Here is a 70,553-nt window from a genome sequence, read left to right as displayed (position 1 = left end):
TAGGAGTCGCCTTCCTCCAAAAAGATTAGAGAGAAACTGATCAATATTTGGAAGGAAAATCTGACTAATTTCACACAAAATAAACTGTGAAACTCCTGGTGCACGAGGCGTTTAATCCGGGCTGGGACTGAACTCTGTGCACGTTTCCGCTCGGCCTTTGTGCAGGGACGACATCCCAGAATAAAAACCAACACTTTAGAGGCTGAATGGATGGAAAACAGACGGAAGCTCAGAGCTCGTCTTCTTTGTGCCTTTTTAAATCTATTCCTTCTGATTTGGGGCCACAGCTGAAAACAGCCTGAACTCCTTCCACTGAACTCTGTCTCATGAATATTTGGTTTTATGATCGGCATCAGCTGCACTCGGTGTGTTTAAGGTACGTGTTTGTGGGTTTTATCTTTAATCTGAACTACTGAGTGTGTCTTAATGAAGAAAGAAGTTAATTTATTGAGCTGGTGGTAAAACTTTTGTGTGTGTGTGTGAGTGTGTTTTACTTGAATGCTTCTGAGGAAAAAGGAAAATGTTTCACTTTGGGGAGAATAAATCACTGAAAAAACTGTGAATGAATCGTGTCGTGAGTTTGTTCTGGAGTCCATCACTTTAACGGGGGTTTCCTTCAGATCGGGCAACCCGAGGAGGCGAAGCAGCAGGTTTTGGAGCTCAGTTTTCTGTCAGAAATCTGGTGAAAAAACAGCTGAAAGTTCAGATATTTGACTCAAACATGATGTGAACTCTGCTCTGTCGCTCTCTAACTGAACGCCACCCGTCCTGCTCGACATTTATTCACTTCAGTTAGCCGTGACCACGCAGAAGGCTGCACCGTGTACGATGAAACCATCTTAAAATGCAACTTTTTAAAGACTCAAACCAACCTTTGGATCACTCAAAGCTTTGTTCTTCCGTTTGTCCTCTGATTATTATTCTTTATTATTTATAAAACCAGTTTATGAAGATAAGGAGAAGATGTGCCAGGACGTGATCTCCAAACCAACCTCAGCAAAAACCTTCAAACCGCGTCCATATTTCTGTCTTTTTAGACAAACTTTATTCAGATTTGTTCGGCTGCATCATCTGGATTTTCTGCAAAATTTGCACTGCATCTACTTTTAATTTGATGTAAAACGCCCCCCTTTAAAGACTACGAACACCTCAGCATTCTGCATGCTCGCTTAAAGCGACACTGGAAAAGTTTGTGAACCTTAAAACTGGTCATAAGGCGTGTTATTACAACACTTTTTGTACTTTTACGTGTCGTTTTATGCTGCGTATTCGGAGGAAATGCTGCCCTGTGCTTTAGCCCCAACCTTTGGACAGGTTATTTGACCGGCTTAAAGGGACAGTTCGCCTCTTTTGACATGAAGCTGTATGACATCCCATATCAGCAACATCATTTCTGAACATCTTCTTACCCCCTGCTGCGTCCTGTGAGCAGAGTTCCAGCCTCGTTTTGGTGTTGATGAAGGTAGTCCGGCTAGTTGGCTGGGGCTTAAAAAATAAAGCGTTTTGCTTCTCAAAACAATATGCGTTCAACAGAGTAATACATTTGCATCACAACATCGTTCTCCAGGAAAAAGTCAGACCTCACAATCTCTTGGCCCTATTTTCTCTCCCTTCGTATCACTGCCTGCTGACAGCCGCGCCTGTTACGGTGTTTGCTGCTCGGTCTGCACAGCAGGCAGTGATACGAAGGGAGAGAAAATAGGGCCAAGCGATTGTGAGGTCTGACTTTTTCCTGGAGAATCATTTTGTGATGCAAATGTATTACTCTGTTGAACGCATATTGTTTTGAGAAGCAAAACGCTTTATTTTTTAAACCCCAGCCAGCTAGCCGGACTACCTTCATCAACACCAAAACGAGGCTGGAACTCTGCTCACAGGACGCAGCAGGGGGTAAGAAGATGTTCATAAATGATGTTGCTGATATGGGATGTCATACAGCTTCATGTCAAAAGAGGCGAACTATCCCTTTAAAGCGACACTGGAGAAGTTTGTGAACCTTAAAACTGGTCATAAGGCTGCTAAATCACGTGGAAAAAGAAAGAAGAAGAAGGCTGAGACGCAGCATTGCAACATGGCCGCCTCCTTCACGCACAGCGGCCTGTTCAGGAGGCGGTTAGTGAGCCAGGACTTCATCAGAACCCCAAACAGAACGAAGCAGCTGGACGAGCCGAGACTGAAAAACTCAAATAAACACAGAAAGATTTTTAAAATAACAACACGTACGAATCTACAGATTTTATTTAGGGTTTTCTGTGTAGGAAAAGGACAAAAATGTTCAATGTTCCGTTGGAGAGCACCGACAGCAGAGCGGCTCTGGCTTGGTTTCCTCTGGACTTTGGTAAAAGTTTAAAGACGTGAACAGACTCCAGTTCTCCGGCCCGTCGGCGCTTTAAAGCCGCCGCCGCCTCCTGTGTGCATAGATGTGACCCGATCCCATCGAACGCATTAAAATGTCAGCTTAAAATCTGAGAGGCTAAAACGTTTACAGTGTGGAGGCTTCACTCATTTATCCATAAAGCGGCAGAGCCACAAAGAAGAAGAAGAAGAAGAAAGTTGGAAAACGACGTAAACAAATGTGAAATGTGGCGTAAAATCAGATTTAAATGTGTTTTCTTTTGGTTTTTTATCCTTCTTCTTTCCTTAGAAGAAACAATAAAGCACATTATATAAAAATAAAGATTATTTTCTTCTTCTTCTTCTTTTTTATGTGACCCGATCCCATGAAACTCATTAAAATGTCCCGTTTGCATTCAGCTTAAAATCTGAGGCTAAAACGTTTAGTGTAGAGGCTTCACTCATTTATCCATAAAACGGCAGAGCCACAAAGAAGAAGAAGAAGAGGAAGAAGAAGAAAGGTGGAAAACGACGTAAACAAGCGTGAAATGTGGAGTAAAATCAGCATTTTTCAGATTTTAAATGTGATTTCTTTTGGTTTTTTATCCTTTTTCTCTTTCCTTAGAAGAAACAATAAAGCACATTGTATAAAAATAGATTATTTTCTTCTTCTTCTTTGTGGTGCTGCCGTCCTTCCACAGGAGGTTAAACCGGTCCAGTTTCAGCAGAACAGAGTCTGTGTTGGTGTCATTAAGGACACCAGGCTTGGATTCAGTGGTTCGTATAAAAACAGCATTTTTCTGACAGCTTTACCTTCATCTCAGTGTAACAGCAGGTCCGGGAGGAGCTCCGTCCGCCCCACTGTGGGACCAACGACCTTCGGCCGGGCATTAAATAACTCAGTGCAAACCGTGATGTCACAGTCATGTGACAGATGGCGGCGGGAAGGAGATCCAGATCAATCTGAGCGTGCAATGCGTCCTCCTCGGTCCAGAAGAAGGAAACTTTTGACTTTGTAAACTGGTTCTGAAGGAGCAAACCGGGTTCTCTCTGGACTGTAGTTCTGATCCAGGATCCTACGTGTAGTCGGGGGAAATAATTATTTGCTCGCTTACACAGAAATGAACAGTCTAACTTTCATTTGAACCAAAAATCCAGAAAAAAAAGACTTTAGATGAATGTTAGAAACCGATTTAAACGGGATTTAAAGTAAAAGACGAGACGCTCCTGGAGGAGGGATTTTATGGCGTGTTTCCACCAGCACGCCGTACCTGCAACCGGGAATATTTTCCATATCACCTCAGCCCCGGTCCCAAGCGTGCCGAAGCGTTACTAAAACGTGACGTCGGCCGACTGCCTTCCACTGATTGGCCGATGAGTGTCGTCACTGGAAGCGCCATAACGCGGATAACAAAAGCTAGCGTTAGCAACCGTTAGCTTACCTCCAAACGTCGTCTTTTTGAAGCTCGTAAACAAAACTCTCCGGTACTTTTCGATACTGTTTTGTCTGGCGGCCAGGAGTCTTCTCTGGCTCTCTTCTCTTGCCTTCTGTGCGACAAAAAGCCGCAGGGTGAGCAGCAACACGCGCAGCCGTGTTACCACCACCACCCCGCCCACGTACAGGAGGCACCAAGTGTAACGGAAACACAACCAAACCGAGCCGTGGCGAGCCGTGTAGAGGTAGTGGAAAAGCGGCATAAGCTTCTTCTTCTCCTTCTTTATCCACTCCTTGGTTGCCCTGGTGTCACGCTGGAAGGACCATCCACGACCCATCTTCAGTGTTCGGGCTGAGGGAAGTCGTCCCGAACCCTCAGCAGAGAAACAGCCCCAGAGCATAATGCTTCCACCTCCGTGCTCGACTGTTCTTTGGGTTTTTCTCCTGAGCCTTCTCTGAATCCTTTAGATGTTCGCAGGTAAGCACACGGCGTGATCCAAACTGCCATCAGATCCTCCATCCTCAACCCATCAGGGAAGATCTCGCACAGACCGAGGGCGACTGATCTCCCATTTCCAAATATCTTTCTCACCAAGCTGAATGTCTTTAACCCATTCCAGCCTCGTCCCCGACGCCGTTGGAGGTTGGATCGATTAGAATCTGTAGGAGTCAGAATGGCTGCAGGGGATCAAAAACTCATTTCTCTCGATGACGTGAAAATCAGTTAAAAACTTAGTTTGGTCTGGATTTTTGGTTGATGATCCGTTAAAAAAAATAAGAGACTGTTCATTTCTCTATAAGTTAGTAAACTGTATTGCCCACCGTGTCCTTTTCCTTTCTACAGTTTGACATTTATAAAGAGATTTAACTAGATTTTTTTTACTGTGCAGCGACAGAAACGTCCGCGTTTGAGGTCCCGGATCAGAACTAACTGCACCCGTGCACACCATGCACACAGATAACACTGATCTTAAAGGGACAGTTCGCCTCTTTTGACATGAAGCTGTATGACATCCCATATTAGCAACATCATTTCTGAACATCTTCTTACCCCCTGCTGCGTCCTGTGAGCAGAGTTCCAGCCTCGTTTTGGTGTTGATGAAGGTAGTCCGGCTAGTTGGCTGGGGTTTAAAAAATAAAGCGTTTTGCTTCTCAAAACAATATGCGTTCAACAGAGTAATACATTTGCATCACAAAATGGTTCTCCAGGAAAAAGTCAGACCTCACAATCGCTTGGCCCTATTTTCTCTTTTTACTTTTACTTGAGTACAGTTTTTGGCTGCTCTACCCACCTCTGTGTGTGTTGGACCCTACTTTAGTCTAAATATGTTCATACTTATACAATTAAGTCCAATATCTGCATCTTGATCAGTCCAGAAAACATAAATATAGTTCTTAGACAGAATGTAGCTGATGGAGGATTTAAAGTGACTTCAAGTGGCTCAATAACTCCATAAAATCCAAAGAAAATCATGTTTATTTTTTTTTATTTGATCAAATCAGAGGTGAAACATAACAATGGCTTGGCCCTATTTTCTCTCCCTTCGTATCACTGCCTGCTGTGCAGACCGAGCAGCAAACACCGTAACAGGCTCGGCTGTCGGCAGGCGGCAGCAGGCAGTGATACGAAGGGAGAGAAAATAGGGCCAAGCGATTGTGAGGTCTGACTTTTTCCTGGAGAACCATTTTGTGATGCAAATGTATTACTCTTTTGAACGTATATTGTTTTGAGAAGCAAAACGCTTTATTTTTTAAACCCCAGCCAACTAGCCGGACTACCTTCATCAACACCAAAACGAGGCTGGAACTCTGCTCACAGGACGCAGCAGGGGGTAAGAAGATGTTCATAAATGATGTTGCTGATATGGGATGATACACAGCTTCATGTCAAAAGAGGCGAACTGTCCCTTTAATCTGAGCTAATACAGCAGGCGTGTGGCCTGAAACATCTTCACAGTCCCGCTTCAGTACTGTTGACCTAAAAACGGCGAGGAGCAGCACCTACAGTTCAGCTATGGAAACTACGCTCAGCACAGCCGACCTACGACCACGTTTCCCTCCAACATGGTCGGACATTTTCCTGAAGTAGTGAAGTGGTGTAAAAGGTGAGCTGAGCAGCCAAAGTTCTCCACCGAGGTCGGCCAGATGCAACAAAAATCCATCGAACGGTTCTGATCTGGCTTCACCTCGTCTGTCCAATAACAGGGCGGGGGGGGGGGGCTACGAGTCTCTGAGCATGCTGATCTGGGCGAAGATCTTGAGCGCCGGGCCCAGTTTGATGTTCATGGTCCCCATGAGATGATCCTCCTTCAGCAGCAGCAGAGCCTGCCCGTCGATCTCCTGCGAGCGGAACTCCTCGGCGATCTCCAGACAACCTGCGGCCGCAGAGCAGCAGACAGTCAGCGCACGGCAACAGAAAACATCCCAGAATCACCACCACACCCACCTGGCAGCGAGGAGATGAACTCGTAGACGTCCGCTATGTTCCAGTGTCCCGGGTCGCTGGGCAGGAAGCTGTGGGGCAGCGGGGGCAGCGGGGGCAGCTCGGGGGCGACCCGCTGGGCGGCCGGCGGCGGGGACGGGGGTCTCTGGTAGCCGGAGAGGTCGGCACACTGGCTGGACTCTCCCTGAGCAGGTCGGACCGAGTGGGGGGCAGCAGCTGCAGGAGGGGGGGGCTTCTGCACAGGGGGGGCCGGCTGACAGAGTCAGGGGGGGTTAGAACCAAAGATAAACCTCTGAGGCTCCTTACTTTTATTGTGAGAATGCTTTAAGGCATTCTCATTATTAAGTTCCCGTCTCTCTTTATTATTATTATTCCGCCAGTTTTCAGCACCCAACTACTCCTGCATACTTTCAGCTATTTCTACAAAACGTTCAGCTCTTTCAGCAGATTCCTGCTATCATTTTTGGTGTTTTTAACTTTTACACTTTTTAAGATATTCAACTTTTATTCAAATTTTCCCGTCATTCAAATGAATGGAAACTACAAAGAGCTCACATTTACAGAATTTCAGCTATGAGCCTTGAAGTGAGATCAACCTCTCAAATTCTCTGACTAACTCCAATGTAAAGTTTGGTAATTCACAAAAATCACAATATTCCTTCAACCAATACCTCAGCAACAGTTTTTACTGCTAAAACTGAACTATTTTCAGCTTTTTTAGCATGGTCAGCTATCCCCATTCAGCTCAGAAGCATTCTCACTGCTGTTTCACAGGAAACAGCAGTGAGAATGCTTTAAGGCAAGTACGTTTTTTGCCGTTTAACTACTTCTGCACACTTTCACCAATTTCCACAATTTTGATATCAAACTGTTCAGCTCTTTCAGGAGATGTATGCAATGACTTTTGGCGTTTCTAACTTTTTTATTTTTTAAAATATTAAGGTTTTTGTGCAAGTTTTCCTCCCTTTAAAAGGGATGGTAAATCCATCCTTCCTCTTCTTTCAAACTACTTCAGCATACTTTCAGCTGGAGACAACATTCAAACTTTAAAATGTTTACAACACATTCAGCTATTACCAAATGTTTCAGCTTTTTAAAATATTCAGCCAATTTTGAATTAGAACATTTTGCTCCTTCTTGATTTTTATGAATGAAGAGCCAGCAGAATGGCACAATGGTCATTTTCAGCTTTTTCTGATATTCAAACAAATTCCTCTAACTTTCATACAGTTTAACTTACAGAAACAAATTATACCTTAAAATGTAGGAAAAATTATCCTCTTTCAGCCAATGTAACTACTAAAGAGCTCACAATTACAGAATTTCAGCTATGAGCCTTTAAGCTAGAACAATCTCTCAAATTCTGACGAATTCTCTGACTAACTCTAATGTTAAGTTTGGTAGTACTCAAAACACAGCTTCAAGTGTGTTCAACCTGCTGCCATTTAAAAATATTTCACTCAATCAATATAAAAACTACATTGCCGCGTTCCTCTAAGCCTTCTGCTTCTGACGGTCTTCAGATTATATTCCTGGCTCTTCAACTTTTCTAACAGGAGTTCATAGTATCCCATTCAGCCATTTTCTAGTTTCTTTAGCTCCTGCGTAGCCGTCATTAGCTTCATTCACCAGCTGCTCAGATGAGTCCAGGTTTGCTTAAAGAAACAAAAAGGGAACTCACCTTCTTTTTAAGCTCCAAACTGCCGTTTCTGTGGCTTCCGTTCAGCGTTTTCTGCTTCTTCAGGTTTTCCAGGGTGGTTTTGCGGTTCGGGAAGAGGCCCATCCTCTTGGTGCATCCCACGTTGTAGCTGCAGGGAGATTTAAGTTCACAGCAGTTCAAACCGGAGACACAGACTCACAGAGCGGCGGCGTTTTTAAAGCTCAGAGAGAAGGAAACGTTCAGGTCGCAGCTTCTCCCGCTGGATGTGACGGCAGCTCACATCTGTGTGCAGTTTTAACGACACGAACACTGTATATGTGTGTGATTCATGATGTTAAACCTGACTTTCATGCCCAGAAATTTGAGTAAAATCCCGGCTTTTAACAGCATGCAGTTCAATTCTGACCCCAACTGAACTGAGCTGCAGTAAAGTTGTTGGAATCAACAGTGAAACTGAACCTACAGCTTGTGTTTTACACGTGAGGTTTAAAGGGACAGTTCGCCTCTTTTGACATGAAGCTGTGTAACATCCCATATCAGCAACATCATTCATGAACATTTTCTTACCCCCTGCTGCGTCCTGTGAGCAGAGTTCCAGCCTCGTTTTGGTGTTGATGAAGGTAGTCCGGCTAGTTGGCTGGGGCTTAAAAAATAAAGTGTTTTGCTTCTCAAAACAATATGCGTTCAAAAGAGTAATACATTTGCATCACAAAATCGTTCTCCAGGAAAAAGTCAGACCTCACAATCTCTTGGCCCTATTTTCTCTCCCTTCGTATCACTGCCTGCTGCCGACAGCCGTGCCTGTTACAGTGTTTGCTGCTCGGTCTGCACTTCGGTCTGCACAGCAGGCAGTGATACGAAGGGAGAGAAAATAGGGCCAAGCGATTGTGAGGTCTGACTTTTTCCTGGAGAACCATTTTGTGATGCAAATGTATTACTCTTTTGAACGCATATTGTTCTGAGAAGCAAAACGCTTTATTTTTTAAACCCCAGCCAACTAGCCGGACTACTTTCATCAACACCAAAACGAGGCTGGAACTCTGCTCACAGGACGCAGCAGGGGGTAAGAAGATGTTCATAAATGATGTTGCTGATATGGGATGTCATACAGCTTCATGTCAAAAGAGGCGAACTGTCCCTTTAACGAAGCCGAATGCAGACTTGGGAGCGTGAGCTGGGAGTGATTTCTGATCAACGCTGGTGGGAATCCGTTCTGAAAGTCATTCACAAAACCTCTGTTTGTGCCTGTTTGACCTTATAAGTTGTATTTAGATGCCATTATTCAAAAACAAGATGGCACAGATGTGGAGGCTCAGCCTGTAATCTTACGCATATCTTTTTCTCTTGTCCAGATCTTAGGAATTTTTGGCAAATTTACTTCCACACCATGTCCAAGGTACTCTCAGGACTGTTCACACTTCACCACACACTGGTGTTTTTGCTCTTCCAGAAGACTTTACCCTGTACGCCACTAAAGAATTGGAATTAATAGCTTTTAACCTCTGTAATTGCTAGTAATTGCTAAACGCCATCTCCTTCTGAATTGGAAATCCAGAACAGCTCCTTCCAGCACACAATGGATCAAGAGAAAATTAAATATTCAAGTAGGAGAAACTTACCCCCCCCCCCTTTTTAAATTTTATTTATTTATTTTTATTTAATTTTTCTATTATTTATGTAATTTATCTGTTATATTTATGCGGACAGTTTAATCATCTTAACAAGACTATGTTATAAATCCTTTTTCATTGAGTAGTCTATTTCTTTTTTCTTTCTGCAATCGTTTGTTGTTAAAATATGAAAATATAATCTAAATCCAAGGGTGTATACAAACATGTTTAATGACCACACCATGGTATACCGCTACATGTAAGTGCCTCTGTTACTCTTGTATACACATCAATAAGAAATATTAAACAAACAAACAAAAAAAAGAAGCTGAATGTATCTGTTTTAGATCCTTCTGGGGTTGTTAAATATGTTGAAAGGTCAGACATCAGATATGTCAGCCTGACTGATTCCTTCTCAGTGGAGACATTGAGCTTCAGCCAATAGAAGTGCATCTCTTCAGGAGAAAAGCTGCATCATTACTGACTGAATTCATCCCACTTCGTACAAGATAAGAGACGAACATTGTTCTTTATATGACATCAGAACAGTTAAAACATGCTCCTGATCACAGGTCCACTCAGTTAAATAATTAAAAAACTCACAGAAATCCTCCAAACTGTGGTGAAATAAGACAGTTAGCCCAGAAGCAGCAGCTCAAACATGCGCTGAGCTGCACCGAGCGAACACGACACATTCATATAAATATCTAAAGAGCAGAGCTGAAACACCAGGCTGAAACGGGACAACATGAAAGCCGCCTCACCGCTTCGCGCACACTGTAGAGCAGAACCTTTTGGACCTTTTGAAGATGTAGGCGAAGTCCACCCGGCCGCACAGCTCACAGGTCAACATGGGCTCCTGCTGGGCCTTCAGCTCTGAGGGAACACACACCAACACGGAGGCAACGCCTGAAACTCGCGTTTATAACTGTGGAAACGCTGGAGTTTCATGTGGAACAAACAGCAGGAATCTGTGGGTTTCCAACACGCAGTCTGAGGCTTCAACAGGGTTCAGAAATGAATCAGAAACCTGAAGACCGACTTCAGCTCTGAGAGATTTAACAGGAAGGTTTTGGTTCCTCAGCAGATCTTTGCTGGTGTGACCGGTGTTTGAAGGAGGCTGATTGTTTTAAAGCAGAATCAGACTCGCTTTTATTGCCAGGTGTGTGGACACACACGAGGAATCTGACTCCGGTTACACCTCGCTCTCTTAGTGCAACAAATACAAAAATAGACATAGAACAAGGCTAAAGTAGAAACAAAAGTAGAATAAAAGGTAGAATAAAAAACTATGCATATGTAAGAAAAAAATAAAGATAAAATAGGTAAAAAATAAAATAAAATAAATAATAATTTATAAATATAAATAATAAAAAATAAAATAAAATAGATAAAATAGGTAAAAAAATAAAAAAATAAATATAAATATATACATAAGTATATGGCAGTCATTATTATGTGGTAATATGACATAATATCAGCCCACCCCATCAACCGCTAAGAACAACATGAGAAACGTTACCCTTTGATGACAGGCCGTCCATCTTGGAGTCGGCGGTGTGTCTCCTGAGGACGTCTACAGAGAAAGACGGACGCTCCACCTGCAGAGAGAAAGAGAAAGATGCTGAAAGAGTCCAACGTGCATCACAGAACACAAACACGCTCCGGTTCTGCTTCTTTATCTGGACATTTAGGGCAAAGTTTCATCCTTTAAACTGATAACTGACAGTGGAAAAGAAACTTCTCATTTCTCCAGCTCAGGATGTTTCACAGACTTTTAAATGCACATTTCTGCAGAAAGCCTCGGTACTTTAATGTTTTCAGGGATCTAAAAGATTCTTTCAGCTCTGGGCTCGTCTGCTTTTCCTTTGCAGTCTAAAGAAAGTTTCCTCTGCACAACTTTAAGCCTGATTTAAGGGAAGCGTGTCCCTCTGAGATGAGACATCAGTGACGGCTCGACTTGGCCATCTAACCAGATCGATGTCCTTTTCCCAGAATACATGCACCCTGCTGCCTCTGTGGGAGGTCACGGTACATGTACGTGCACAGTCTTTAAGCTGCTTTAATGCTGATTCTGTGGTTCTAAAATCAGGATTTTATTAGAGCAGAGCGACAGTCTGGAAGCGCTTTAAGTGAGCTGATACGAAGTCTTGACGGGCTGATTTCTGTCCCGGTTTCTGACAAAAAACAGAAATATGTCAAGAGGAGCTCCTTTATTGTGACTTTAGGGCTGATTTGAACCCAAACCTCCTTATCTGATCGCGTTAGCTCGATTTTGCACAGTTTTGGTCAGAAAAACAACTTGTCTTCCACCCATCTGAGGTCGGGTCAACATGTCCAGGAGGGAAACTCAGAGTGGCTGACAAGCTTCCACCACTGTCAAGGACAAATGCCTGATAAAAGTTTAGCACAGACTTACGTACACACACACACACACACACACACGCACACACACGCACACACTCTCACTGAATAACACAACACCTCCTTCACTGTTTCCCAATTCCTTCTTTGTGCTGATCTCTCTCCTCCTCTCCCCCAATGTGTTATTTCCTCTCTCATTCTACCCTTATCTCGTTAACGCTTCACTAAGAGGAAAACTTAGTCATATTCAAATGGTTTATTAAGACCTATTATCACTGTATAAACCTTAATATTTCCTCTCAGATGAAAGCTTTTTACCCAAGTCCCCTTTAATTTAATTTATGGACCATCGAACGGCTTCTTAAATTCTCCCTCTTAGAGGAAAGCTTATCCATGTTTCTGATCTTATTAATGCTTCACTCGGAGGCAAACTTAGTCGTATTCATATATTGAAGATCTGTTATCATTCATTATACCAACCGTTCTGTTATTAGCTATATTTTTAAATGCTTCCTCTTAGAGGAAAGTTTATCCATGTTTGTTAGTTTACACGAATGACCTGCTCTGTATTTCTGTGTTGTATTTTTTCTGTCTTTATGTAAAGCACATTGAGTTGCCTGTGGTATGAAATGCGCTTTATAAATAAAGATTGATTGATTGATCTTTCTCCAGCTCCTCCTGGGAGAACCAGAGGCTTTCCCGGGCCAGATGTGATATATAACCCCCCCCCCCAGTGAGTTCTGGTTCTGCCCCGGGTTTATCTGAACCAGATGAATCAACTTAAAGACCAACTATCTCATCTTCACAGCTTCAAGGCTGGAAACGTAGAGGTCCAGAACTTTAGATCTGTGCACGTGAAAAGAAGCTTCTGCTACTCCAGCTAATCCACAACCTCTGGAGTGAAAACCTGATGCTCCTCCTCTGTGATCGGGTTGGGAACTACTTTATATAGAGGACACAAATGTGCATGTGAACGCTCTCCTAAACACTCAAGTGTCAAGAGAAAAAAATTTTAGAGCTCCGACAGTCAAACTGACCGACAGAGTCATTAAAACGGTGTCCTGGAAGCCGAGGACTGAAACACTAAAACTCAAATCTGCATTAATAAAGTCTGGGAATGGAAAAAAAAAAAGGGGGGGGGGGGGGGCAGGTAGCTCAACTGGTTGTGCAGAGGCTTAAAGTCCTCCTCACAGCAGGTCTGGGTTGAGGTCCCGACCCGGGGCATCATCCCCCCGGCACTGCCCACAAGTCCAAAAAAAGATCTTAAAGGAATTAGAGTAGAAACACTTTAAGTTTAGGGATATTACAACTTTCTGTGAGTAAATTATTTAGGTATTTAAATGTGTTCGGAAGTGTCGGTTCTTAAAGGGACAGTTCGCCTCTTTTGACATGAAGCTGTGTAACATCCCATATCAGCAACATCATTTATGAACATCTTCTTACCCCCTGCTGCGTCCTGTGAGCAGAGTTCCAGCCTCGTTTTGGTGTTGATGAAGGTAGTCCGGCTAGTTGGCTGGGGTTTAAAAGATAAAGCGTGTTGCTTCTCAGAACAATATGCGTTCAACAGAGTAATACATTTGCATCACAAAATGGTTCTCCAGGAAAAAGTCAGACCTCACAATCGCTTGGCCCTATTTTCTCTCCCTTCGTATCACTGCCTGCTGCCGCCTGCCGACAGCCGCACCTGTTACGGTGTTTGCTGCTCGGTCTGCACGGTCTACACAGCAGGCAGTGATACGAAGGGAGAGAAAATAGGGCCAAGCGATTGTGAGGTCTGACTTTTTCCTGGAGAACGATTTTGTGATGCAAATGTATTACTCTGTTGAACGCATATTGTTTTGAGAAGCAAAACGCTTTATTTTTTAAACCCCAGCCAACTAGCCGGACTACCTTCATCAACACCAAAACGAGGCTGGAACTCTGCTCACAGGACGCAGCAGGGGGTAAGAAGATGTTCAGAAATGATGTTGCTGATATGGGATGTCATACAGCTTCATGTCAAAAGAGGCGGACTATCCCTTTAAATAGGTCATAAGTTAGTTAAAACAGGTGAACATACTCACAGCTTAACCAGCGCAGCTCTCACACGCCAGAATATCGATCACCCGCTACCTTACCACCTCCTGCAGTCCCTTTATCTCAGGTTTTATCTTCAGGAAACTGACCCAGCTCTTTGACTGGTGGCTTCCTTCTACGTAGCTTATTGTTAGCTTTGATGCTAGCTGTAATGTTATATCCTCATTTGTAAGTCGCTCTGGATAAAAGCTAAATGCAGAAACAGAAACATGTTTTTTTACCGTTTCTTTTCCTTCTCATGTTAGGTTACAGTCTTCTTTCATAAGTTAAGGCGGGACGCTACAGGTGAATAGGGTAATATTTTAAAATAATAGATATCACCATGAAACTTCCTCAGTTGAATACTTATACAAGTATGGAAAAATAAATGTATTACAAGTTTTAGAAATTTGTATGTTTAATTATGCAAATTAGGCCTTATCTCATTAAATATGCGCAAATTTGCATATATTTCCGGAAGATAGATCTGAACATATGATAAAGCCAGGTGCAAAATTCTTTTTTCATTTTGTTTACACACAAAGTGAAAAGAAAATTACAGAGGGATTTCAGGATATCTGCTTTCATTTCCTAGGAAATCAAAATATACTGCCCATAGCCTAAAAAACATCAATTTTCGCCATATTTTTTTTTTTATAATGTCATATAAATCAGGCCAGGAATGATTTATCAACAAATCCTTCTGTACATATCTTCAGAATACTGCTAAGTGTATAACTGGAAAGTTTGGTGTTAGTAGGTGCTCCATAGGCTGAGATATTGATACTGGAAAAATACAAAAAAATGATTTTGAGAAAACGGCATTTAAAGATTTAAATAGGGGGAATTCATTTTGGTCAATTTGGGCAAAATGTACCGCCGCGATTAAACAAAATGTGATGAAATAAACATTTTAATTTATGTTTTTAAATAACACATATTGAAGGAGTAGACTGGCCCAAAATCTAAAATGAAAAATCCCTGTTTTTGCCTGCCGTGCCTCGCCTTAAACACTCGTATGCAGTTTAAACCCATTTTCTGCTTGGCGGACCTGCAAATAAAGGCTCTATTCTACGAATCACTACAGATTGCCTCTTTAAAATTTAAAATTGGAGGACTTTTCTCACACTAAAACGATCAAAATGAGTCTTGTTTCAAACCAACGACTCCCCCCCGTGCTCTCGCTTCTCTCCCAGTTCACCCGCAGACCGGTCCAGTACTCACAGGGAAAGGCTCGGCACCTTCCTGGATAACGAAGCCTTCTATCAGATGGGTGAGCACGTGGGACTGGTCTACAGCCTGGGCCGGTTTGCTTTCTCCATTGTGCTGGCTGCTATTATTGTTTCCATTCCCAGAGGTCATGACTGGAGCACCGGCCGCCCCTCACCTGTCAACACAAGCAGCATGGCAAACTCAACAAGGGGAAGCCGCGTGGATCCGCCCCGCTGTTCAAACACACAAAAGGATGCAAATCACATGGAGCTGGCAGTTTAAAGATGTCCTGATCTGCAGCTGTAGCGCACAGTCTTACTCTTTTTTAAGTAAATGTTGAATTTTTCATATGCACAATCAAATTTAATAGAACTTCGCTGGCTGAATTTCTACTTAAGACTACAACATATAAATATATACACATTTTTCATGCATAATTAAGATATTCACTTCTATAAGGAGTTTAAACATGAGCCGATATAAAGAGTTGGACCCAATGATTCACAATCATATCGAGTTGAATTGTGTTCTTCATCTTTTCTGCGCTAAAAACACTAAAGTAACTTAAATTTACAGATTTCAGAATGAAGTCTCAGTCTCCACGACAGAAGCCGTCGCGCTCGGGTGAACGTGGGCGGCTGTTGTTGTTGTTGTTGTTGTTGTTGTTGTGGAACAGCCTCGGCTTAACCAGCCGTGAGAATGAAAGTATAAACTGCTTATTTTCACACCCGCATACACGGTATAAGCACCCCCATTTTATATGTTATTAACCGTTAATGACCGTTAGCTCGTTACAGAGTTCATAAAGTAGAACTTAAAGCGTGTTTAAAAGAATGCAAGACTGGATGATGATGATGATGATATTCAGCGTCAGTGTTGCAAGCTGTATGCTCAAGCTAATATGCTGGCACGAAAATTTTATATGTGTGCGAAGGAGGTCAAAATATCTCTTTTTAAAACTTACTGTACTCCACTATATACAGCTCATCTTTGGTGTAGTTACAGCAGAACTAAGATGAATAAGATCAAGGTGGCTTATAATGATGAACTTAGAATTTTGCTTAAGGCTCCAAGGTGGGAAAGTGCAAGTGCTCTCTTTGTCACTGCAAATGTGCTCTAATGAGGAGCCGTATGTATAAATTTATGTGTAGATTAAATCTATCAAGAAATGGAATCATAAGGTGTTTGTCTAAGATAAAGGAAAGTGACACCCAATACAATTCTGACATCTGGAAATACTGGAAAAGCCAATTATATGTGGGCCTATCCCCCAATCTGATTTTTATGAAATGATTGTCTCTGTGTGTGGGGGGGGGGGGGGGTTGGTTGTATGTCTTTTAATGTCTTTTTAATGTACTGCATATTCTTATCTGGACCTTGAGTCTGTGAAATAAAGTTTATTATAAACAGTTTTAAAACCCGCTGATGTAAGAAAACCTTCCAAATCTTCACTTCGCCTCAGCTTAAGTAAAAAAATAAGTGGATCTATGGACATTAGATCCACTTATAAAGAGCATTAAACATCTGCAGCTCATCCAGAACGCTGCTGCTGGAGTTTTAACCCGGACTAAGAGATCTGAACACATCACAGCAGCTTTAAAATCTTTACTCTGGCTTCCAGTCAGTCACAGAATAGATTTTAAAAGCCTGCTGATGGTTTACAATCTGTGATCTGTTCAGAGAATATAAAGCCAGCAGAGCTCTGAGATCCAAGGACTCAGGTCAGCTGGTCCAGTCCAGAGTCCAGACTAAACATGGAGAAGCAGCATTTAGCTGTTATGCTGCAAACAAGTGGAACAAACTGCCAGTGGAGATTAAACTTTCACCAAATGGAGACATTTTTAAATCCAGGTTAAAAACATTTCTGTTCTCATGTGTCTATGCATGAAATCTGCACGATATCTTTGAACCTATCTGGACTGTTGCTTGTTTTTTATCATTTAAATGATTTTATTTGTTTCTCTTTATATTCTTTTATGTATTTTTAATGCTTCTTCCACTCCCTGCTGCAATGCTTTTATTTTATGTGAAGCACTTTGAATTGTTTGTACATGAAATGTGCTATATAAATAGATTTGATTTGATTTGATTTGATTTGATTTGATTTGACATCAAACCTGTTTCACAAGCATAATTAGTTGCCAAAAATCAGCGTTGTGTGAACCAACGGTTTTTCCAGGATCAAATCAATTCAGCGCAGCACCGGTTAGCTAAGTTTCGTACGTCAAACGAATAGAACTTGCGAAGATTAAAACACACTTTTCACCACTTTTACTAAATCTACAAACAGGCTTCGTAGTATTTAGCTTACTTTAACCGTCTGAAACCCCCTCAGGAGGAGTTTCAGGAGCCCCGCTCGGTAACAATGGTCAGAGAGGGAAGAAAAGCTCTTTGTTTAACGGCTCCAAACCAAACAACGCTTTCGTTTACTTACGCTCCCTCCGCCGAAGCGGCGAAGAGCCTCTTCTCAGCCAGTTATCCCTCCGTCAAACATCTCTAAAGCGCTACAGACAGCCCGTTACACGCTAGTTACACTAGTTAGTAACTGATTCATATCTTCACCATGTTTTCATCCTTCTCTTTCGGGCTGATTTTGATCCTCTACACATCTGCGCTCTTAGTGAGAAAGAGTCGCGGAGGCAGACAGGAAAGCGCTTCCGGTTGGGAAACTTACACAAATAAAAGCATGTTGGAGTGCTACTTTGTGTGTGCAGCCGGCACAGAGAACGCTTTCTGCTCTTATTCTGAAAAGGGGGGCACAACTGTGTCTGTGAACAGAAGAAAACTTAACTTCAGGAGAATTTATAGCAGTTTGTAGTGAATGAGGAAAAATGAGCGTGCTGTCACACCGGCTGTAGTAAACACCGCCCCCCCCCTGCCTGAAGTTACGATAACGGGACCACCACTCTGAACGGGACGAGACAGGGGGGCGGAGCTAGCAGGGCGCCGCCCAATTTGGTGGAATCTATGCGGAGGGTATGGAATGCCATTGTTATCAATATTGAATAAATAAGCAAATAAATAAATATTTAATCAAACAAATTTGTAAATAAGCAATATGGCCATGTATGAATACAACCATGAGAAAAAGAAAGAAATTCTTGGAATAAGCAGGGTCAGTAATTAAATCTAGAAATATTCAGATGAATAAATAAACAAATAAGATTAAGATCAGATTTATTGTCATGCATACAGTCATACACACGAAATTTGTCTTCCGTTTGTAACCATGGGCGACGGGTAATGAAGGCTAGGGTAGGCTGTGCCTTCCCAAATGTTATGCTGGGAATTTTGCAAATTATATATAATATATGTGCGCAAGTTATATATGCTATTATATTATGGGTGTGGGTGTAGTCGCTGCAGCCCCCTGGTGACAATCAGGTCAGGTGATAATATAACAATGTCGTCACCGACCTGGCCCAAGGTGATATGGGTAATGGGCTGGCATTGTAAACATTTTCGAACTTTTCGAACCGCGCTGCCATGCTATTTTGGAAAAAACCTTAAAATGGATATACAAACTTTTTTTCAAGGCAAAGGAAAAACCAAGAAGTTAATTTGAACACTTAATTTGCACTGGGCCAGGTCTATATAGCCTATTAAATGAGCGATGAGTGGCTGTGGCTCGCCGTTGCCTTGTGGGTGGGTGTAATGTATGTACTTGTGTTGTGGAAAAAAGAAAAAAGTTTGAAAAAAAATCCTTAAATGCTAGACAGACAGTCAGGACACTTGTAAGTTTTGGAAATTAGTTCCACACCGTCATGTCCTCCTTTTTGATTTTGAAACAGAATCCTTGTGTTGTTGTTATTAATTATGCTAAATAACACATTTTTACGCCATTTTTGGTTAAAATAAACAAACGTTGATTTCGGTGCCTTGCAAAATGTCGGGCTCACCCGGCGCCTATGCTTGTAACCCATCCAGGTTGGCACCAGATGGCTGCCCTAACCACTGAGCCACGGAGAAATTAATAGATCAATCAATGAGCATGCAAGTCCATGTCAATAATTAATATGGCCGTAAAATGTCTTGAAATGCATAAATCAATAAAGGCCATGAATGAATAGGGAATCTTTAAATGAATAAATAAACATGCAGGTCCACGTCAGGTATCAATAAGGTCACCATATAGGTCTTGAAAAAAGTAAATGAATGAATGAATAGATAAATAAATAAATAAATTATAGGGCTGGGTGAGTTAACTCGTTATTATCGCGTTAACTCATTGATTATTTAACGGCGATAAATATTTTATTGCGCATTAACGCAGGTTTTATTATTTATTTTATTATTATAAAAGTCTGTTGCTCACAGGCTTTTATTTTGTAAAGGAACCGGAAAAGAAAGTAATCGGCGGATCCACCAAACATGGAGAAGGGTACGGAACTTTTACTCGGCCGTTTTCATTTTAAAGTTCTTCCAGACGGCGGAGTCGACAGAACCAAAGTCATCTGTAAACTCTGCCAAGTTGAATTGTCTTCTCAGCGTAGTAGTTCCAGTCTAAAATATCACTTAAAGGCAAAACACACAACTGATAGCAGCAAGTCATTCAAGGAAACAGACAGTGGAGCGAGGCTTCTACATAAAAACTACAGAAAGATGCTGATGTTAAAAGTGTGTTTGCACAACAAATGTTATGGCACTTTCATTCATATGGCAGCACATTTAAAATAAAGCTAAATGCTAAAAGCTATACACTACTTTTGGATTCTGCGTACAAATGCGATTAATCGTGATTAATCAGGGAAATCATGTGATTAATTAGATTAAACATTTTAATCGTTGCCCAGCCCTAATAAATTAATAAGCAAGCAAGCTCAGTTCAGGAATCAATGGTCAAGAAATTTATATGAACATTAAAAAAAAATCTGGAAAATAAATAAATGAATAAGATGTAAAGTGTAAAATGTTTGTTTTTTTTAGATGAAGGCCATTTCCTGCCAAACTACCTTTTCAAATTAAAATATGATAAATTTTTAAAAAAACGAAAAGAAAAAGGCAGTATTTACAGGCTAAATTATTACATATAGGCTAAATTTTTAATTTTTTTTTTAATTTTTAAAGATTTGAATGCCTTCTTGTGATTTTATGTAGCTGTAAAGCACTTTGAATTACCTTGTGTACGAATTGTGCTCTATAAATAAAATTGCCTTGCCTCAATGAGGATTTGTGAATGATTTAATAGCTGCTTGTTTTACTCTATTTACCAACAGGAAAACGGATGTCAAACACTGTGCGTTTTCACTTTAAAGCAGAATGTAATTAATTTTATTTCAGCAGTTTATTTTAATTAGTGCGTCACCGGAAGTTGAGTGATTGGCCGCTGACCTGAGTGGTGATAACGGGCTCTGTCCTCAGGTCTGTCCTCCGCCCGCAGAGACTCTGAGGCCGCCGTCTGAGGTGGAGCACCAGGCGCGGGACGAGTCTCACGGCACGGCTGGACTTGATGAAAAAGCAGTGTTTCCCACCTGGGACCCTGTCCTCAGCATCTCTGAAGAGAAGATTCTTAAAGAAGAGGAGGGTCGCTCCGCGCGCGCAGCAGGATGCGGACTGTGAGCAGTGCAGGTGAGACCCTGTGGGAAAGTTTAACCTGAACCCGGGGAGGCTGAGAGGATGGGGCACTCACAGAGATCTGAATATCCTGAAAGCTGATCACTTAATTACAACTCGTGTTTACTCCATAACGAGTCTTTTTTTCTTTTCTTCAGCTTTACTGAAAACATCCGCAAATAAAGAATCTGGGTCTGACTGCGGGTGATTCCAGATGTTTCAACGCAATATAAACATAAATCAAAGAAACAAAACTGAGAGGAAAGGTCAAGGCGTCGTTTTGCAACAGAGACCTCGTGTATAAATCAGTGAAAAAGATTTTAAAATGCAGATGATAGATAGATAAATACTTTATTCATCCCAATTTGGGAAATTATTGTGTTGAAACAGCGTACAGTATAAAAGATATGCAAACAATTGAAGGAAAAACAAGCAAATAGAATAGAATAAAAATAGAGAATAAACATCAGCTATAAACAAATCTACAGTATAGATAATACAGTAATGTGCAAAAGTCTTCAGCCAGAAACAACATGTGCAAATATGAATTATCAAATCAAATTTATTTGTAGCACATTTCATGTACAAACAGTTCAAAGTGCTTCACATAAAATAAAAGCATTGCAGCAGGGAGTGGAAGAAGCATTAAAAATACATAAAAGAATATAAAGAGAAACAAATAAAATCATTTAAATTCATTTAAAAACCAGCAACAGTCCAGATAAGTTCAAAGATATCGTGCAGATTTCATGCATAGACACATGAGAACAGAAATGTTTTTAACCTGGATTTAAAAATGTCTCCATTTGGTGAAAGTTTAATCTCCACTGGCAGTTTGTTTCAGACCAGCTTTCTGTCCTTTCTTTAAGGAGTCTTCAGGAATAGTTCTCCCAGCTCAGCCTTTTCTCCCTGTTTCCCTTCCTTAAAGGGACAGTTCGCCTCTTTTGACATGAAGCTGTATGACATCCCATATCAGCAACATCACTTATGAACATCTTCTTCCCCCTGCTGCGTCCTGTGAGCAGAGTTCCAGCCTCGTTTTAAGGCCTACAGGCTGAAGCGTAATGCTTATATTTAAGCCTGTCCTGTTGAACAAAATTAAGCTACCCATCAACCTATATTATTACAAATACTAAAGTAAGAAGAAATAAATAATAGTAAAAAGACAAAAGACAAAAAATAGAATTGCATCCAATAAAGTAAAAAAAAATTGAAGAATAATGAAGCAAAATCATAAATAAACACAAAATCCTTCACAAATTATAAATACTTGTAGCCCTCAAAAATTGCGTTAGAAACCATCCTTTTGAAAACCAAAAATGTTCTACAATTTCTTACATTTATATTAGCATCCTTCCATAATGAAACCCCAACAACAGATATGCATCTCCTTTTCATTTCTTTTTTGGCCTTTGCTACAGTAAGTTTGCAATATGTCTCTTAAATTATACTTTGTTTCTTGAGATGAGAAAAACCTTTGTATGCTGACTGGGAGTAACTTTGATTTAGCTTTGCATTATTTTGTAATATACCGTTCAAAAGAGTAATACATTTGCATCACAAAATGGTTCTCCAGGAAAAAGTCAGACCTCACAATCGCTTGGTCCTATTTTCTCTGCCTTCGTATAACTGCCTGCTGCCGACAGCCGCGCCTGTTACGGTGTTTGCTGCTCGGTCTGCGCAGCAGGCAGTGATACGAAGGGAGAGAAAATAGGGCCAAGCGATTGTGAGGTCTGACTTTTTCCTGGAGAACGATTTTGTGATGCAAATGTATTACTCTGTTGAACTCATATTGTTTTGAGAAACAAAACGCTTTATTTTTTAAACCCCAGCCAACTAGCCGGACTACCTTCATCAACACCAAAACGAGGCTGGAACTCTGCTCACAGGACGCAGCAGGGGGTAAGAAGATGTTCATAAATGATGTTGCTGATATGGGATGTCATACAGCTTCATGTCAAAAGAGGCGAACTATCCCTTTAAGTACAGGAAAACGTGCTCAGAAACAGAGTGTGAGGCTGATAAAGGCGAAGTCTTCCCAGTCTGTGTGCAGCACCTTGACCCCTGCAGCGTGACCAGCTGTTTTCCTGTGTTGCAGATGTTCCATGTTCTCCCTGTCGGGCAGCAGCCGGACCGTCCGGCGGATCCTGACGGCCTGCCTGCTCTCCTTCATGGCCCTGCTGGGCTCCGTGTCCATGGACCTCAGCTCCAACATCGCCCTGCTGCACACCACAGAGGCCGCCTACGAGGAGCTGACTTCCTGCAGGACGATGGCGCTCCTCCAGCTCATCAGCGAGCTGCAGAGGATGAGGCATTTATTCGCCAAAGGCAACCAGACGCTGGAGGCAGGTGTGCCGCCGGCGTTGGACGGTCTCTGCGGTGAAACGGTGGGTTACGGTAACGGCCGGGGGCTTCCCTGTGGGCCTGAGCTGTCCGGATTGTGCCAGGAGGTGAGGAGGAACATTCAAGGGTTCCTTAATTCTTCCCTGGATGCAAACAGCTGGAGTGAAAGGAGGACTTTGGCGTTCACTCTGGCCATCGAGAGACTCCTCAACATCTGGGGAACGCCGGAGGACACTTTAGTCAAAGCGAAGCAGAACCCGATGTGGAGGGACGTCCTGTCCGCACAGCTTCTGGTGACCTTCGTAGAGCTCAACCACCAGCTGACGCAGCTCCACCGGGGGACACCTCCGGCTGGGTTCCAGCACAGGTGGGCGTGCACGCTGAGCTACCTGAGCTTCGCACGGGTCCTGGCGGAGCGCCTGAACGACTGCTGGTTAGAGAACGTAGACCCCGAGATAAACTCGAGCCAGGATGCTCGGCGTTCCTACGTCTTTGACACGAGTAAGTGGCAGATCTCTGGAGCAGGAGCTGAGCTTTTATCTGGATCTGCAGCTGGAGTTCAGGCTCTGGTGAGCGCTCAGCGGTGCCTGTTGGAGCGCGCGGCGCTGGCGCTCAGGCTGGCGTCTCGGTCCATGTCCTCGGGCCTCAGCATGAGGATCTGCCTGCTGGCGCTGGCCTGCCTCATCTACCCGATGGTGATGTTCTCTTTCAAGGAGATGACGGAGTGGATTCAGAACTACGCCCAGAGCCTGAAGGAGAGGACCGAGGACCTGAAGCGCCAGAGGCAGCTGGCCGAAGATCTGCTGCACCAAATGCTGCCAAAGTCGGTCGCCAAGCAGCTCCGCAAGCAACGGCACGTGGAAGCAGAGAGCTACGATCGGGTATGTGGGAAAGCAAAGAGGTTAGCCAGTTACCTTCAGCCTCTTACACAGGGAACGACTTCTTAGAGATAAACTACACATAATAACTAGGGCTGTGCAACGATTACAATGTTTAATCTAATTGATCATGATTAATCACATTTGTACACAAAATCCAAAAATGAATTCAAAAGTAGTGTATAGCTTTTAGCTTTATGAAGCGCTCATTAGTTCCATGTCAGTACAACCATCCAGTAAAAAGGCTACAACCAAAATCTTTATATGAAATTCAGTTAATTTGATTCCAGTTTATATTTACAAATAAAATGTAAGGGTCTGTTTACCTAAATCAACATTAGCATATTTTCTCACTCAACACTGCCTATTCGTGCATCTAACTTTTAGATATTATTAGGGCTGGGCAACGATTAAAATGTTTAATCTAATTAATCACATGATTTCCCTGATTAATCACGATTAATCGCATTTGTACGCAAAATCCAAAAATGAATCCAAAAGTAGCGTATAGCTTTTAGCATTTAGCTTTATTTTAAATGTGCTGCCATATGAATGAAAGTGCCATAACATTTGTTGTGCAAACACACTTTTAACATCAGCATCTTTCTGTAGTTTTTAATGTAGAAGCCCATGGGCGTCAATTGGGTATGGCAGCTGCCACACCTTGGCTCCAGGGGAAAATGGAAATGTTCGTTTTTTTTTTTTTTGTAAATGAATTTATGGAATTACTCTGTGTCAATTTGTATTGATTATTCTATTATTTAATACATATAAATGAACAACAATTGAAATTCTGAAAAACACAATCAATTTATCTAAGTATCATCTTCCCCAACACCTGTATCCCCTTTTGAAATGTGGTATCTCCCAGACCCCCCCCTCCCTCCCACGAGATGACGGAGCCTGGAGGTCAAAGCTGATGTTATTAGCGGAATTTGTTGTTTGCTAATTAATGTAAAATATGAAAAGAGAGCAGAAAACTTTAGATTTATTGATCACCAAAAAAAGGGGTCCAATGTTGCCCCAGCAGCGGAGGAAGGAGGACCAGGTAGTGAAGGCGGGATTCAGGCTGTTAGCCGCTAATGCTAATGCTGATGCTAACAGGGAGACGGAGACGAGTCCATTGTTATGTTATTGGGGTGTGAGTGAGACTGCATTTGCACACAGATAAGCTACATAGCAGACTTTTGTGGTGATTATTTGCTGGGCATGTATATTTATTGATTGATACTGTAGTCATGTGACTATAGCCATACCTTAGCTTTGGCTGAATGGACGCCGTTGGAGAAGCCTCGCTCCACTGTCTGTTTCCTTGAATGACTTGCTGCTATCAGTTGTGTGTTTTGCCTTTAAGTGATATTTTAGACTGGAACTACTACGCTGAGAAGACAATTCAACTTGGCAGTGTTTACAGATGACTTTGGTTCTGTCGACTCCGCCGTCTGGAAGAACTTTAAAATGAAAATGGCCGAGTAAAAGTTCCGTACCCTTCTCCATGTTTGGTGGATCCGCCGATTACTTTCTTTTCCTGTTCAACAGCAGACAGCAACAGACTTTTACAAAATAAAAGCTTGTGAGCAGCAGACTTTTACAATAATAAAATAAATAATAAAACAGGGGTGGTCCGTGGCGTAGTGGGTTGAGCAGGCACCCCATGTACAGAGGCTACAGTCCTCGCTGCAGCTGGCCCCGGTTCGAGTCTCGCATCCTCCTCCACTCTTCTGCGAGCATTAAAAACTACAAACCTTAAAGCTACCACACATGAAACAAGCCACAGTTTCCCCTCAACTTTCCTTCTCTTTAATTTTCCACATTTCAAACAAAGAAATCTGGAGCTCCTGATGCTGCAGGGTTCATGGGGGGGCTGCTACCGGGAGGTTACCTCTGCCAGATCTGCAAAATCTCTAAATGAGTGTGTGTGTTTGCTGCCTTTGTTGCCATTGTTGGTGTAATTACCTATAATTGCCCTGTTACATATTCATCAGCAGATAAAACAAGTTGTACGGGTGAAATTGCGTCTGGCTTATTGAAGAGGTTTCAAGCAGCTGTACCTAAAGCTCTCCTCTCGTGGGGAAGGGGGGGTTTACATGCTGAATAAAACCAAGGGCTCGATTTGAGAATGATTTGTAGCCCTGGAGCATTTTGGAAGGAAAGTGTAAGAGCCTTTGTTAGAATGCCTAAAATAGTAGAACGTGCAGTAATACTGTGGGATGCTGCTGAAACCGGCTCATTTTCATCACTCGTGTGACAGAAGAACCTCACCAAAGATGTGAAACTGGGAACCTGATTGTTCAGATTACATTTATATCTGTTCAATTTTGCAATTTCAAGCAGAGAGTGTAAATTCTGCTGTTAAAATAATGAAAAAAAACATGGTTTAAATCCACACGTCTCAACCAGAAACTCCCTCAGTGACGTAAAGTGTAAAAGTTTTATTCACTTTGTTCAATTACGTTTCTGTAAAACTGACTCCATAGCCCAGAGGATTAAGGGGTATGGTTAAAAAAGGAGTTTAATCCACTGATGGAGCCACGTCTATTCGTTCTGTTCGCAGGTCACCATTTTCTTCTCAGACATCGTGGGCTTCACCTCCATCTCTGCGTCTTGCACTCCTCTGCAAGTGGTGGAGATGCTCAACAACCTCTACATGTGTTTCGACACTCGTATTGAGTCCTACAATGTCTACAAGGTCAGAAAAGTTCAGCTGCCGTCACTTCCTGGTCTGAGAATGAATCCGGAGCCGAGGAGCGTTAAACCTGCAACTGCTGACCAGCAGGGGGCCGACAGCCCCAGGAAGTCTGCTGATGCTGGTAGCAGGGACTATGGCTGTGTTCGAAACCGCATACTACATACTACATATTACATACTACATACTGATCAATCAGACAGTATGCAGAGCGTTTACCCACAATGCATTTCGCTCCTGCCCGAGCCGAAATCAGCCGGCCTGAAGCTGATTTCCCTTAAGCTCTAAACTCTGTAAACTTTAGCAACATTTGAAACATTTTCAGGAGAGAATAATAATAATAATAATAATAATAATAACTTGGATTTATATAGCGCCCTTCAGGGTACCCAAGGTCGCTTAACAAGAGAAAAGAAGGGGGGAAGGGTAGGCCCGGAGGGGTGGGTTTAAGAAGAGTAGGACATGGAGAAGAGATGTGTTTTTAGATTCTTTTTTAACTGTAGTAGAGAGGGGGCAGAACGGATGTGAAGTGGCAGAATGTTCCATAGGGTAGGGGCAGCTGAACAGAAGGCCCTATCTCCATGTTTTTAGTCTGGTACGAGGAACGGAAAGTAGGTCCTTGTCTGAGGAGCGCAGAAGCCGCGACTGGGAGTAGGGGTGGAGGAGATCAGAGATGTACTGAGGTGCGAGTGAGTGGAGAGATTTGTAGGTCAAGAGAAGGATTTTATAGGTGATGCATGCTTTGACTGGGAGCCAGTGAAGTTGCTTTAGGATGGGGGTGATGTGCTGCCAGGGCTTGGTGTGAGTTAGCACCGGGCAGCTGAGTTTTGAACATACTGCAGCCTGTCAAGGGCCTTACTGGGTAGCCCAGACAGGACACCGCTGCAGTAGTCCAGGCGGGAGGAGATAAATGAATGGATGAGGGTCTCTGTTACTGAGGCAGATAATGAGGGCCGGAGTCTTGAGATGTTTTTTGAGGTGAAAAAAGGCAGATTTAGTGATACTCTTGATGTGGGACCGAAATGAAAGGGTGGAGTCCAGGATGACCCCCAGGTTCCGTACCTCTGGTGATGGAGAGATGGAACAGCCATCTATGAAAGTAGTCATTTAGATCCCCAACGTGTTGAAAACCTGACAAAATACCGGCTATTTACAATTTTGTTCCGACAAATTCGGCGCTACTAAAGCTAGCCGCAGTGAGCAACGCACTTCCGGTTATTTTCACAAAATAAAATACCTGTTGCCTTTTATCATAGGGAAAGCCATTACCATACAATTGGTGCTTTTGTTTTGAAAACAGGAAGTGAACCTACCCTCGTCGTAGCTAGCTTGAAACTGCCGTTTTGACAGGAAATGACGATCGGCGACTACGTTGCATCTTGGGTAGTTTGCGTATGAGTAGTAACCTCATGATGCATACCCAACATTTCAGAGAATCTAGTATGCATCCGGGAAAAAAGTCAGTATGAGTAGTAGGAGAAGTATGCTGTTTCAAACACAGCCATTCTTGCCTTGTTGGTCTTTCAACTCACTCAGAGACAACAGAAGCTATGGTTGAAATTGCTCACGAGTATCTCTTGTCTTCATTATTGTAATTTCAGTTTTATTTCAGCAAAATTTAATCAAAACTCTCAACCCAGGTGGAGACGATCGGAGACGCATACATGGTGGTGAGCGGCCTGCCTGAGAGGAACGGGGACAGACACGCGGATGAGATTGCCAAGATGGCGCTGGATCTGGTTGCGGCCGTTCGACAGGTTTCCATCCCCCACATGCCAAACGAGAGGCTGCAGCTCCGAGCCGGCATACACACAGGTGAGACAGCGAGGGGCAAACCGAGCACATAAAGTTTGTTTTTCATTCGACTGTTTTAATTCTTCAAGGTTTAATTAAACTGAGGTAACCCAAGAGCTGCATCTCAGACTCTGCAGGCCTCAGTCAGCATGTTAAAGGTTAAAGTTCATGACAGCACAGTTAGAAACAGGCTGAACAAGTATGGCTTGTGTGGAAGGGCTGCAGGAGAAAGCCTCTTCTCTCTAAAAAGAACATGGCAGCACAGCTTAGGTTTGCAAAGCTGCATCTGAACAAACCACAAGACTTCTGGAACAATGTCCTTTGGACAGAGCAGACCAAAGTGGAGATGTTTGCTCATCATGCACAGCAGCACGTTTGGAGGAAACCAAACACAGCATATCAGCACAAACACCTCACACCAGCTGTCAAGCACGGTGGTGGAGGGCTGATGATCTGGGCTGGTTCTGCAGCCACAGGACCTGGGCACCTTGCAGTCACTGAGTCCAGACTGATAACGTCACACAGGAAACCATTACTTCAACTTCCTGCTGCTACCAGCTGCTGGATCAGGGGTTCACTTAGTTTCTCACTCACTGCTGCTCCCAGCGGCTGGATCAGGGGTTCACTTAGTTTCTCACACACTGCTGCTACCAGCTGCTGGATCAGATGTTCACTTAGTTTCTCACTCACTGCTGCTACCAGCTGCTGGATCAGGAGTTCACTTAGTTTCTCACTCACTGCTGCTACCAGCTGCTGGATCAGGGGTTCACTTAGTTTCTCACTCACTGCTGCTACCAGCTGCTGGATCAGGGGTTCACTTAGTTTCTCACTCACTGCTGCTACCAGCTGCTGGATCAGGAGTTCACTTAGTTTCTCACACACTGCTGCTAGCAGCTGCTGGATCAGGGGTTCACTTAGTTTCTCACACACTGCTGCTAGCAGCTGCTGGATCAGGGGTTCACTTAGTTTCTCACTCACTGCTGCTACCAGCTGCTGGATGAGGGGTTCACTTAGTTTCTCACTCACTGCTGCTAGCAGCTGCTGGATCAGGGGTTCACTTAGTTTCTCACACACTGCTGCTACCAGCGGCTGGATCAGGGGTTCACTTAGTTTCTCACTCACTGCTGCTACCAGCTGCTGGATCAGGGGTTCACTTAGTTTCTCACTCACTGCTGCTACCAGCTGCTGGATCAGGGGTTCACTTAGTTTCTCACTCGCTGCTACTACCAGCTGCTTGATCAGGGGTTCACTTAGTTTCTCACACACTGCAGCTAGCAGCTGCTGGATCAGGGGTTCACTTAGTTTCTGACTCACTGCTGCTACCAGCTGCTGGATCAGGGGTTCACTTAGTTTCTGACTCACTGCTGCTACCAGCTGCTGGATCAGGGGTTCACTTAGTTTCTCACACACTGCAGCTAGCAGCTGCTGGATCAGGGGTTCACTTAGTTTCTCACTCACTGCTGCTACCAGCTGCTGGATCAGGGGTTCACTTAGTTTCTCACTCGCTGCTACTACCAGCTGCTGGATCAGGGGTTCACTTAGTTTCTCACACACTGCTGCTACCAGCTGCTGGATCAGAGGTTCACTTAGTTTCTGACTCACTGCTGCTACCAGCTGCTTGATCAGGGGTTCACTTAGTTTCTCACTCACTGCTGCTACCAGCTGCTGGATCAGGGGTTCACTTAGTTTCTCACACACTGCTGCTACCAGCTGCTGGATCAGGGGTTCACTTAGTTTCTCACTCACTGCTGCTACCAGCTGCTGGATCAGGGGTTCACTTAGTTTCTCACTCACTGCTGCTACCAGCTGCTGGATCAGGGGTTCACTTAGGTTCTCACACACTGCTGCTACCAGCTGCTGGATCAGGGGTTCACTTAGTTTCTCACTCACTGCTGCTACCAGCTGCTGGATCAGGGGTTCACTTAGTTTCTCACTCACTGCTGCTACCAGCTGCTGGATCAGGGGTTCACTTAGCTTCTCACACACTGCTGCTACCAGCTGCTGGATCAGGGGTTCACTTAGTTTCTCACTCACTGCTGCTACCAGCTGCTGGATCAGGGGTTCACTTAGTTTCTCACTCACTGCTGCTACCAGCTGCTGGATCAGGGGTTCACTTAGTTTCTCACTCACTGCTTTATTCCATTTTATAACACCCAACGGAATCAGCTCTTAGAACCTGTTTTTACTCAGCAATTAAATACATTCTTTAACATATTGGCACATGCAGATGTTATGACTGATAATATTTGCCTCTTATATTCAGATTATTGGAAACTCTTTAAGAATACCAGTTTGTCTTAATGACCTTTCAGCCCGATTGTATTGTTTGTTGAATAGTTTGAGCGTCCTGCATCAAAGTGAAGTGCAGCTCTGGTTCTCTGGCTCCGCAGGCCCGTGTGTCGCAGGAATAGTCGGCCACAAGATGCCGAGATACTGTCTGTTTGGAGATACGGTCAACACAGCCTCGAGAATGGAGTCCACCAGCCTGCGTACGTGCACCTCGACTCATAACGCATGAAAATACACAAACAGGAAGGCTTTAAAGATACTCCTGATGAAAATCAAGTTCAACATGTCCATGTGTTGTTTTTTTAAATAAGCGAAACAATTTGTCAGGAGCAGAATAAGCTGTCAGTGTTATTGATGAGCATTTTCATCTGGGAACTAATGTGAAGCAAAAATAAAAATCACAGATTTAGACAGAAAGGATCAAACTGAACAAACTTAAAGGGGATGTTGTTTTTTGTTTTTTTCAACCTGGACCTTATTTCTGGCATAAAATACGTTCATCTACTCACAGTTTGGTGAAAGTTGGCGTCCTTCTTTAAATCTCTGGAGATCGGCGTATATCCATATAACGGGAGAGAACAGGGCAGAGACAATACAGCCTCTAAATAAGGCATTATCTGTCTCTATTTCACCAATACTTTAAAGGGATAGTTCGCCTCTTTTGACATGAAGCTGTATGACATCCCATATCAGCAGCATCATTTATGAACATCTTCTTACCCCCTGCTGCGTCCTGTGAGCAGAGTTCCAGCCTCGTTTTGGTGTTGATGAAGGTAGTCCGGCTAGTTGGCTGGGGTTTAAAAAATAAAGCGTTTTGCTTCTCAAAACAATATGCGATCAAAAGAGTAATACATTTGCATCACAAAATCGTTCTCCAGGAAAAAGTCAGACCTCACAATCGCTTGGCCCTATTTTCTCTCCCTTCGTATCACTGCCTGCTGTGCAGACCGAGCAGCAAACACCGTAACAGGCGCGGCTGTCGGCAGCAGGCAGCAGGCAGTGATACGAAGGGAGAGAAAATAGTGCCAAGAGATTGTGACTACCTTCATCAACACCAAAACGAGGCTGGAACTCTGCTCACAGGACGCAGCAGGGGGTAAGAAGATGTTCATAAATGATGTTGCTGATATGGGATGTCATACAGCTTCATGTCAAAACAGGCGAACTATCCCTTTAAAGTATTGGTGAAATAAAGACAGATAATGCCTTATTCAGAGGCTGTATTGTCTCTGCCCTGTTCTCTCCTGTTATATGGATATACGCCGATCTCCAGCGATCTAAACATCTTCCGAAGGACGCCGACTTTCACCAAACTGTTATCGGTGAGTAGATGAACGTATTTTATGCCAGAAATAAGGTCCAGGTTTAAAAAATAAAAAAAGAACTTCCCCTTTAAGGATGTGAGTTTTCAGGGGAGTTTAACACTTGTTAAAAAGATGTCGGACCTTTTATTGGATCACAATCCCAGACAAGTAATTATCTGGGACAACAAGCCGACTTCGGTCCCCAGCACACCTGTTCTGTTTGTTTTTTCCACGCCAGCTCAGAGAATCCACACGAGCTCAGAAACGTACTTGGCTCTGATGAAAGACAACGCCTATGAGCTGCAGCTCCGCGGAGAGATCGAGGTTAAGGTAAAAGATCCTTTTTAACTTTATAAAGCGCTCATTAGTTCGAAGTCAGTACAACCATCCAGTAAAAAAACCACAACAAAAATCTTAATATGAAATTCATTTAATTTGATTCCAGTTTATATTTACAAATAAAATGTAAGGGTCTGTTTACCTAAATAAACATTAGCATATTTTCTCACTCAACGCTGCCTATTCATGCATCTAACTTTTAGATATTACTCGGGCTGGGCAACGATTAAAATGTTTAATCTATTTAATCACATGATTTCCCTGATTAATCGCATTTGTACGCAGAATCCAAAAATGAATCCAAAAGTAGCGTATAGCTTTTAGCATTTAGTTTTATTTTAAATGTGCTGCCATATGAATGAAAGCGCCATAACATTTGTTGTGCAAACACACTTTTAACATCAGCATCTTTCTGTAGTTTTTATGTAGAAGCCTCGCTCCACTGTCTGTTTCCTTGAATGACTTGCTGCTATCAGTTGTGTGTTTTGCCTTTAAGTGATATTTTAGACTGGAACTACTACGCTGAGAAGACAATTCAACTTGGCAGTGTTTACAGATGACTTTGGTTCTGTCGACTCCGCCGTCTGGAAGAACTTTAAAATTGAAATGGCCGAGTAAAAGTTCCGTACCCTTCTCCATCTTTGGTGGATCCGCCGATTACTTTCTTTTCCTGTTCCACAGCAGACAGCAGCAGACTTTTACAAAATAAAAGCCTGTGAGCAACAGACTTTTACAGAATAAAAGCCTGTGAGCAACAGACTTTTACAATAATAAAAGCCTGTGAGCAACAGACTTTTACAGAATAAAAGCCTGTGAGCAACAGACTTTTACAGAATAAAAGCCTGTGAGCAGCAGACTTTTACAAAATAAAAGCCTGGGAGCAACAGACTTTTACAATAATGAAATAAATAATAAAACAGGGGTGGTCCGTGGCGTAGTGGGTTGGGCAGGCGCCCCATTGACAAGAGGCTATATTCCTCGCTAAAGCGGTTCGAGTCCCGCATCTGACGGCCCTGTGCTGCATGTTGTTCCCCCTCTCTCTGCCCAAATTTTTTTTAAATAAATAAATAAAACCTGCGTTAAAGCGCGATAAAATATTTATCGGCGTTAAGTAATTAATGAGTTAACGCGATAATAAAGAGTTAACTCGCCCAGCCCTAGATATTGCAGACTTAAGATGTTTAGAAGATGCTTATATTGTATATTTCTCAGAAGACCGGTTTCTCAAAATCTCAGGATGTAAAATCAGAAAACACGACGTTTATATCTGTTTTAAAATGGGTGTTTGATTCCTTTGTGGTCGCATCAAAGTGTCAGTGTTCCTCACTCGTGTCTGTCGCATTCCTCACAGGGTAAAGGCAAAATGAACACTTACTGGCTGGTCGGCCACAAGAACTACAGCGTGCAGAACGACAGCCTGGTTTGCCACTGGAATCCAAACATGGCCAGAAAGAAGAAGACGGTGGCTGGCAGCCAGGCCTCTGTGGGGAATGTGAGTAGAAATGGTAAAGTCTTGTCTAGTGATCGCTCTACGTGTTTTTAAAATTCATACTTCCTTATGAGTCAGTGTCTGACTGACTGATGGTTCCTTACTTGGATATAGCCCAGACCAACAGTGTAGGACTTCTCTGAAACATCAAACAGAAAGTAACATACCGACGATCTGTTGGATTTTAGGACTTAAAGGTCCAGTGTGATGAATTAAAGACAATCACTTACATCAGTTACACTGTTTCCATGAGCGTAGATTTATTTCAGAACCACAGACTGGATATAAAAGGTGGATGTAGTCAAATTCAATTCAATTTTATTTATAAAGCGCCAAATTACAACAAATGTCAGCTGAAGGCACTTCTAAGATACCATCCAATTCAAGCCAATTACAATCCAATTCATTGAATTCCAAATTAGTCCAATTCATGCAGAGCCAATCCCCCGTCCTGAGCGTGCACGAGGCGACTGTGGGGAGAAAAAACTGCCTTTGAACAGGAAGAAACCTCCATCAGAACCAGAACCCGGAACCATCTGCCTGGACCAGCTGGGGGCTGAGAGGACAGGAAAGAGGGGACAACAAGCACCGTAACACCAGGCCAGAGATACCTGCTGAGAGAGAGAAACACAAGTTAATGACAGCAATCAGTGGGGTCACATGGCACTCAGATTATTGGCTAAATTTCAATAAGACTAAGTTGCTCTTTATTTGAGCAAGGGTAATTATAAGGGCTGGGCAACGATTAAAATGTTTAATCTAATTAATCACATGATTTTCCTGATTAATCTCATTTGTACGCAGAATCCAAAAATGAATCCAAAAGTAGTGTATAGCTTTTAGCATTTAGTTTTATTTTAAATGTGCTGCCATATGAATGAAAGTGCCATAACATTTGTTGTGCAAACACACTTTTAACATCAGCATCTTTCTGTAGTTTTTATGTAGAAGCCTCGCTCCACTGTCTGTTTCCTTTAATGACTTGCTGCTATCAGTTGTGTGTTTTGCCTTTAAGTGATATTTTAGACTGGAACTACTACGCTGAGAAGACAATTCAACTTGGCAGAGTTTACAGATGACTTTGGTTCTGTCGACTCCGCCGTCTGGAAGAACTTTAAAGGGACACTATGTAATTTCTTCCCCCATCTAGTGGTGCAATTTTATTTTGCAAAGTTGAATGAATTTGCTCTCTAGCGCCTCTCGTTTTCAAATGTTCGCTGCAACTTCTTGAACTACGGCAAGCGAATGTGTCAAGATTCAAGAAGCTATAGCTTCAGACTCAAGGTCCATACAAACAAAAAGAAATCAAGACACACAGTACAAAGGATTATATAACACACATACAACAACACTATGAATACAGATGACAGATAACATGTCAGATAACATAACATCTCCTTTGGTGTGCAAGCAATGCAATTAGTCATATTCCGGGAGTTACCGGAAGTGACGTCGACGCAGCGTTAGCATTAGCAGCGTTAGCAATAGGAGCATTAGCAGCGGTAAATAAACTCCCGGTAAACTTACAAACTTTCTAATGCCTCGTTTTGTGAGTTAAGAGCCTATGTGTACTACGGCAGAAGTTTGGTAACAATCAATGCATTATTAGTGGGATAATTTACGAGATAAAATCTATTTAGCATTTTTTTTTTTTTTTTTTTTAACTTTATTAGTAAATCAACAAAATAACAGTTTACAAATGTGAGCATAACGCCAAAAAGAAGATATCCAGGGGGAGCATAGGAATAATAATAAAAAGAAGAAGATGATGCTCTTACAAAAAGAAAGCTAATGAACACAAAGACATATGTGCCAAGGAATAAAATCTATTTAGCATTAGCGGCTGTAATAAGCCATTTGGCGGAAATGACGTCACAATGACGTCATTTCTGCTTGTAGGCCTGGTGGGGAAATCGCGATTCGAAGTGCTTTATGTCCCTCTCGGCACTTCGTCATTTTTCATAGAGCGGAAGGACATGGCAGCCTCCATAGAGCTTACCTGCTCTATGTAGATACAGACAAGTTATTCTTCACTCAGGAGGATAAGTGAGATTTTTGACAGAGATCATTTTACACCAATGAGGACTAACTTATGAATGAATATGTTGATTTGAGCTAATAAATGACTTAATTTATTACATAGTGTCCCTTTAAAATGAAAATGACCGAGTAAAAGTTCCGTACCCTTCTCCATGTTTGGTGGATCCGCCGATTACTTTCTTTTCCGGTTCCTTTACTGAACTTTCCTATCCATTAAAGGTACAAAAGCCCCCAAAAATAAAAAGACTGCGTTAATGTGTGATAAAATATTTAGCGTTAAATAACTAACGAGTTAACTCGCCCAGCCCTGGTATTAATTCACCATCTTCTCTATCATCTCTGTTCAGTCATCTGTGACCGTGCAGAGCCTCAGTGACAACGCCACCACGCCGGTCTCCCTTCCCTCTTCGGCGCCAACGCCGCCGAGGCGCCGGACGGAAAAGGCCGGCCTGAGCGTGGCGGCGCAGGTGGAGCCCTGCGGCGGCAGCCACGGCACCCTGGGCTCCATGATCGGTGGGCTGCAGGGAGGGGACGAAAGCCCTCTGCCCAGCCAGCGGAGCGCCGGGCTCAAACCTGACCTGCTGCCTGGCTCCAATCAGCTCCTGTGACCGACACCGACAGCAAAAGGAAAAAGAGTTTGTTGTAGATGTCACGTCCTGCAATCGCTGACCTTAAAGAACTCCTACACTGAACTGTGTGCTTCTTAGTTTGTTTTTAAAGAGAGAAAATCCTCCTGATCAGCTGATGTCTTAGACCGTCTGTAGCATGTTTGTGTTTATATCTGTTATGGGTTATGTTGTCTTTTGATTGTTTTAATAAACATTTAGACAGCTTTTTATGTTTGTCCCAGAATAATGGATTTATCCCAACGTACAAGAGGCCAGAGTCTGGTAAATCTTCTAAATGTTGAAATTTAGAAGATTTTTAAATCCTAAAATCCTAAAAAATCGTAAATCCTGAAATCTTCTACAGTAAATCTTCGACTATTCTCTTCCATGGAGCCCATTTCTGATGAGGCTTGGGCCAACAGCAGATGGATCAGCTGAAGGTCCAGATGCATCTCTCAGCTCCTGTGTCAGGTCTTTGCTGGATGTTTTCCTCTTTCTTAAGGACATCACTTTCAGATCCTGTTCATCTGCTGTAGATAGTTCTTTAGGCCTGACACTTCTTCTTCTGTCCTCCACTTGTCCAGTTTCCTCAAATGTTTTAAGGACACACTGCACACCATGCTGAGATATGCCAAGTTTTCAGCTAACAGCTCTTTGGGAATCACCTTGTTGCTGCAGAAATCCTGTTTTCTGTCTGTCACACTGTGTTATCTTTGCTGTTTTTCACACATGCAGCTAAAGAAATGGGAACAAATCTTAATTCCAGTCTAAAACCCACAAAGAGCTTCTAGAATATTCATTTCTGGTGGCATAAAGCAGTTTAATCATTTCATTTATATTAATTGTTCCATAATTAGTCATTAGATTATATCTTATATTCCTTTTTTAAGCTTTAAATTGAATCTTATTTACTTTTCTTGATGTTGAATATAATATAATTCTTATTATTGTCTGTTTTTTTCCTACTTTTCTACTTTTAGACGTGATAACGTTCATTATTTTGGGATTAGGATTGTTTTTAAACTGAATTTCATATATTAATTTGACTCTTTTGGTAACTGAAAGCAGTTTTAAACGTATATGTACAAAAAAGTTGAAACTATGAAGCTGTTTTTCATAGATGCAGCTAAAGAAATGGGAACAAATGATGTGTCTCTGTAACAGGCTGCTGGGAACAAAGAGCCTAAAGATCCAGTTTAAAACGGCTTCTTTGCTAAGTTGTCTGTTCTGCGTGGACACAACACTGGTTCATCCCTTGAGTTAGGAGCCTTTTTCCTGCCTGAATGGTTCATAGCTCAGAGTTAAGTGGCTTAACAAAGAAAAAACACATTAATCTGAAGATGCTCAGGTACAAGGACTGAAGATGAGGGAAAAAACAGAAAATATCCAAAGAAAAACTTCAGAAAGCCTGGAAAACTATTGCTCAACACCACTTTGAAAGATTATCGCCTGCTCGGAAGCAAACTATAAAGAAGTTAGGGCTGGATGGGGATTTTGCATCACAGGTAATTTAGCTGTGAGTGAAAAAACTAGACGAATCTATCAAAAACATGAGGAATAAAACTCTATGGTGGAGTAAACTAAGCCCTTTATTAAAGTTTAAATCCCCTGCTATACTTTGGTTTGAAAGGATTAGGAAATATGTAAGTAGATGTCTATTTGATTGCAGATTAATTGTGAATAAATTAAAAAACTGTAAGGTTCTGTAAGCTAAATGCAAAACGCACAAAAAAAAGTACATGAACAGAAAACCTCTGAGTTGCTTTAGGTCAAAGATGCTTTGTTTTTTCTTTGATGGATTGCAGATACATGGTCAGAAGCTGAACATTAACTCTTCTTGTCACTATTTATTCCAGGTTTTGGGTCAGTTTTCGGTGTTTTCGATCCCTAAAACTTTATCCTCAGTGAGAGCAACAACTTTTCTGTGGTCGCTCGATGCCTGGTGAAGTTGAAGCTCTGAAGCCTGGCGTTTCAGATGCGTAAAAGCAGGGTATTTCTGCGTCCAGTTGTATATGTGTTGGTGAGTGCTCGGTTTCCTGTATGAATACTAAATGCAAACCACGTGGTGTGAAAGCAGACTGCAGCTTCTTTTGTTCAAATCAATCAAACCGAAGACGGACAGAGAGCTGCTGAATCAGGAAATCACCGGTATATGATTTATTCTTGCTTAAAAGAAATTACAAACAACATTTAGTCGAAGGCAACACAGATTGCAGTCACGGTATTCCGTAAAAACAACGCGTAGTAAAAGAAAATATTTGAAAAGTTTTGTTGCTGCATCGTTTATGTAACGTCAGTGTCTTTATTTTGTGTCTGTTAGCAACGTTAGCTTAACGGAGCCCAACTGATAACCGTTAATAACCGTTGGGAAATTTGACACAATCTTGTTTTAATTGTGGATTTCGGTATTTGCGTGTAACACCTAAACTTTGTCGTGCCCGTTTGTTTAGCGGCTCTGTGAGTAACTTCACACACTGTACGTTGTGTTTTTTTTTTTTTTACGGCAGCTAGCTTGCTAACTCGACCATTGTGCGAACAAAGAGCAGGAGGTTAGCATAATGAAGCTAACGGCTAATGGACACCGGCAGATGTTTCAGTTCCGTGTCTGTTTTTATTTGGTTTCTGACGACTCTTTCCTGTGTTTATCGATCAGACAGCCACTGGAGGAGTACTGTGAGAAATCTGTGAACATTTTAGGAGTTGGTACGTGACTTTAGAGTCAGCCAGAGATACTTAAAGGTCGTGTAGTAAACTTATTTGAGCCAATTTAAAGACGCTTGCTGTTGGCAGCAGGTTTAACTCTTATGTTTATAAACAATGAAATGTGGAAATATAATTTGATTTAGAAAATCATTCAGCCAGGATATACTCAGAAGTTTTGCATTATTCCATAGTTTAATGTAGTTTCCTTATTATATGAATATAGTGAGCCATTCTGCAGACATTAAAGGCTAAAATCAAATATTTTCCAGCATGAAATTCCCCTAAATCCGCCGTTCTTGTTCTAGTTTACTCCTGTGAACTATGGGTCCGTCGTGTCCTCACATTTTCCATTATCTCTTTGAAGATCCGTGACCTGATATCTTGCCTCTTTCCAACCACAACAGCACCCGACTGGAAAAAAAAATGCCACGTAAGAAGGTGACAGATGTCTCAGGGAACGGTGGGATGAAGAGGAAGAGGGCAAGTGGCAAAAGGAAAGACCGGGACTTCAGCAGCGACGACGAGTTCGACTTCGAGCAGGAGAACAACAAGAAGCCCGGCCGGCCGGCTGCCAAGTCGGGTCTGCAGCCGGTCACCGTGGCGGACGACGTCAAAGAGAAAATAGTGGGTCTGAAGTTCTCCCTGAAAACTGTGTGACGGGTCATTTTTCTTCTTTTTATCTCTTTGTTTTGTCTTTGTCTGTCTCGTGTGTGACCCTTGTTCTGTGTAAACGCTCAGGATGATAAGTTGATCGTGGGGGAAATTACAAACATTTCTTTAACAAATCTCCGTATTAACAAAGTAGTGCAAAGGTTCGATTTCTTTGCAGCAAATTTACACTTTTTTACTTTCTTTTTTAGGATAGTTTCCCCTTCACTTTGTACCGTGTGACCCTTGGCACGGAATTTATTTTATCTTCTTTCTGATAAAATAAATTCTCTGAATTCTGTGTTCAGTGAAGGTTAGATTCTGTCTGCCTTTTTTGAGCTCAAGCAGCGTGTTTTATGTTGTCGTTTTCTACAGAAACTGGAGTGCCCAAAGGTAAAAGGCCAGCTGCTCATCTTTGGAGCAACCAACTGGGATCTGATTGGGAGAAAGGAGGTGCCCAAACAACAAGGTAGAGTGTTTTCAAAGGCCACAGACGGACAGAATCTGTCACGCAAACGTCTTTGAGACAAATGCAAGATGTTGTTTGTTTGTGTCTTCATTTGTTTCAAATCTGTATACAGAATAGAGTTTCACAATTAGCTACAACATTACGATTTGGAAAGGGGATGGAAGAAGCTTTGCTTTTAATATTCCAACAAAACAAACATAAAAACACAATTCACTACAATAACTCTCAACACAAAGACAGAGACACAGACGGGCCCAGACAAACTCCAACCCTACACTCCTCTACCCACAGAATATACATGTGTATTTACATATACATACATACGTATAAATATATATATATATATATATATATATATATATATATATATATATATATATATATATATATATACACATAACATACACAAAATCCGTATATTAAGGTAAATACATAAAAAATTAAAAAGATGGGAGCATCTGCAGGCGTGCGACTGTTTTCAGGATAAAACTTTGAAACTCGGCTGTTTGTGGGCAGATTAGACACCGGGTGGGGGCTTGTGTTCAATCGAACAAATGGATCGGTAACGGTAGTCCGATGAGGACCCGTCGTGTTTTTGGGGTTTTGAATCGACGTTTAGATGAACGGCGTCTTCCTGCCCCCTCGCTGCGGTGGGCAGAGAGGGTGTTTGCAGACGGAATCGATGCGGGATTGATCACTTTCTGCATCGTGTCTGGGGGACGATCACATGCTACGTGTACGTGGGCGTCTTTGTTTGGCGTGCGCAGAGCGCATACGTTTCAAAGCCTGTGGGATCCTGCTAATTGATTGTGACAGTAATATCCATTCATATGCATGCAGCGCCGTGCTGCCCACCCCCCCTCAGTGATGCCTGGGGCAGGCTGCACCCTGCCTTGCTGCATCCATTCCTCACTCCTCTGGTAAACACTGATAAATGCGCTTTGTTGAGACTGGATGGGGGGTTGGGGGTGTCGGCAAGGAGCAGCTGCAGAGACAAAGATCATCTACAGACGCCTGCCAGGGTACCAGCTCCACGCTTTATTCTTTTAAAGTGCATTTAAACACAGAAGTTTGGATGTTTGCAGCAGATCTTGAATAAAAGTTGACCTTCCTGTGAGTAGTGTAGCTCATGTTAGCCAGTATTTTGTCTTTTTTTTTAGTCTTTCTATCATTTCTAAACTCCGTGCCCACATGGTCTCACATCTCAGATTGAAAGGCGACATGTGTGCATCAAATAGCTAAAAATTTAGAATCTTAAATTCTGTGTTTGGGCTACGAAGATCAGGCCGTAGCTAACCCAACACGTCCCCCAGCTCAGCACAGGGAGCACGTAAACTCCCAAAACTGCTGCACAGAGATGGGCAGAACTTTGGGTAAAGAGGGAGAGTTCTGTAAGAATGTGTGGAAGAAGCTACGGGACAGATACGTGAAGGCAAAGAAGAGGGCAGAGACTCCAAGTGGTGATGCCGGGGGCTTCAAACCTTCACCTCTATTGGCTGAATTAAAAAATTTAAATGATCCAGATACTGCAGCAGCATCATTGATGGCAGTGTTCCTGCTCTTCATTGTTTTCTTCTCCACTTTCGTGGTTGTAGAGTAGCGCTAACCTTCACGTAGCAGCGACACCTCTGTGACGGAGAAGATTGCAACTACTGGCGCATCGACTCGCGCCGCCGTATATAGCCGGCACGAAATCGTGATGTCATCAACACCACTCACGCTAGCCGACGCAGCAAACATGCTAGAGCCTTTACAGAGCACACGTCACCCCTCTGTTAATTGAACTCCACTGGCTACCCTTAGCCGCCCGCATCCAATTCAAGTCGCTGATGTTAGCCTACAGAGTGCTTAATGGAACATCTCCCAGCTACCTGAATGCTCTTACAAAGGCTTACGTCACGACTCGGTCACTCCGGTCGTCTAACAGTGCCTACATCACGCTGAAGACCATCCAGATTCTGTTCATGTGTCGTTCCACGATGGTGGAATGACCTGCCGAGCGCTACCAGAACAGCGGCGTCCCTGAATATCTTCAAGAAACTCTTAAAGACCCAGCTCTGCAGAGAGCATCTCCTACCCTGTACTTCCCTCTATGCCTGCACTGTCACCTCTGACAGAGTCTGACTGGTGGTTTCCTTCTATGTAGCTTATTGTTAGCTGTGATGTTAGCTGTAAAGCAGAGATGCTCACTATTTTTTTTCACAAGAGCCACATTGGCAGCAAAATCAAGGGAAGAGCCACTTTTACCACAACATACTAAAGTCCCCTTTTGCAAATATGCATTTCTACATATAAATATAACAACAAAGCCAATACATTTTCATTTCAGACCACATTTACCTTAATACTGGGATTAGCTGAAGCTGGCGTGCATGTCCTTGACTTTCTTCATGTTGTATTTGTAGTTTGTTGTTGTAATCATAGTGAGACATTCAGGATGAGCATGGTTTTTGTGCTGGTTTTTGCCCTTTTTAATTAAAAACCGATCCATTGTTCCTGCATCTCGCGCTGGCTAAAGGAGCTAGCTGCTCTGAGGTCAAGTGTGACGGTGGTTTAAGCGGGCTGCGTTGCCAGGTTTAACAGTTCCCCCTTTAGGAAACACCATTAAGTCTTAATTAATACTTAATAAAAATACTTAATACTACAAAAATGCAAACGTAATAAAAATACTTAATACTGAGCAGTATTCGCTGTGTGTTATTTGAAAAAATGTATTGTTATTGTTACCATAGTGTTATAAGCTACTATGCAAGTGCGAGCCGGCAATGAGCATCTCTGGTGTAACGTTATATATTTTTTCAATTGTAAGTCGCTTTGGATAAAAGCTAAATACATAAACATACGAAGCGATCTGAAACCAGACCAGAAGCTTGTTTGCATGCTGGCTGGTATCGACGGATGCTTTTGGGTTCTGATGTGCGGCATGTGTTTCCAGCTGCTTTCCGTAACCTGGGCCAGAACCTGTGGGGTCCTCACCGTTACGGCTGTCTGAACGACGTCCAGGTGAGCTGCGTGGTGTCCGGTCCCTGCTCTGCTCACAGCCTCCTCATGACGGTGGAGGGAAAGCTCTGGAGCTGGGGTGAGTCGCACCGCACTGCTTCTGTCTCAGGCCCAAAGGGATCCATACGTGTGGGACCCTTCGACTGAGGGAGAATTTGGTTTAAAAGGAGGATTCTTCTGACTGGAAATGAACAGAATTAACATTAAAATGAATGTTTGCATTTAAGTTGTGAATTTAAAATAGATTAAATATACTTAAACTGTTTTTAGTTCACTTTTTTTACATTTTTAGCAGGTTTGGTGTCCGTAAAGTTTGAATCCAGAGTGAATTTTCTTCCTGCTTCCTCAGGTCGTAACGATAAGGGTCAGCTGGGCCACGGGGACACCGTCCGCCTGGAGGCGCCCAAGCTGATCGAGGCCCTGGCCGATGAAACCATTGTTGCTGCAGCCTGCGGACGCAACCACACGCTGGCTCTCACAGGTAGGCCGAGCCACGGTGGCTCCTTTTAGCCGTTAAATCGCATTCAAGTGGAATAAAACTTTGACATTAATCCTTAAATTTGAGGTTATTCACATCCAGATTGGAGAAGGTTTCATATATTCAGCTCTTTCACACGTAGAAGCCTTTTTTTTTTTTTAAAGCTCCTTGTTGGTGCATTTTTTTGTATTTGTAAATATTTAACCAGCTGATCTTTACCCTCCACCTCTTCTCCGTCTCCCTCTGATTGAACCGGACATGAAATTCAAAGTTCCAGTGTCGTCTCTACCCACTAGGGATGTCGAAATTTTAAAAAGTCTTGACCGACCCCTGAGCCTCATTAGTCGATTAAAGTCGGTCACCGAAAATTCTATAAGTGCCATTTATAATATCTGTGTCCTGTCGCGCGCCTTTCTCTGCCTCGTGGAACAAGTTATGCCCCCATTTTAGAATGGTTAGGCTCCCACCACACAATCAATGTTGGTTCGTGCCCTTGGTATTATACATTTTCCCCAATGATTGACCACTAGTTCTAGGCGTACTTGTGGAGGAATAATAAGGGTTTTGGGTAGAAAAATAATTGCTGTGCCTGCGCAGACACGGACAGCCACACATTACGCGCAACGGCGCCCTTCCAGTCACGGAACTTTTTAAACACGAATCAAACGCGGCACCGAACTCGGGCTGTTAAAAGCCCCCGTTACAAAGTCACACACAGAGAACGGTGCATTTGGCGGTGTTACAGGAAAGTAGGTTAACCAATGACTTTGTTAAAAAAAAAACTTACCGAATGCCAACAGCCTCTGTGGCGTAGCCTATGCTGCACAAAATCCTTTGCAATAAGTTCCTGTCGTCATGCCATTTAAGTACAGATGAATATATCACAACAAGTAGGCAAAGTTAGTCTTGTGTCTTTTGCCATTACAGTGTTACAATTATCATTATGTCGTAGTCCACACGCAGCCACTAACAAGCTGGCAGTTAAGGTTGTCACAATATTGCCGTCAGGATACATTTGCATTAGCCTACACGTGCTACGTGAGCTCTGCTGCGGTTGTTCTTCCATCGTGGGATGGCTCATGCTCACATAACATTTCTAAAGATATAGTGAAGTTTTCTTTTTTTTTTTTTTTTTACCGACGGCAGAAAAATTCTAACCGGACAACGTTGATTCGGTCAACCATCGGTCATACGGTCATCGGTTAACATCCCTACTACCAACGATAACAACGATTCTTTTACTATTTCCTGACTGAAGCGGATTTAAATGAAATGTAAATCTCATCTTGAAAGAAGCCGAACTTCTTTCAGAAGTCTTTCACAGTCCAAATCTGGCTTTTCTGAGTCTTCCCAATGTTTTGCAGCTTGTGGTGAAACGTCAAATCTTCTCTTTAATGGCAGACTTGGAGAATGATACTTCTTTGTTCTTTACTTGGCTGGATGATGGAAACATGCTTTTTCTTTACAATAGAAAGAATCCTGTAATCATCATCCGGTTACGTTTAAGCCACTCGAAAAAGAGACGCATTTAAAGAGCTGTGACTCCTCAAACTTCACTCGGGTTTGGATGAGAAGACCCTCAGATTGAGGCTGAGAGGCCGTATTCACTGCAGCGTTCAGAGATTTGTGGTTTTAGTTGCTGTTAGGCGGTAAAAGAACTCTCTGTATCTCTTTTTTTTTTTTTTTGTCTCCTCAGAGGACGGCACCGCATACTCTTTTGGTGAGAACAAGCTGGGTCAGCTCGGCCAAGGCAACCAGACCGATGCTGTCCTCAGCCCAGCGCCGGTAAGCCGCCATCACAACACCGTGCGGGCGGATGTAGAGCTTCAGAGGCTTCATTAGGAGTGTTTAACTGGACATTTGTTTCTCTTCTTTCAGGTCTCTTATAACGGGCAGCCGCTGGTGAAGGTGGCCTGTGGTGCCGAGTTCAGCATGGTGGTGGACTGCAAAGGAAACCTGTACTCCTTTGGCTGCCCGGAGTACGGACAGCTGGGTACGCTCATGATGAACAAGCTGATGTTTTAGAGAAAACTTTGAAGATTTAAACACCTGACTCTTCCCAGAGCCTTAAAGGGATAGTTCGCCTCTTTAGACATGAAGCTGTGTAATATCCCATATCAGCAACATCATTTATGAACATCTTCTTTCCCCCTGCTGCCCCTGACTATAACTAGTGATATAAAATGCTTTCCATGAGTTAACTAGTGATGAAATGAAACACTGCTGCTACCTAACTACCGACTCCTTTTGGAACTAAATATTTTCGTAAGAGAACATGTGAAACTATTTAACTAGAAGAGTAAAAAAGACTCAAACTAGTGGATTAATTGGCATTTTGGCACTTACTAGTTAACTAGAAACATTTTGTTAGTCAAAGTTCACTAGTTAGGCCAAAAGAACCCACACTAGTATAAGTAGTGGACATTGTGGCTCTTACTAGTTGATTAGTTGATCTCTGGTCAACTTGTAAAAAAAATTGTAGGTTACTCATAAACTAGTGAGGTGAATACCTCCTAAACTAAAGCTTTTGCAGCTTACTAGTTAACCAGATTGGTCCAATTGGGAAATTTTTCTGTGAAGCTATGACATCTGTAGACGTAACCGCTGGCAACCTGGCTCTCCCCCAGGCTGTTTAGAGAAGCAAAACGCTTTATTTTTTAAACCCCAGCCAACTAGCCGGACTACCTTCATCAACACCAAAACGAGGCTGGAACTCTGCTCACAGGACGCAGCAGGGGGTAAGAAGATGTTCAGAAATGATGTTGCTGATATGGGATGTCATACAGCTTCATGTCAAAAGAGGCGAACTATCCCTTTAAAGCCTCTTGTTGGTGTTTTTAATCTTCCTAAAAGTAGATTTTTGGGTTTTGACGCCTCCCCCGTGTGATCTCAGGTCACAACAGCGACGGGAAGTTCATCGCTCGCGCTCAGCGCATCGAGTTCGACTGCGAGCTCATCCCCCGGCGCGTCGCCATCTTCATCGAGAAGTCCAAGGACGGCCAGGTCATGCCCGTGCCCAACGTGGTGGTCAGAGATGTGGCGTGCGGCGCCAACCACACGGTGAGAGAAAAAAAAAAAAAGCACTTTGTTGGTGTGATGTCGGGCGCCGGTTCTGAGCGGCTTTACGAACTGACGCCGGTGGTCTCTGTCACAGCTGGTGCTGGACTCCCAGAAGCGAGTCTTCAGCTGGGGCTTCGGCGGCTACGGGCGCCTGGGTCACACGGAGCAGAAGGACGAGATGGTCCCCCGGCTCGTCAAGCTGTTCGACTTCCCCGGACGCGGCGCCGCTCAGATCTGCTCCGGCTACCAGTGTTCCTTCGCCGTCAACGAGATGGGTGAGAAAAGCGGGAAAGATCGGCTTCTGAGACGCTAATATTTAGACTTCTCGGTGTGTGACAAGCGTTTGTTGTGTTGTGCAGGCGGGCTGTTTTTCTGGGGGGTCACAAACACCTCCAGAGAGTCGACCATGTACCCCAAAGCTGTGCAGGACCTGTGCGGCTGGAAGATCCGCAGCCTGTCCTGCGGGTGAGTGCAGACGATGCTTCAAAGGATTTAATACCAGCCCAGTTCTAGTTTTCTAACACTTTCTGCATGATTTTATTTTCACTTTCTACATGATTTTATTTTCACTTTCTGCATGATTTTATTTTCACTTTCTGCATGATTTTATTTTCACTTTCTACATGATTTTATTTTCACTTTCTGCATGATTTTATTTTTACTTTCTGCATGATTTTATTTTCATTTTCTACATGATTTTATTTTCATTTTCTGCATGATTTTATTTTCACTTTCTGCATGATTTTATTTTCACTTTCTACATGATTTTATTTTCACTTTCTACATGATTTTATTTTCACTTTCTACATGATTTTATTTTCACTTTCTACATGATTTTATTTTCACTTTCTGCATGATTTTATTTTCACTTTCTGCATGATTTTATTTTCACTTTCTGCATGATTTTATTTTCACTTTCTGCATGATTTTATTTTCACTTTCTACATGATTTTATTTTCACTTTCTACATGATTTTATTTTCACTTTCTACATGATTTTATTTTCACTTTCTGCATGATTTTATTTCCACTTTCTGCATGATTTTATTTTCACTTTCTGCATGATTTTATTTCCACTTTCTACATGATTTTATTTTCACTTTCTGCATGATTTTATTTCCACTTTCTGCATGATTTTATTTTCACTTTCTACATGATTTTATTTCCACTTTCTGCATTTTATTTTCACTTTCTGCATGATTTTATTTTCACTTTCTGCATGATTTTATTTCCACTTTCTTCATGATTTTATTTTCACTTTCTGCATGATTTTATTTTTACTTTCTACATGATTTTATTTTCACTTTCTGCATGATTTTATTTCCACTTTCTGCATGATTTTATTTTCACTTTCTGCATGATTTTATTTTCACTTTCTGCATGATTTTATTTTCACTTTCTACATGATTTTATTTCCACTTTCTGCATTTTATTTTCACTTTCTGCATTTTATTTTCACTTTCTACATGATTTTATTTTCACTTTCTGCATGATTTTATTTTCACTTTCTACATGATTTTATTTCCACTTTCTGCATTTTATTTTCACTTTCTACATGATTTTATTTCCACTTTCTGCATTTTATTTTCACTTTCTACATGATTTTATTTTCACTTTCTGCATGATTTTATTTCCACTTTCTGCATGATTTTATTTTCACTTTCTGCGTGATTTTATTTTCACTTTTTGCATGATTTTATTATTATTTCTTATTTAGTCTTTCAGGTTTGAAGGCTTTACTCTCATGACTCAGATTCCTCCCAGTAGCCTTGTTGCTAATCTTTGGAAAAAAGAAATTGTATAAAGATTGTGGAGAGAAACGGATATGTTTATTAAATTTTCAAAAGACAAAACAGAAATACACACATTTGGCTCACGTACACATACACATCCAAATTCAGATTTAAATTTATACAGGCGAGGAGATTCAGGAGTCGTCCCATATAAATAAGATAAGCAAGCAAAATAAACCAAGTGTACACGGAAACAAAAACATATCAATTAAATGGTAGGGTGTCATTCTCAGCTATGATACAATGAGATATTCAAACCAATATATGACAAAAAGAGTTCCCATGTTTTACAGAAAGCATCAGAAAAAAACAAACATTCACCTATCCATGGGGGGAAAAAACGAGTTTAGGAAACTTACCGCTACATGTTTCCTCAAGTTAGATGTTGAGTTTCTGCTGAAATGTGCGTTTGTTTTGGTTGACACAGAAGACACATAATGTAGCTGCTGTTTCTCACTCTTTGTAAGGTAAACATGCTTTCAGTATGAGGCCTCGTCTGCGTCTTCATTTCCCACCGTTGGTTCTGACATTTTTCATCTGTTTCTTTGTTTGTTTGCTACGACTGCTAATGCTAAAGCTAACCCGTCCCGCCGCTGAGATTGAGTACGGTCACGTGACCAGACTGCACGGCTGCGTCTGATTGGTGGAACACAGTCAGGTGGTAGAGCCTTTGGTGGAAGTCTCTCTCTCTGTCAGAATAAAACATTAAAATGAGGCGTACGCGGGGGGATAAAAATAATGAGGCGTAGAATACCAAAGAGGTAAGAAGAAAAGTAACCAGCTCATTGTAGCCTAATGTAGCGGAGTAAGAGGACAGTTTCTGCTGCACACATCTACTCAAGTAAAAGTAAAAAGTATAGAGATTTAAAACTACTCCTGGAAGTATAATTTTTTCAAAAACTTAAGTAAATGTAACTCGTTACTACCCACCTCTGATCACAGTATCGGTAACTGTTTGCTTTACATGACTTCAGTTGGTAGTGTGACCATCATTTTTCTCTGTTTCTGAGTCTGAGTGGGCTTTGTGTTTCACAGGAAGAGCAGCATCATCATCGCAGCAGATGAGAGCACAATCAGCTGGGGGCCCTCGCCCACGTTTGGAGAGCTGGTAATGACATCACTGATGTTGGCTGTTTGGTTGTGAGTCACAAGAACGGCACTGATTGGATCTTTTGTCATTCTCAGGGATACGGAGACAACAAACCCAAATCCTCCACAACTGCCCAGGAGGTTAAAACCTTGGATGGCATCTACATTGAGCAGGTAACTGAAGTTTTCATCTTCATTTTAGAACGATCTGCTTCAGTGCTTCGTTTAAATCCCACCAACACCTGCTGCTCAGCAGTTTGATTTGATGGATTAAACCGGAGAAAAAGAGGAAAAATGTCTAAAAGTTTAAATACTGTACAGTGTGGCCTTTGTAAAAGTGAGTTAGCTTAGCACGATAGCACAACGTTAATGCTACGGCCGTTCAGCAGAAAGCAGCCAGTTCACATATTGAGTCCACTGAGCGGAACAAACGCCAGGGAACATTTTACGTTACCATTTTAATGGAAATCAGTCGGCTTGTTAGCTGATAAGGAAGCTAGCAGAGAACAGAAGGATGCTAGCGGTGAACAGAAGGAAGCTAGCAGAGAGCAGAAGGAAGCGAGCAGAGAGCAGAAGGAAGCTAGCAGAGAGCAGAAGGGAGCGAGCAGAGAGCAGAAGGAAGCGAGCAGAGAGCAGAAGGAAGCGAGCAGAGAGCAGAAGGAAGCGAGCAGAGAGCAGAAGGATGCTAGCAGAGAGCAGAAGGAAGCGAGCAGAGAGCAGAAGGAAGCGAGCAGAGAGCAGAAGGAAGCTGGCAGAGAGCAGAAGGATGCGAGCAGAGAGCAGAAGGAAGCGAGCAGAGAGCAGAAGGAAGCGAGCAGAGAGCAGAAGGAAGCTGGCAGAGAGCAGAAGGATGCGAGCAGAGAGCAGAAGGATGCTAGCAGAGAGCAGAAGGATGCGAGCAGAGAGCAGAAGGAAGCTAGCAGAGAGCAGAAGGATGCGAGCAGAGAGCAGAAGGATGCGAGCAGAGAGCAGAAGGAAGCTAGCAGAGAGCAGAAGGAAGCGAGCAGAGAGCAGAAGGATGCTAGCAGAGAGCAGAAGGATGCTAGCAGAGAGCAGAAGGATGCGAGCAGAGAGCAGAAGGAAGCTAGCAGAGAGCAGAAGGATGCGAGCAGAGAGCAGAAGGATGCGAGCAGAGAGCAGAAGGAAGCTAGCAGAGAGCAGAAGGAAGCGAGCAGAGAGCAGAAGGAAGCGAGCAGAGAGCAGAAGGATGCGAGCAGAGAGCAGAAGGATGCGAGCAGAGAGCAGAAGGAAGCTAGCAGAGAGCAGAAGGAAGCTAGCAGAGAGCAGAAGGAAGCGAGCAGAGAGCAGAAGGAAGCGAGCAGAGAGCAGAAGGAAGCGAGCAGAGAGCAGAATGATGCTAGCAGAGAGCAGAAGGATGCTAGCAGAGAGCAGAAGGATGCTAGCAGAGAGCAGAAGGATGCTAGCAGAGAGCAGAAGGATGCTAGCAGAGAGCAGAAGGATGCTAGCAGAGAGCAGAAGGAAGCGAGCAGAGAGCAGAAGGAAGCGAGCAGAGAGCAGAAGGAAGCGAGCAGAGAGCAGAAGGAAGCGAGCAGAGAGCAGAATGATGCTAGCAGAGAGCAGAATGATGCTAGCAGAGAGCAGAAGGATGCTAGCAGAGAGCAGAAGGATGCTAGCAGAGAGCAGAAGGATGCTAGCAGAGAGCAGAAGGATGCTAGCAGAGAGCAGAAGGATGCTAGCAGAGAGCAGAAGGATGCTAGCAGAGAGCAGAAGGATGCTAGCAGAGAGCAGAAGGATGCTAGCAGAGAGCAGAATGATGCTAGCAGAGAGCAGAAGGAAGCGAGCAGAGAGCAGAAGGATGCTAGCAGAGAGCAGAAGGAAGCTGAGACAGCTTGTGTTTATCGTGTTGGACAAATAGTGGATAATTTATGTGAAAATGACACCAGAACCAGCCCGTTAGCACGAGCACACCATCATATTTAGACTAAAGTAGCCTCATCGGTGGACCGTTTAATGATCATATTGGGTAACACGAAAGGTTTCTGTAAACTCAGCTGAACGTTGAACTGTTTCCTGGTGCCGTCTCTGCAGGTGGTGATGGGCTACGCCCACTCACTGATCATCGCCAGGCAGGACACGGAGCAGGAGCAGGAGAAGCTGAAGAAGCTGCCCGAGTACAACCCCCGAACGATCTGACGGGCTCTCCGGCAGCCGCACCCCGACCGGTTTCACCGGAGCAGAGACCAGCGCTGCTCTGCAGGAAGCTCTGCTCTGTTAACGGGTGGGATGGTTGAGTTCAGGAGGGGGGGCGGCACAAGACATCTCAATTACCAGCAAACTGGCTCCACACACCGATTTGGACACTAAAAATCAGAGAAGATGGGACAGGAAGCGGGCGCCTGGTCCAGGACGGTCCAGCTCTCAGTGAACGGTCCAGAGTTCTTCAGCTCCCACCTGGAGCGGACCTGCAACAGTTCGCTCCGAGCACTTCGCACCCAGCAGTCGTGCTTCCCCCCCCAAACAAAAAAAAAAATGTTTTCATTTGATTATCCTAACATTCACGTCTCTAGTTCTTCTATTTCTGTTGTTGCTTCATTTGAAATGATAGTCGTGTATTCTGGTGCTATAGCAGAGCCCTCAGTCTTTTCCCGCGGGGGCGTTTTCAGAGACCAACACTCCATACCTGTGCCTTTTTCTACGTCTACGTTCAGGGTATGGAAGTCTTGTTTGTGTTCAGAGGATCAGCCGATCGTTCTGATTTAGTTTATATGGCGGCGTGAGCGTGTGTGTGTGAGTGTGTGTTTACGCCACTGCCGCAGATTACAATCAGGATCTGGAACAGGATGTTAGTGCACTCCACCTGATGTTACATTCCTTTTTGCTTTCTTCCTTCAGTGTTTGCATCCCGGATGCTCACCTCAGTCCTTCCAAGGCCAACGGCGTCTGCCCGCTCTCGTCTTTTGCTAGTTTGATCAATTTGAACTCTTTCGACGCTCAAAGCGGTTTCACAAGCAGCTCAGAACCTCTAAAAGACCAACAAACGCATCGTCTGGAACCGGTTCGATGTCACCAGGGAGCTTTGTTCTGTCTGTAATGAATTCTGTTTTTTAATGGGGAAATTCTCTTGGTTACATGTTTTTGTTTTTGTTTTTGTTTTTGCATTGCAATTATGAAATAAAGATTCATCTAAATTGATTAATCATCGCTCTGCTTCTTACTTTTACCGTCACCACAGGGGGCAGAGCTTCGTTCAGCAGTTTCACTCCACAGATACAACACTAAACTTTAGGGCTGGGCAAGTTAACTCGTGATTATCGAGTTGACTAATTATTTAACGCCGAAAAATATTTTATTTGCACATTAGCGCAGGTTTTACTATTTATTTTATTTTTTAAAAGTCTGTTGCTCACAGGCTTTTATTTTGTAAAAGTCTGTTGCTCACAGGCTTTTATTTTGTAAAAGTCTGCTGCTCACAGGCTTTTATTTTGTAAAAGTCTGCTGCTCACAGGCTTTTATTTTGTAAAAGTCTGTTGCTCACAGGCTTTTATTTTGTAAAAGTCTGCTGCTCACAGGCTTTTATTTTGTAAAAGTCTGTTGCTGTCTGCTGTGGAACCGGAAAAGAAAGTAATCGGCGGATCCACCAAACATGGAGAAGGGTACGGAACTTTTACTCGGCCATTTTCATGTTAAAGTTCTTCCAGACGGCGGAGTCGACAGAACCAAAGTCATCTGTAAACTCTGCCAAGTTGAATTGTCTTCTCAGCGTAGTAGTTCCAGTCTAAAATATCACTTAAAGGCAAAACACACAACTGATAGCAGCAAGTCATTCAAGGAAACAGACAGTGGAGCGAGGCTTCTACATAAAAACTACAGAAAGATGCTGATGTTAAAAGTGTGTTTGCACAACAAATGTTATGGCACTTTCATTCATATGGCAGCACATTTAAAATAAAACTAAATGCTAAAAGCTATACACTACTTTTGGATTCTACGTACAAATGTGATTAATCAGGGAAATCGTGTGATTAATTAGATTAAACATTTTAATCGTTGCCCAGCCCTACTAAACTTTAAACACAAAGATTCTGGCTTTGGGCAGAACCTTCTCACTTAGATGCAACACACGGGACTCGGGGTCGCATTCACCTTTTATTCTTCAGGTAAACAGACCGGGGGCCTGATCTGGGAATATAACTGTCGTAATGTCCTTGTGCTTCAGGGAAACCCAGATCTGGGCCTCGAGGGCCACCGTCCTGCGGGTTTCAGACGGTTCCTGATTCAGATCGGTGCATCATGAGCAGGATGTGCAGAACTGGAGCTCCATTTCATCTGGATCAAGTGTGTTCAGGGAACATCTAAACCCTGCAGGACATCTCTGTTGTACTTTCTGCTGAAACTCGGTGTCCTTCATGTTCTTCTTGGAGTGAAGCGGCTTCTTTGTGGCCCTTCGAGGCTCCCGTTCACTGCCAGAAACCTTGTTTCACTGCTACTGAAAACCATCCTGGATATCAGGCTTTCAGTCCTTCAGTCTTTGTCAAATCTAGTTACATATTTTGTCCAACTAGTTGAAAAAAATAAATCCTACTAGTGACTCCTTTTCAGCAACTAGTTGCACTTTTGTTGAACTAGTTCCAACACAGTCCTAACTAACACTAAGCAAAACCCAAACTACTCAACTTTTTGACAGACTACTCAAGTCTTACTGGTTAACTAGTGAGTTGCAAAAGCTCTGACATGTTAACTAGTTCAGCAGCTATTCACCTCACTTTACATGTTCCGTACAGACTATAACTAGTGATATAAAATGCTTTCCACGAGTTAACTAGTGATGAAATAAAACACTGCTGCTACCTAACTACGGACTCCTTTTGGAACTAAATATTTTTGTCAGAGAATATGTGAAACTATTTAACTAGAAAAGTAAAAAAAGACTCAAACTAGTGGATCTAATTGGCATTTTGGCACTTACTAGTTAACTAGAAACATTTTGTTAGTCAAAGTTCACTAGTTAGGCCAAAAGAACCCGGTGGAGAACCTTGGGCTTGGGTCTGGAAGAGCTGACTTTCATCCCGACTGAAGGTCGTGGCTTGAAGAAGCAAACAGAATTTACACGAGTGTGCTTTGACTTGATTTTATGGCTTTTCACCGAGTTTGATGGCTGTTGTGATGAAAGGAAACAAACATGGAAGGAAAAATGTAGAATTAATGACGTAAACTCAAACTTAATCCCATCTTAAAAACACGTGTTTACGTGTGAATTTTAACACTCATGTTGGTCGTGTTGAGGCTTTGCTGTGTATCTTCTCCTTTTTGGGATGTTTACATTCACACTTTTAAATATGGAAACCATTTTCTGCGACTTGGAAACTCCAAATAATCAATTATTGTTCCAAAAATGTTGAAATGTCTTAAAATTAGTTAAAAAAACAAAGATAACTCTGAGATATTCAGGATACTCTGTCTTTAAAGGAATAATATAACTAATATTTTCTCTTTTTTGCAGTAATTCAGCCGTTTGTTTTCTTGTTATCGTGAAAAAACGAGCTTTGCTTTTCAAGATCACAAAGTGATTCTGGTGAAAAATCATTAATTGATCGGCTCGACTTTAGCTCGAAGCTGTTTGTGCTCACAGGAAAACAAACGTCACCAGACAGAAGTCACTAAATGTATGAACAGCATGCTGTAAATGGATCAGAACCGTCCTGAAGGACGTAATTACAGTAAATCTTTATAATGATAAAACATGATTTGTTATCATGAGATAATAATTAACTTTACATTTGTTTTAATACCTCGAAATTCTGACTTTACCTTTAAATTTTGACTTTGTATCTCAAGATTATGAGTCACTATCACAAAATCTGGACTTGATGTGTTAAAATTGTTTCTCAAAATTCACATTTTACCTCACAGTTTGACTTTTGTATCTCTGCCTTTGGGATAAATTAAGTGTTTCTTTTCATATTTATCTCAAAATTCTGACCTAGCTTCTCAAAAATGTTCCAATGTTATCTACAAGTTCTTTGAATTCAGATTCAGTATCTCAAAATTAGAGACAGTATCGCAAAATAACAATTTAAAAATCATTTTTGCGTCACGATTTTTTCGGCTAATACCTGAAACAATCTGACTTTTACTTTGTATCTCAAGATTTTAAGTTACAGCCTCAAAATTCAAAGTCATTACCTCAAATCTCGAACAGTCTTTAGACTAAATCAGATTAAAAAAAAACAGTTTATTGAGCAGAATTATAAATTCATGCATAGAATGTACCTAACACCAATCCGTCTTAGCAAGATGTATCCCACTGTGTCCTCTAAATGTCATCGCTGTAAAACATCTACTGGTTCGCTAATCCACGTATTTTGGAATTGCAAGAAATTAAACCATTTCTGGAATGCAGTACACGATCTGACAATCAAACTTGTGCAAATTCAATTCAAACTCTCACCTCTATTGTATCTCTTTGGTACAGATTCAGATAGTACACTAGACTCCATCTCCAATAAAAGGATCGGTATAATTGTTTATGTAGCCAAAAAATGCATATTGCTCAACTGGAACCAAGCTATGCCACCTACAATTAATCTGTTTAAAACAATAATGAATGACACAATGCAACTGGAACGCCACACTTACCACTTGAAAGGTAAAGGGGATCTTTTTGTGCAAACATTTGGACCCCTGATTATCACTTGACCTCCTTGATTTTGTATCTCATCTTGACCTAACACATGACTTGTACCTGTGTTTACCTTTTTTTTTTATGATAACACTGATAACAATAATACACTTGATTTATGTTATTGTATTTATGTTTATTATTTTAAACTTTTTGTTTATCAAGAATTTCTTGTGCTCTCAACTCATGTATATGCATCCTAATATTTGCAATATTTAATTTGCTCTCTCTCAGCCTACCTGTGTGTTCAGTGTGTTGTGTATGTGTAATAAAATGAAAATTCAATAAATAAACAAATTGAAATAAAAAAAACAGTTTGTGAATCGATCAAAGATTTAACTGATTCGATCGATGATTCGGCCGTTCGACTGGTAGCGCATGCGCACTGCGGGTTCTTCCTTTCCGCTAGCTTCTCCGCCATGGCGCCTATTGTGAGTAAAGTCGCGTGTTAAAAAATCCGCTGAAAACGTTTGTTATGCGATGTAAAAACATGAGAAAGTTCGGGTCGCGAAATGTCATCGTTGTTATAAGCATCGGGCCGAAGATGCAGAGTTCGGGTTCGGTTCCGAAGTGATGTTATGACCGTGTATGTCGCCAGATTTTTCCTGTGGCCTGTTAGCTAACGTTAGCTTAGCCGAGGAGTCTGATGTCCACCACGTTGTGAACTCAGATGGCCCGAAGGCTGCTGGACATCAGTTTGTGCAACAAACATAACCGTTTTAGCTGTAATAGCTCATTAGATTACACAGTTCTTCTGTTATTTTATTACTCTTGGATGTTTAGTGGATTTAAAGCAACGCTAAGCTAACGGGAACGTTAAATATTTAGGTTTAGGATCGCCTTTTTTCCATAAAATCACAACCCACACTGCACGAAACCATTAAATGATGCGTGTTTTCTTCTTTCTTGAGCTCCACAGAAATGCTCCCATCGGTTTCAGGATAGGTTTGGAGCTGAAAACACAATTTAAAGATGGTTGAAACCTTGAATATTGATGTTTGTTGTCTTCCTTTAGCAGAAGAAGCAGAACACCGGCAAAGGTGGTAAGAAGAAGAAGCAGCTCCTGAAATTCACTCTGGACTGCACACATCCCGTCGAAGATGGCATCATGGACGCTGCCAACTTTGTAAGTGTCCCATTAATCCACATGTGTCACCATGTGTCCCTTTATGAGACATCACAGATATTCAGATGTGGAGTTTTGCATCAACCTGAGTTGAGTTTGGGGTAACTGGGAGTCGTAGTTTTCTTTACGCCACAGTGCAACGGTCCTGTTTACATACGTGTTTTTTATCAGATTATTGCTCTAAATGTGGTGAGCTTTGGACACGGGACTGTTATAACTGAATTTAAAGGGACAGTTCGCCTCTTTTGACATGAAGCTGTATGACATCCCATATCAGCAACATCATTTATGAACATCTTCTTACCCCCTGCTGCGTCCTGTGAGCAGAGTTCCAGCCTCGTTTTGGTGTTGATGAAGGTAGTCCGGCTAGTTGGCTGGGGTTTAAAAAATAAAGCGTTTTGCTTCTCAAAACAATATGCGTTCAACAGAGTAATACATTTGCATCACAAAATCGTTCTCCAGGAAAAAAGTCAGACCTCACAATCGCTTGGCCCTATTTTCTCTCCCTTCGTATCACTGCCTGCTGTGCAGACCGGTGATATGAAGCTTTTAACCACAATTACAGATATAATTTCCTTGTTAGTTCATCTTTCACCTGGTTGGCTGAAAGTCAGACCTTGTACCTTGTACAGGATGCAGCCTGTGTGTTTATCTCCAGCTCAGAGCCGGTTTTCCATCGGCTGTGACCGGCTGAGGGACGGAGCTCTCGGCCTGGAACGACGGCGTTGTGACGTTTCTGCAAACTTGTCGTTTTTTCAGGAGCAGTTTCTCCAGGAGCGCATCAAGGTGAACGGGAAAGCCGGAAACCTGGGTGGTGGCGTGGTGTCCATCGAGAGGAGCAAGAGCAAGATTACGGTGTCCTCTGAGGTGCCCTTCTCCAAAAGGTGAGAATCAGCCGGGCTCGTTCGTGTTTGATGCTTTTTAAACTAAACGTGAACTTAAACTGACACAGAAGTGAATATTTCCACCTGACTGCAGCGTGAGCCGCATCTTTACTGGATCAGTAAACTCACACACACGCAGGATGTGAACCAGCCCTGTTTATGCATCTGCTGGGTGTCCTAAAAAAGTCTCAAATCCAATAATTTGAATTTAAGGCCTTAAAATGTCTAAAATTCTCTTGAAATCTCTTAAAAATGTTTTAAATATGATTTTGAAAGGTCTTAAAAATGTGTTGATGTGACTTTTATTTAAAACAAATGTATAAACTTCAGTCTGGCTTTTAAATGTTTGGATTTTTGAGGAACTAAAGTACCTGTGCAGCCCGGTCAGAGTTCATCGAGCACAGCCTGCTATAGTTTGCTGTTCGTGGCTGAAGAGCGGCTCATCAGCTAACGCTTTGGTTAAGATGGGTAAACGCAAATTTGGCAATTTGTGGCTTCAGAACGAACAATTTATCTCCTGGTTGAAGCCGGTTGTCGGAAATTTTCATGAAGCACACTGCACCTTGTGCAAGAAAAGTTTGGAACTCGGCCCATTGGGCATCGAGGCGTTGGAGTCTCACGCCAAATCATAAAAGCATGAATCGGTCTTAAAGTGCCGGCAGCAAACGCTTCCCATCAGCCAGTTATTCCACATCAGGACCTGCAGCATCGAGGCCCCGGTCTGCTGCAGCTCCGGCTCCGGCCAGCGTTTGGCTCTACGCTAGGGATGCAAATTATCGATTAATTCATTAATCATTAGTTGATTGACTTTATCGATCGATTAACTGATAAGCGGCTTTTTTCCTGAGAATGTAAATTTCTCACGGTGTCAATAGTGTCTTTAACATAAAAAGCAAAATATTGCTTATTTACTGAATAAAAATGCATGTTATATTGCACAATTTTTGTTTTATTGTACCAGTTAGGATACTGTGCAGATAACGGCATTTATGTAGTTTAAGAAAATAAATTATGCACAGAAAATTAAAATACATAAAAAATAATCGCCTGTTGCATGTGAAACATTAAATAAAATAAAATTTAAATAGAAATCTAAGCAATATGGGTAGGCCTAGCCTACACAATATTAAGCCTACACATAATAATCTGGTAAAGTATATATGTGAGTCTCCATGACTCCACAGCCTGGTTCAGTTTGTCAGCTAAATTATCAGCTGTGTGTCTCTCCGTAAGAAGGACTGCCGACTTTACCTGCCAGTCGTTTTCAATATAGTGGCGAGTAATCGTGATGTAGCTTTCTGTTGTCAGTGCTGTCCAACAATCCGTCGTCAGAGCCACATTAGCCGCGGACAAACATGTATTTTAGCTTTGCCTTCTTATTTTCATAGCGTGCTTCCAAGTGGGAAGTTACGGTCGCTCGCGAATGGATATTATATCCTGGCTCCATGAATTGTATGAGCTCCCGAAATCCCTCGCCCCAAATTCTCTGAGTAATGCCCTCTGCTTTCCTTCGGTGGCACACTCGCCTTCCCACCACAGCAGCGACTGAAGGTTGTGAAGGCGATGGAATGGCTACATGCAAGTTGTTCAGGTGGCATCTTAACCAACTTGTAGAGCTGTTGAGTTTCAATGTAGCACCGCAGAGTTTGCATTGTGCGTCTTTTTCGTAGATAATTAATCTAAAATGCTCCCACACTGCACTCCGTTTTGACCGCCTCATGTTTGTGTCTGGTCGAGCTCTCGGGTCACGTTCAAGTACGTCCTGTGGGAAACGGTCTTAGATTACAATGTTCAATTTAATTTAGTCGAGTAAATTCTTATCGACAGTCGATTAACCGTTTCCATCCCCACTCTGCGCCCACGATAAGAGCTTCGCTGCTCTGGACTCTTCACACGGCAGCGAAGCGCCAGTCAGATGGTGGCAGTGAGAACACTGATGAGCTGTAACAGACCATGTTCCCAGATTCTGAGATGAGAAAACGTTTCAGTGTGAAAAAGACAACACGGCGTACATCACGCAATTTAGATTAGCTGATTTCACAAAGAGAGACATCATCTAAGGACCTCGTTGGTGCTGATGTGCCACGAGTAAATTCATGTAATTTGCAAGTAATTCCGAGCCTCCTTTTTGCCAGTATGGATGTTAAATGGGTATCAAATTGTATTAATTCTGGTCTTAAAAGTCTTAAATTTGACTTGTTGAAGCCTGCAGAGAGCCTGATCTGGTTCAGTCAGGACGGGCGAAGCGTCAACGTTCTCAATTAAGTTTAGTTCGACGTCAATCAGCAAATAAACAAATAATAAATACTCCAAAACGGTGGTAAAAGAAACGTTGCCGTCTGATTGCCGATGAGTCGTGACGAATCACCAAAGCAGCTCTTTCACCACACCAGCGTTTAGCTGCAACAAAAACTTTTGCTCCTGAAGTGAAAGATTTTCCTGAGTGAGTCGTCATCGCGCCGGTGGAACCGCGGCGAGCTCGCTTCATCCCACGTCTCTGCGGCGTCAAACCAAAGCAAAGTCTCCTGCACCAAACAAAAATGGCTCGACTGTTCCGGTGCTCATCCCGGGTCACAGCGGCACATCTTCACCGCGTCTAAGTGTGGATTTCCTTTTTTCTTGTAGGTTTAGTTTCAGAAGTCTCACACACACACACACACACACACACACACACACACACACACACACAGAGGTTTATCTGCAGCCATGTTGCTTTCCTCTCTGAATATTTAAAGAGACACAAACAAACAACATTTACGTCTCCGTGGAAACGGGCCGGAGGACTTTAAGTTGCTGTGGACGCCATATGGAAGCTCTGTGCTTTGGACAGAGTTGGAAATCACAAGAAGTTCAGGCTGGCGATAGGTTGAAGTCACCGTATCGAGCGTGTTTCCATGCCAACCAGACATCAGAGAGGTGAGAGGCTTTCTGTGGGAGCAGAATTCATCGAGCAGGTTTCTCTGGAAAAAAGAGAATTTATCCTCCAGATTCAGAGATTTAAGTGGAAACAAAAGTTTTTATTTCATGTAAACTTAACTCTGGTGATCCTCATTCAGCCAAATTCAGAAGAAAAAGAGAAATCAGGTTTATTCTGTTGGAATCAACCTGATTTCTCTTTGTGATTGAATAACCTTGGGACTGTTTTTGTGTCCAGCTCACTCGCCCTGAACACCAGATGATGCTCTCTGGTTTCTGTCTCCTCGCTCTGCTCTCTGTTCCTGTATTTCAGTCCTCGAGTCCAAACTTCATCCGGTGAACGGGGCGCGCTTGATTTGCTTTTGCTTTGCATTGTGGGAGCTCGCATTTTAAATTTCCTCCAATCGTATCCGTTTAGTTGTGAGAAGTCAAAACAGATGGAGATTAAAAGTCAGTTAATGGTGCTGCATTAAAGTTTTCAGCCCCGGATGTTTCTACGTTTTTAGGTCGTCGGTTAACCAAAAACGGGTGAAAATGTCCAGAATTGTACTTTTCTTTTCATGCAGTGTGAAAGTTTAATTTACTTTAAGTTGGAGTCAGAAACTATGAGCAGAAAAATCATTTACCTTGGTCAGAACTGATTAAAGTGTCAGAGTTTTGGTGAAAGTCGGACATTTTTAAAGTTGAACCTTGGTCCTGAATGCTTCCCCCGAAAGAAAGTAGTTCCTTTCTCTCTGACAGAAAGTAGTTCCTTTCTCTCTGACAGAAAGTAGTTCCTTTCTTTCTGACAGAAAGTAGTTCCTTTCTCTCTGACAGAAAGTAGTTCCTTTCTCTCTGACAGAAAGTAGTTCCTTTCTCTCTGACAGAAAGTAGTTCCTTTCTTTCTGACAGAAAGTAGTTCCTTTCTCTCTGACAGAAAGTAGTTCCTTTCTCTCTGACAGAAAGTAGTTCCTTTCTTTCTGTCAGACTGAGGTGATGCTATCGTTATGCTGCTTTATACACCGAACACGTTGCTGTTTATTCTAAAGACTTTGGAGGTAAATGAGCAGCTCTCATGTGTGGAACGAGCTGCTGAACACTAAACCCTCCAGCTCTGTATACGCATACTGCATACTACATATTGCATACTGCATACTACATAGTACATGCTACATACTACATACTGCATAGTAAATACTACATACTGCATACTACATACTGCATACTGCATACTACATACTGCATACTACATACTGCATACTACATGCTACATACTACATACTGCATACTACATACTGCATACTTCCATACTACATACTGCATACTTCCATACTACATACTGCATACTGCATACTACATACTGCATACTACATGCTACATACTACATGCTACATACTACATGCTGCATACTACATACTGCATACTACATACTGCATGCTACATACTGCATACTGCATGCTACATACTGCATACTACATACTGCATACTGCATGCTACATACTGCATACTACATACTACATACTGCATACTACATGCTACATACTGCATACTACATGCTGCATACTGCATACTGCATACTACATACTGCATACTACATGCTGCATACTACATGCTGCATGCTACATGCTGCATACTACATGCTACATACTGCATACTGCATACTACATGCTACATGCTGCATACTACATACTGCATACTACATGCTACATACTGCATACTACATGCTACATACTGCATACTACATACTGCATACTACATGCTACATACTGCATACTGCATACTACATACTGCATACTGCATACTACATGCTACATACTGCATACTGCATACTACATGCTACATACTGCATACTACATACTGCATACTACATGCTACATACTGCATACTACATACTCATCGATCAGACAGTATGCAGAGCGTTTACCCACAATGCATTTCGCTCCTGCCCGAGCCGAAATCAGCCGGCCTGAAGCTGATTTCCCTTAAGCTCTAAACTCTGTAAACTTTAGCAACATTTGAAACATTTTCAGGAGAGAAAGTAGTCGTTTAGATCCCCAACGTGTTGAAAACCTGACAAAATAACGGCTATTTACAATTTTGTTCCCACGAATTCGGCGCTACTAAAGCTAGCCGCAGTGAGCAACGCACTTCCGGTTATTTTCACAAAATAAAATACCCGTTGCCTTTTATCATAGGGAAAGCCATTACCATACAATTGGTGCTTTTGTTTTGAAAACAGGAAGTGAACCTACCCTCGTTGTAGCTAGCTTGAAACTGCCGTTTTGACAGGAAATGACGATCGGCGACGTCACGTTACGTTGCATCTTGGGTAGTTTGAGTATGAGTAGTAACCTCATGATGCATACCCAACATTTCAGAGAATCTAGTATGCATCCGGGAACTTTAACTTTTTTTAAGTTAGTAGGAGTAGTAGGTTTTGAATACAGCTCTACATGTTTATCAGAAACATGCCGATAATGTAGCGTTAGCACACTGAGAGTGAGGAGAGGACCGGTGTTGTGTTGGAAACACACCTTATCCACACAGCTGCAGGTTGAGTTACAGAACGGAACCGTTCAGCTAACAAAGTAAAGTGGGAACAATGATGTTCATCTTTCAGAGAGGAACAGAACGCTGACGCTGCTCTGCTTCCTGTTTTCAGATACCTGAAGTATCTGACCAAGAAGTACCTGAAGAAGAACAATCTTCGGGACTGGCTGCGCGTGGTGGCCAACACCAAGGAGAGCTACGAGCTGCGCTACTTCCAGATCAATCAGGACGAAGAGGAGGAGGAAGACGAAGATTAAATCTGATTTTGTACATTTGATTAAATTGTTTACAGAACAGAAGTTTGTCCCTGATGTTTTTATCTCTGGTTCAGACCCAGACCGCCACCTGCTGACTCACCAAACCAGATATCGTTTATGTGTTTAGAAGATTTAAAGAATTTAAAGAATTCTCTTAGTTTGATAGAAAGAACAGCGGCAGGCTCGGATCATGTCCGGTTTATCCAGCCGCTTGTCCGTGTTGGAACATTTTTAGGGACTTAATTTGGTGCTAAGAGCTTTAATAAGGACTTCTGAGAGGGAGCATCAGCCTATAAATAGTAGAACCAAGAAGAAGTCCGGTTGACCCGATTCAGGTTGTTCGGGTTACCGTGAGAATCTACGCCAACATTTGACTTAATTAGAGTTCGGATGATTCTGATCTACTTGAATATCTTGATATCAAGATATAGCTCTATATCAGGAGTTAGTTTCCTTCATTAGCTCACAACTAGTTGAACAAAAACTCCTACCAGTGACTTCTTTTCATTAACTAGCTACACTTTAGTTTGACTAGTTCTAACACAATCCCAACTAGTGGCGCCAGGAGCTGCACGAGTAGCAGCGAAACCCAAACTAGTCAACTTTTTGACAGACTAGTGGCCTTCTGGACCAATCTGGTTAACTAGTAAGCTGCAAAAGCTCTAGTTTAGGAGGTATTCACCTCACTAGTTTGAGTAACCTACAATTTTTTTTACAAGTTGACCAGAGAGCAACTAATCATCTAGTAAGAGCCACAATGTCCACTACTTATACTAGTGTGGGTTCTTTTGGCCTAACTAGTGAACTTTGACTAACAAAATGTTTCTAGTTCACTTGTTAGTGCCAAAATGCCAATTAATCCACTAGTTTGAGTCTGTTTTTACTTTTCTAGTTAAATAGTTTCACATATTCTCTTACGAAAATATTTAGTTCCAAAAGGAGTCGGTAGTTAGGTAGCAGCAGTGTTTTATTTCATCACTAGTTAACTCGTGGAAAGCATTTTATATCACTTGTTATAGTCTGTACGGAACATGTAAAGTGAGGTGAATAGCTGCTGAACTAGTTAACATGTCCGAGCTTTTGCAACTCACTAGTTAACCAGTAAGACTTGAGTAGTAACCACTAGTTAGGATTGTGTTTGAACTAGTTCAACTAAAGTGCAACTAGTTAATGAAAAGGAGTCACTAGTAGGAGTTTTTGTTCAACTAGTTGTGAGCTAATGAAGGAAACCAACTCCTGATATGAAGCATGAGACGTCCCGACGCCTTCTCAACCTCAGCTGAATCCTTTATTTCACGTTTTTAATCGTTCTCTCACATCTTGGGCGATTTTTCTGTGAAGCTATGACGTCTGCACACGTGTCTGTGGACGTAACCGCTGGCAACCGAGGAAGACGATAACGCCAACACTGAGTATCGCCGTCATGCGACTCCAGCTGACTACTCAAGTCTTACAGGTTAACTGGTGAGTTGCAAAAGCTCTGACATGTTAACTAGTTCAGCAGCTATTCACCTCACTTTACATGTTCCGTACAGACTATAACTAGTGATATAAAATGCTTTCCACGAGTTAACTAGTGATGAAATGAAACACTGCTGCTATCTAACTACCGACTCCTTTTGGAATAAAATATTTTCGTCAGAGAATATGTGAAACTATTTAACTAGAAGAGTAAAAAAGACTCAAACTAGTGGATTAATTGGCATTTTGACACGGTCTACACAGCAGGCAGTGATACGAAGGGAGAGAAAATAGGGCCAAGCGACTGTGAGGTCTGACTTTTTCCTGGAGAACCATTTTGTGATGCAAATGTATTACTCTGTTGAACGCATATTGTTTTGAGAAGCAAAACGCTTTATTTTTTAAACCCCAGCCAACTAGCCGGACTACCTTCATCAACACCAAAACGAGGCTGGAACTCTGCTCACAGGACGCAGCAGGGGGTAAGAAGATGTTCATAAATGATGTTGCTGATATGGGATGTTACACAGCTTCATGTCAAAAGAGGCGAACTATCCCTTTAAGGAGCTTAAAATGTTTCTTTAAGAGTGGCTGTCCTGCATGACTTCGCTCTCTGACCTCTCACGGTGAACACAGCCTGTTTCTGAGCCTGGAAACACCGGAAGAAATCCCACCTGGAAAAAATGACTCGTTTCTTTTGCTCCTTTTATAAAAAATGTGCCAACAGGCAGTTTTAATTTGGCTCCGCTAGTTCTGATCGTTTAAAGTAAAAAAATTAATAAAAACCAACAATAAAATAATAAAAACTTTATTATTTCTACATAAAAAAGACATGAGCATGTAAGAAGTTGGGATTCGGATTATTTAAATAGTTGTTATGTGCAAAGAGAAACAGTCTAAAGCATCAACATCTAAGTCAGTTCACAGGCGGCAGAGTTTCTGTTCAGATGCTCAGAAAGCGCCGAGCGGATTCTCTGACCTTCCGAACCATCGGGGTCGTCGTACGGGACGACGGCCGGCTGTGGGAGATCCCGCTCCAGAAGCGCGGCGTCCTCGGTCCAGGCCGGGTCCACTTCCTCCTCCACGCTCTCACAGAAGTTGTGCAGCGCGCAGCAGGTGGCGACCACGTAGGGCGTGAAGGTGTAGTGGAAATCGCTCTTCCTCAGCAACACCCTCCAGCGGGACTTCAGCCTACGAAAGGCCACGTCTGCCGAAGTCCGAACGGAACTCAGACGCACGTTAAAGGACTCCTGCTCGGAGGTGATGGACCGAGGGAAGTCTTTGATGAGCCAGTCTGTCATCGGGTACGCCGGGTTTCCCAGGAGCAAAAGGTTCACTGAGGTTCCATTTATTTCTATGGGATCCTGAAAGTAAAAAAAAGCAAGAAAACGTGAGAATTGTTCACCCAAAACCGCCCAAAATACAAATTAAGGCTGTGTTCGAAACTGCATACTTCTCCTACTACTCCTACTAACTTTTTGAGTTAGTATGTGAGTTTGAGTAAGCGAGAAGTTCCCGGATGCATGCTAGATTCTCCGAAATGTTGGGTATGCATCATGAGGTTACTACTCATACTCAAACTACCCAAGATGCAACGTAACGTGACGTCGCCGATCGTCATTTCCTGTCAAAACGGCAGTTTCAAGCTAGCTACAACGAGGGTAGGTTCACTTCCTGTTTTCAAAACAAAAGCACCAATTGTATGGTAATGGCTTTCCCTGTGATAAAAGGCAACGGGTATTTTATTTTGTGAAAATAACCGGAAGTGCGTTGCTCACTGCGGCTAGCTTTAGTAGCGCCGAATTCGTGGGAACAAAATTGTAAACAGCCGGTATTTTGTCAGGTTTTCAGCACGTTGGGGATCTAAACGACTACTTTCTCACCTGAAAATGTTTCAAATGTTGCTAAAGTTTACAGAGTTTAGAGCTTAAGAGAAATCAGCTTCAGGCCGGCTGATTTCAGCTCGGGCAGGAGCGAAATGCATTGTGGGTAAATGCTCTGCATACTGTCTGATCAATGAGTATGTAGTATGGAAGTATGTAGTATGGAAGTATGCGGTTTCGAACACAGCCAATAAGTCAGTTTGCTGCTCTGCAGCATTCAGGTGTGTGCTAACACGATGCCAAGGAGGAAAGACATCAGCAATGATCTCAGAGAAGCAGTTGTTGCTGCCCATCAATCTGGGAAGGGTTATAAGGCCATTTCCAAACTATCTGGAGTCCATCGTTCTACAGAGAGAAAGATTATTCACAGGTGGAAAACATTCAGGACAGCTGTCAATCTTCCCAGGAGTGGACGTCCCAGCAAGGTCACCCCAAGGTCAGAAACCCAAGAGCTACATCTCAGACTCTGCAGGCCTCAGTTAGCATGTTAAAGGTTAAAGGTCATGGCAGCACAGTTAGAAACAGACTGAACAGGTATGGCTTGTGTGGAAGGGCTGCAGGAGAAAGCCTCTTCTCTCTAAAAAGAACATGGCAGCACAGCTTAGGTTTGCAAAGCTGCATCTGAACAAACCACAAGACTTCTGGAACAATGTCCTTTGGACAGAGCAGACCAAAGTGGAGATGTTTGCTCATAATGCACAGCAGCACGTTTGGAGGAAACCAAACACAGCATATCAGCACAAACACCTCACACCAGCTGTCAAGCACGGTGGTGGAGGGCTGATGATCTGGGCTGGTTCTGCAGCCACAGGACCTGGGCACCTTGCAGTCATTGAGTCCGATTTAGCCAATAATCCGATCGGTTCCATACGTAATGACTCATTATGTGGTTGGATTGACTGAACTCACCTTTGGTAGCAGGTGTGCTTGGTGGAATAAGGCAGACTGTCTGAGGACGTCTGCTTCAGGAGTGGATCCTGGCATCTTGCAGTTGATGTTCCAGAACCTGAAAGTAATCATGATCACATCATTGGAAGCATCACTCGCCTCAGGCTGCAAACCATCTCTTCAGGAAACACTACCCAGATCTGCCCTGTTAGGACATCACCTGTTCCGTCCCAGCTTCTTACGCATTTATTAGTTTCCTAAATTGTCTTTTTTCCCCCCATGTGTCTCGGTACCTAACTTACCGCACTTACTCTAGCACTAGTTATGCTCTTAGCTGTTTGGTTTTGGAAGGAAATGCACTTATGATGTCTTGGGACCTGAAGTTCTTTTGTACAGAATCCCTAAACGGCCATAGATACATACATTTTATTCCATCCATTTTCCCGTGATAACGAGTTAATTTACCGATGGTTTTCGAGGCCACTTTTTCTCCCCAGTCCGCCCCTGTTTATAAAGCAGCCTATGAATGAAACATTGGAGCGTTTCTGTAACAATTCTGCTGTGAAAATGCACAAAGCAAATCCCGCTGGTGTGACGAGCATCTGAAGAATGGAATCAGGTTTAACACACACCAATCATGCCGATATCGTTATCTCGAGAAAAACGATAACGGCACCTCTCGTGCATCATTCGGTAACCATGGAGACGGCCTGGTCCCCTCAGCAGGATCACTGAGGTGTAAACGCCTGCTGAGCTGCAGTCGAGCTGGCCGTCTCCGGCTACTTTATTCAGTTTCCAAAGAAAGGGGGTGAAAATGGGTAAAAAGCTTTGCCAGAAATACATATAAACACATATAAACAGGGGCGGACTGGGGACAAAAAGTGGCCTCGAAAACCATCGGTAGATTAACTCGTTATCTCGAGAAAACCATCAGAAAAAAGTTTATACGTACCATGTCCGCTCTGGGCTTCCGTACTTTAGCCTACTGATGTGGAACACTTATTTTAAGTCGCTTTGGATAAAAGCGGCTGCAAAATGACCGTAATATTATATAATATAATATAATATAATGTAATGTAATGTAACATAATATAATATAATATAATGTAATGTAATGTAACGTAACATAATATAATATAATATAATGTAATGTAATGTAACATAATATAATATAATATAATGTAATGTAATACATTATATTATAATATAATAAACCAGCCTGTTGGGCTCCATGGTACAGCCCACCTGTGCGTGTCGTCCACCACCGCCTGCAGCACATATGAAGGCCATCCTCTGGGGTTCACAAAGTCTTCGAAGGCGTCGCTGGGAGGCAGAACCGGGACGTGCGTCCTGTGGATGCAGCCCATCACCTGCGGGATGCCGAACTTCTGCTCGAACCTGCGCGCCATGGCGCGCGCCTCGTGCGCGCTGGGCAGCTGGATGAGGCCGTGCACCACGGAGGCCACCATGCCTCTGCAGAAGGAGTACATGAACTTCTTCACCGTGGTCTTATGGACCCCGAACTTAGTGGCGACCGCGCGGTACTCCGCGCAGCTCACCAGCTTGTACAGCACAATGGCCACGCGCATCTGCAGCGGGATGGGCGCGCGCACGGTGACGTCCTGCGGGCTCAGCACGGGCTCCATCAGCGCGCACAGTTTATCAAAAGAGCCGCGCGTCATGCGGAAGTTCTGCCGCCACTCCGCGTCGGAGAACTCCGTCAGCACCACGCGCTCCCACCAGTCCTTGCTGCGCACGCGCATCCAGCACGCGCGCGGAGCCCGGGGCGCCGGCGCGGGCACCAGGTGGAGCAGGGCGGCGGTCTCACTGAGCGCGCACTCCAGCAGCACGCGGCGCTGCCGCCGGCCCTCACTCAGCACCATCACCAGCAGAGAGAGCGTGCTGCGCATCTGCAGGCAGAGCAGCGCGCACAGCATGTAGGAGGCGTGCAGGGCCGCGGGGCCCGGGTCCCCCTCCGGATCTCCGGCCGACATGTTACCGTCTGCCGCTGCTTGCTTTGATTGTTTTGGTCCGCGAGTCCAACCGGAAAAAGCCCCAAAACTAACAGGCTGCAGGCAGCATGTCGCCACCTACCGGCCCAGAGGTCTTTGCAGGATGAGGACTGCTTTCATGCCCAAACTCTGACTGAGAGAGAGTTTTACTTTTTCTGTTTTTCTGCATCCATCTCCAGCTCCGTCAGAGGAAAACATGCCCACAGGATGGTGCTGCCACCACCGTGTAGAACTGTAGGGACCATCAAAGCAGCGCGTCCTTTTTTTTTTTAAACAGGATTC

The 70,553-nt window shown here is 42.8% G+C and overlaps 4 protein-coding genes across 6 annotated transcripts; 2 read left to right on the top strand and 2 right to left on the bottom strand.

Annotated features, from left to right (window-relative positions):
* Positions 1-5,677: 5,677 nt before the first annotated feature.
* phc2a (polyhomeotic homolog 2a (Drosophila)) lies at positions 5,678-17,736 on the bottom strand. Its single transcript, XM_075475543.1, has 7 exons — positions 17,548-17,736; positions 15,126-15,288; positions 11,005-11,083; positions 10,247-10,358; positions 7,894-8,020; positions 6,216-6,465; positions 5,678-6,144 (listed from the first exon to the last, which is right to left on the bottom strand). Exons 2-7 carry the CDS (start codon positions 15,261-15,263, stop codon positions 5,990-5,992), a joined length of 861 nt encoding a protein of 286 aa, XP_075331658.1. The 5' UTR covers positions 15,264-15,288; positions 17,548-17,736; the 3' UTR covers positions 5,678-5,989.
* Positions 17,737-38,475: 20,739 nt separating this feature from the next.
* On the top strand, positions 38,476-52,832 carry rcc2 (regulator of chromosome condensation 2). 2 transcript variants are annotated; one of them, XM_075475975.1, is made up of 13 exons: positions 38,476-38,584; positions 39,544-39,763; positions 40,163-40,256; positions 43,192-43,335; positions 43,606-43,737; positions 45,431-45,519; positions 45,613-45,727; positions 46,628-46,794; positions 46,889-47,069; positions 47,154-47,259; positions 49,622-49,694; positions 49,772-49,849; positions 51,725-52,832. In XM_075475975.1, exons 2-13 carry the CDS (start codon positions 39,563-39,565, stop codon positions 51,827-51,829), a joined length of 1,485 nt encoding a protein of 494 aa, XP_075332090.1. In that variant the 5' UTR covers positions 38,476-38,584; positions 39,544-39,562; the 3' UTR covers positions 51,830-52,832. The 2 variants fall into 2 exon arrangements, with proteins under 2 accessions (XP_075332090.1, XP_075332091.1); XM_075475976.1 differs by having other exon boundaries at positions 38,513-38,584; positions 39,504-39,763.
* Positions 52,833-56,673: 3,841 nt separating this feature from the next.
* Positions 56,674-64,069, top strand: LOC142390516 (large ribosomal subunit protein eL22). Of its 2 annotated transcripts, none has more exons than XM_075475991.1 (4): positions 56,674-56,746; positions 57,331-57,441; positions 58,201-58,325; positions 63,883-64,069. In XM_075475991.1, exons 1-4 carry the CDS (start codon positions 56,735-56,737, stop codon positions 64,025-64,027), a joined length of 393 nt encoding a protein of 130 aa, XP_075332106.1. In that variant the 5' UTR covers positions 56,674-56,734; the 3' UTR covers positions 64,028-64,069. The 2 variants fall into 2 exon arrangements, with proteins under 2 accessions (XP_075332106.1, XP_075332107.1); XM_075475992.1 differs by having other exon boundaries at positions 56,689-56,746; positions 57,334-57,441.
* A 2,257-nt stretch (positions 64,070-66,326) lies between these two features.
* On the bottom strand, positions 66,327-70,291 carry LOC142390168 (uncharacterized). Its single transcript, XM_075475542.1, has 3 exons — positions 69,505-70,291; positions 68,281-68,377; positions 66,327-66,852 (listed from the first exon to the last, which is right to left on the bottom strand). The coding sequence occupies exons 1-3, from the start codon at positions 70,251-70,253 to the stop codon at positions 66,400-66,402; spliced, it is 1,299 nt and encodes a 432-aa protein (XP_075331657.1). The 5' UTR covers positions 70,254-70,291; the 3' UTR covers positions 66,327-66,399.
* Positions 70,292-70,553: the final 262 nt, after the last annotated feature.

This window comes from Odontesthes bonariensis, chromosome 10 (assembly GCF_027942865.1).
Source record: "Odontesthes bonariensis isolate fOdoBon6 chromosome 10, fOdoBon6.hap1, whole genome shotgun sequence".
NCBI lineage: Eukaryota > Metazoa > Chordata > Actinopteri > Atheriniformes > Atherinopsidae > Odontesthes > Odontesthes bonariensis.
The sequence above is the reverse complement of the archived record's forward strand: the minus strand, read 5'-3'. Positions and strand labels throughout refer to the sequence as shown.

Excerpts from the sequence above, each read along its gene's own strand:
- LOC142390168 (XM_075475542.1), bottom strand. The coding sequence starts at position 70,253 with ATGTCGGCCGGAGATCCGGAGGGGGACCCGGGCCCCGCGGCCCTGCAC. Across the intron at positions 68,378-69,504 it reads GTGGTGGACGACACGCACAG|GTTCTGGAACATCAACTGCA; the intron begins GTGGGCTGTACC and ends GATTACTTTCAG. Across the intron at positions 66,853-68,280 it reads AAGCACACCTGCTACCAAAG|GATCCCATAGAAATAAATGG; the intron begins GTGAGTTCAGTC and ends TTTTACTTTCAG.
- phc2a (XM_075475543.1), bottom strand. The coding sequence starts at position 15,263 with ATGACCTCTGGGAATGGAAACAATAATAGCAGCCAGCACAATGGAGAA. Across the intron at positions 6,466-7,893 it reads GTTTGGAGCTTAAAAAGAAG|CCGGCCCCCCCTGTGCAGAA; the intron begins GTGAGTTCCCTT and ends TGACTCTGTCAG. Across the intron at positions 6,145-6,215 it reads GTTCATCTCCTCGCTGCCAG|GTTGTCTGGAGATCGCCGAG; the intron begins GTGGGTGTGGTG and ends CTGCGGCCGCAG.
- rcc2 (XM_075475975.1), top strand. The coding sequence starts at position 39,563 with ATGCCACGTAAGAAGGTGACAGATGTCTCAGGGAACGGTGGGATGAAG. Across the intron at positions 45,520-45,612 it reads CTGTCCTCAGCCCAGCGCCG|GTCTCTTATAACGGGCAGCC; the intron begins GTAAGCCGCCAT and ends CTCTTCTTTCAG. Across the intron at positions 47,070-47,153 it reads CTTCGCCGTCAACGAGATGG|GCGGGCTGTTTTTCTGGGGG; the intron begins GTGAGAAAAGCG and ends TGTGTTGTGCAG.
- LOC142390516 (XM_075475991.1), top strand. Across the intron at positions 57,442-58,200 it reads TCATGGACGCTGCCAACTTT|GAGCAGTTTCTCCAGGAGCG; the intron begins GTAAGTGTCCCA and ends TCGTTTTTTCAG. Across the intron at positions 58,326-63,882 it reads GAGGTGCCCTTCTCCAAAAG|ATACCTGAAGTATCTGACCA; the intron begins GTGAGAATCAGC and ends TCCTGTTTTCAG.